The sequence below is a fragment of the Solanum dulcamara genome, chromosome 10, assembly GCF_947179165.1.
Source record: "Solanum dulcamara chromosome 10, daSolDulc1.2, whole genome shotgun sequence".
Classification (NCBI taxonomy): Eukaryota; Viridiplantae; Streptophyta; class Magnoliopsida; order Solanales; family Solanaceae; genus Solanum; species Solanum dulcamara.
Genome location: NC_077246.1, coordinates 47,721,929 through 47,794,017, shown reverse-complemented (window position 1 = coordinate 47,794,017; position 72,089 = coordinate 47,721,929).

The window sequence follows — 72,089 nt, the reverse complement described above, 5'->3', positions numbered from 1 at the left end:
CTCGAATGATAGGTAATCTCATAAGGTCTTACAAGGACTTTGGGAATTTTTCTATAACAATTGTCATCCATAAGTCGCTTATTCATTAATACGATCATCTTAGGCGTTTAGATTACTTATAGTTGTACAGAATAGTTACCAATATTTCTCTTTCCATCTTTTCTATGACCTCCCAGGTCATCTTTTCTTTATTTTTATTTCGTCACAAGAATTTAATAGGAGCCACATCCCCAGTTCGCAACCTTCTACTTTGCCGATCTATGATGGCATTAGGTTGCTCCTCGTAGGATACCACTTTTCTTTAATAGATTCTAAATATGGCAATCACATTGCTATTACCGACTTCTTTTTATTGAGTGACCACTTGATCTTACTCTTAGTATACCAATGTTCGTAGGCTTCACAACTATTCTTTTGCAATTTGCATGAACTGCGTTCCATTTTTAGTCATAGCCTCTCCTTCTTTTGTCTTACTCTGCTCTACTTGTGTCATTATACTAACACTCACTTACAGTCTCTTTTCGATCGTACTTATTTTACTACCTTTGCGTACCCTTCAAGCTCTCTCATATTCTATCATAGGAGGGGCTTCTTATCCTTCCTCTTTTGCTACTTATACATCACAATACCAGTAGCCAGTAACTCTGTTATCAAAATCCTAACCTTTAGTTAAGTATAACCTGGCTATCTCTTACAATATCTTTAAGTTACTCATTATTATTCTCTTGTCGTATTCATCCTTTTTTGTGTTCACCCATTCTTTGGTGTCATACTGCTCAAGGTTCTTTCCAATAAGCTTCCGCACTGTTTCAGATATCATCTTGGCTTCTATTCGTCTATTGCTATCTTTTAAATCTTGCTAGCTCATTCCAGCATAGGGTTTCACTTAAAGTTTAAGTGTTCACATTAACACGTTGTAATGTCGGTTGGTCTCATCTCCCACTTGTATATCTCATAGCCACTTCCCCCTTTTAGGGTGTATCCATGTCATTATCTGTTTATTTCTACTTTCCAAATGCATATGAATCTTTTCCAACACATTTAATGTACTGCGCTATATCCATATCTTCCTTTATATCACCTCTACTTTACGTTACCCATGTACGAAACCCTAATACCATTTTCAGGTGCTTAAAATTCTCGATATATCATATAAAATCTTATCTGGTGGTTGGTACTCGAGTAATGTAATTAATGTAACAATTTATCCAAAGCCACATTCTATGTATTTTGGTCAATAGTTAGTTACTACTTGTAGTCGCTTCAACCCTACTTAGGTAGTACTTATATTCCGATGATTAGTGTCCACAATTCTATGGACGTAATATTTTTGTCCCAACCTATATCATCTTTTTCTTTTCGAGGGATGCATGTTGCACCACTTGTTCCGTAAGTCTACTGTCTTTGTCCCCTAAGGATTTCCCTTTGTGCCCGATACTCATACTTAAGTAATTATGTCTATCTTGAGTACTTTCTTCAGTAGTCCTTTCATTCCTTATTATTAAAATATCTTCTGTTTACCTCTACTTGTTCTTAGCATACCATTCATCTCTTGCATTCATCATGTCTTGTTGCTCCCCTTTACTTTCGTTACCACTTGACCTTTTATTTTGAACCTTCCCTATAAATCTGTGTAAGTCTCCTTATTCATTCTCTAATTTCTTTTCTGTTTTCCATACCAATATTAACCTCCTCGTTACTATTACCATCACTTCAGTAATTAACTTATCTTTCGAGGTCAGCCAAAATCGTAGTTTAGTTAAATCTCATTCTTATTATGGACAATTTAGGCAGAGTTTCCTCTGTATTTCTTACTATCTCAACACCTGCATACCAAAAATGCCAACAATACCTTATAGGGCACGTATATATATAGTCATATCATCTCATATCACAGCCACACAGGGCGCTCACAATTAACAGTATGGAAATGGACTTACCTTGCATGTCCACTCGAAATACACTTGTTGCACTTTCCTGTTTACCTTTTCTTTCACTTTTCAACTTTATATGTCAACCGTATTTCCACACCTTACCTGACACATGTCATTTGTGCCTTTTCTTACCTACGTGGTTTGTAACTTCTAATATCGTCAGTTACTTTCTTCTATTGATGTTGTCCACCTACTAAAATCATAGGTTAGTATGAGGAATTTCATTTCCTATGACTCGGCTCTATCACACGATATTAGATGTGAAAAAAAAGTAACATCCTAAATGTCATGTAGCCTCTTGTCTATAGAAGTAGTGCACAACACACCGATAGACAAGACTCTACTAGACACGGTCTGTAGACATTCTAAGGATGAACTGCACTGATACTATTTCTGTCACCACCGAACCCCATAGGCCACGACTGGAGTCCGACCTGGGCCCTCATATATGTAACTATCCATTATAAAAACTATACATAATAACCCCTAGTGGATGATAACAGTTAACATATACATGTAGCATCTTTCATTTACAGCTTATCATGAAAGAGCACGCAAGCCAACAAGGTTGCCACAATATAATAATGTTTACATCACATCGTATAGGAATAACTGGAACAACTTATAAATAACTCACATACACATGTCTACAGACCTCTAAGAGTATAAACTGTATCATATAGTGGGACAGGACCCCACCATACCCCTAAATAAACAAATATATACGGCAAATGACCAGTGTCAAAAGTTAGGCTCCGAAATAGTAGAGCTCTTCCAGCATAGCTGAGTGGAAATTCTACGCTGATGGATCCCTCAAAATGAACATCTATACCTGGGGGCATGAAATGCAACTCCTCAAAGAAAGGGGGTCAGTACGATACATAAACTGAGTATATAAAGCATAACATAGCATAAATAATATTTCAACTGAAATACGGATGCAGGCAACAAATGTAACAGTTAAAGAATCACTATACCTGCACCGTGTGAAATGAGGGCATGTATATCTTTATCACTATGTTTTCATATGCATGCCTATAGACTGTATCCGGCCTTTTAGTGAGGGACTCGGTAAAGCTGTCATTTTATTATGTATCATGCCCAGCCCTTCATGGGATGTGGTAAATAATCATTTCATCATATATAATGCCCGACCCTTCATGAAATGTGGTGAATCAGCATTTCATCATTTATCATGCCCGGCCCTTCATAGGACGCGGTGAATAACCATTTCATCATATATCATGCCCGGCCTTTCATGGGACGCGGTGAATTTATCATGCCCGGACCTTCATGGAACGCAGTGAATTTATTATGCCTGGACCTTCATGGGACATAGTGAATTTATCATGCCCGGCCCTTCATGGGACGTAGTGAATTTATCATGCCCGGCCCTTCATAGGATGCAGTGAAAGATGTATTAACAGCCTGCACGAGTAGAGTAGGGAGGAACCATATGCAATTTAACTCATCATCTGAGACTCAATGAAACAGCCAAGTGAACCGGCACTTGAAGACCAGGGCAGTACTCATTTCAAGTACCCTGTGAAATATCATGAGGGTTCATATCTATTGGAGTCTCAGGAATATTAGACGTATATCAAGACAAGACTAAACAACTCGTAGAACAAGAGACATTTGTCATCGCAGAGACCTTAGGAGTAGGAGCTTATACATTTAATTAACATTCAGCATATAGGAGACTCGAAAAATTTACATTCAGACGTGACTAAGATTCATGGATCATGTCTTCATATATAGAAGGCTCGAGGGTGATAGCTCAGCTGCCTTAAGAGCCTTAGGATTTAGAAGTGAACATGAGTCACGTGCTATATTTGGAACTTACAACTGGAACTACCTCCACACTCATATCATACCTCATTTCATTTACATTTAATACATCCCAAAATAAAGGAGCAATAGTCTCTACATATTTTACCTTTTATCATATAAAAGCCTTAAAAAGGCAATAGCTCAACTTTACAGGAGTTGTACCATCATGAAGTGGATAAGAATTATGAACTATACTCGGAGCTTTATGAATGGAATTATCTCCATTTTTCATATACAAACCATTCATAAATTATATCTAAGACATGCCAAAAGAAAGAAGAATAGCTTTACATACTTATGCCAAAAATATGCCAAGAGAAAGCTTCGCATACCTGTTATGGATTACTCGCATCCAAGCTCGTTTCGTTACTTCTTTAACTTATTTAACATGAAATTAATACTAGGGTTAGTGACCTTCGATTTACAACTTGCAATTATACCACCAACTACCCATAGGAACCAATTCCTTAATCTCCTTTCTCGACTAGTCTATTAACTAGTTAAAAGTTAACAGAATTTGGGCAGCATCTCCTCTATAACTTGCCCTATACAAACTTCCAATTACACCCCTATTCACTACATCCAACCAATAACAACACCCTTCAGTATATGTACAGGAAACTCATATCAACATGACATACTACAAACTTCCAACGACTCGCTCAAAATTATGATATCTAAAATAGGGTTTCTAGTCTCCCTGTGGTAACACCTTTAATCATATGTAATGGAGGGCTAAGTGTATGACACTAGAAGCACCCCCAACTTCATTATAACGTGTTCCATCCCTTCAACATACCATTACACCACCTATAGCCGCAGCACCATAAGTACAATATTCTACTCGACTTCAATTTAAGCACAACAACTTCACTTTAGGGTATTTCTAACGTCAAGCATCTCCAAGATATTTTCACATTTACAGCCACTTAAATAACATATAATACACTTCATAATAACACCATAAACCCCAAATTGAAATCAAAACCCTTACCTTACCCGAAATTGGCCAAAAGTTGCCAAAAGTTGCCTCGGAAGTTCTCTAGTTGCGGCTGAAATTTCGTGGCTGCTTGCTATCCATTTGGTGCTGCTACAAACCATAAATTTACATCATTAACACTCTCATAAAATTTCATAACCCTTAACAAAATGTGGGAGAAGAGAACCAAGCTATACCTTGCTAAAACTTACTAAAACTTATCTTGGAGGTTTTCTTAGTATGCTGAAAAGTAGTGGGATTTTGGTGTCTCTTTTTTGCTGCCCCAAATAGAAAATTTTCTTTATTAAAAACTGTTATATCACGTAGGGTACCTTAAATAATTAATTCACGGAACAAAATCAGAGCTTACCTTGAATTGGAGCAACCTGTGGCTGCCTCTTTCTTGCTCTCACGGTTTTCTCTCAATTCTCTTAAGTTAGAAGTGCTGAAAATGAGATATACTCCAGCATATAACATATATATACACCTCCTTAGGAGGTGACACATAGCACACCCTAGGGGTGACACGTGGCATCCCCTAGGGCGTCTCCTCAATCATGCCTCTACTCCTTGGCTTCCACGTGGAAGCATAGGGTCCACCCAAGCTGTTACATCACCTACTTGAACCTAAGTAGGTGAATCACCTACTTGTACAAGTAGGTGGATCACCTACTTTCTTCGAGTAGGCGCATTGTCTTGTTATTTCTCTTTCGTGGGTTCTTAATCTCGTCTCACTCCAAGAACATATGTATTCCTTGCTACTTAAGCTCGATGTGTACTCAAGTGGCTTAATTACGTAAGACATCCAAGTTGGTAGCTTATGCAAGTAAGTTGAGTCCTACGATCCATTACTTGGCCTCCAACTCCTTCTAGATTCTTATAGCCCTATTTCCAATCTTCCTTATTATGGGGTATCTCATTCTCCTTTATTTAGAGTTACTTGATAGCGTTGTAGCTAATCGGGGTCACGTGGCAACTTTTCTGAATTTTAAGAAGGCTTTCCAAAGTTCAAAAGTACGGGGTATAACACTTTCCTTCGATGTGTCATCCCAATCCATATTCAACTTCTTCAGCACCCACATGACTTTGTGTTCGAGCTCTATAGGCAGATGAAAGGATTTGCCAAAGACAAGTTAATAAGGTGACCTACCTATGGGAGTCTTAAGTGCAGTACAGTAAGCTCATAGAGCGTCATCAAGCTTCTTTGACCAATCCTTTCTATTTGCATTCACTATCTTTATAAGTATTTTCTCAATTTTGTTATTTGAGACCTCGACTTGTCCACTAGTTTATGGATGATAAGGACTTGCTACACTATGTCTAACCCCATACTTCTCAAACTCCTTGAACAATCAATTGCAAAAGTGGGCACGCTGACTATTGCCCTTAGTGTACCACATCTTGAGAAGATATTTCGCTTGAGGAAGAAGGTGAAACTATTTTCTTCATTGTTGGGATGTTAGACAACTTCTACCGATTTAGATACATAGTCAACTACAACAAGGATATACTTTATCCCATTCTAACTCACAAAAGGACCCATGAAGTCAATTCCCCATATATCGAACATTTCAATGACTAGAAAATGATTGAGTAGGAGTTCATGTTTCCTTGAAGTTCCTCTTCTCTTTGACAATGATCATAAGACTTGGCAAAATCATAAGCGTCTTGATAAATGTTTTGCAAGTAGTACCCACATTGCAGAATTTTATAGGCTTTTTGGATAACACTATGATGACCTACAACAGGCAACAAATGGCATGCCTCCAAAATACTTATCATCTTGACTTCGGGTACGCATCAGCAAATAATCCCATCAGTACAAACACATAACAAGTATGGTTCTTTCTAAAAGAACGTTTTCACATCATACATGAACTTGCGGTGTTGGTGATTATTAAATTCGAATGCCACTATATCACTTACCAAATAATAAGCAACATCGGCAAACCATGTAATCAAGTCATGTGATATTGCGAATAGTTACTCATCAGGAAAGGTGTGGTCTATCTTGACTCTATCTTCCAACTTTAACATTGCCTCTTCTTCAAGTCTGGAAAGATGATCAGCAACCTAGTTTTCAATCTCTTTTTGATCTTTAACTTCAACATCAAACTCTTGCAATAGTAATACCCAAGGAATCAGTCTCGTCTTGGTATCCTTCTTTGATATGAGGTATCTCAATGCTGCATGATCAATGTGTACAATGACTTTAGTACCAAGCAAGTAGAATCTAAACTTCTCGAAAGTGAATTCTAAGGCGAGCAACTTTTGTTCGGTCACAGTGTAGTTTCTTTAGGCGATATTAAGAGCTTTGCTAGCATAGTATATCAGATGTTGAATATTCTCGCGCCTTTGTTCTAATACTATGCCAAGTGTTACTCCTGTCACATCCCTTATGACCTCAAATGGCTGCTCCCAATCAGGTGAAATAATGATTGGAGTCGATACTAGACTTTGTTTCAACTCCTCAAAAGCTTTTAGATAGGACTCATCAAAAATGAATTTCATCTCCTTCTCAAGTAATTTGCATAATGTATGTGCTATTTTTGAGAAATATTTGATGAAGTGGTATAATCCGGCGTACCTCAAAAAGTTTCTAATGCCTTCAATAGAGATATGAGCGTACAGCTTTTTGATTACCTCAATCTTTGCTCGATCCACTTCTATGCCTTTTATCGGGATCTTATGACCCAACACAATGACCTCTTTTACCATGAAGTGACACTTCTCCTACTTGAGCATAAGATTACAATCTTTACACCTTCGGAGTATGATTTTAAGATAAGCCAAGCAATCATCGAAAGAGTCACGCCCATAGAAAAATCATCCATAAAAACTTTGATTATGTCCTCTACCATAATTGAAAATATAGACATCATACAATGTTTTAAAGTCTTTGGGGCATTACATAATCCAAATGACATCCTTTTGAAAATGAATATCCCATATGGACAAGTGAAAGTGGTATTTTCTTGGTCTTCGGGTGCGATAGAAATCTGGTTGTGGTCTGAATAACCATTAAGAAAATAGTACCATCCCTTTCCAGCGAGACGGTCTAATATCTGATCCATGAATGACATTGGGAATTGATCTTTTTCTTTCCATGAATTTAGCTTATGATAATCCATGCACAACCTCCAACCAGTGACAAGCCTCATTGGAATAAGCTCGTTCTTTGCATTTGGCACCACAATAATACCACCCTTCTTTGGTATGCATTGGACAAGACTTACCCAATTACTATTGGCGATCAGGTAAACAACTTCAGCTTCTAACTACTTGATGATATCCTTTTTAACTACCTCTTTCATATACGGGTTGAGTCGCCTTTATTGCTTAATGATTGGTTTACATTCTAGCATGAGTTGAATTTTGTGGAAATATATTCCAGGTGGGATGCCTATGATGTCGGCTATGGACCATCCTATTTCTCGTTTGAAATGCCTCAAGAAAGATGTTAGAGCTTCCACTTGCCTTTGGTGAAGATTAGCAACTATTATGATTGGCAAATTATTGTTCGGCCCCAAGAATGCATACTACAGGTGAGATGGCAGCAATTTAAGTTCCAAAGTTAGAGGTTCCTCGATGGATGGTTTTGCAGATGGGATGACTCTATTCTTCAATTCTAAGTCAAGTCTTATTGGGGCATGGTTGAGCATCCCAAGTCCATTAAGTACACAAACCATCTCTTCCTACTCCCCAATGTGATCTCCATCAAAGTTTATGATGATAATAGCTAGAGCTTCAACACCTACTATCTCCTTAATAGGGATCTCAAGTTGCATATCATCAATAACATCAATCACAGACACTACTCGTAACTCATTGCGATGCTTCATTGATCATCATACATCGAAAATCACTTCTTCTTTATTGAGTCAAAATTTTAATTGCCCAATTTTCATATCCACTAAAGAACATTCAAATGCAAAGAATGGCCTACCCATAATGATAAATACATCAAAATCTACCTCGCAGTTAAGAATGACGAACTCCATAGGGAATATGAATGAGTCGACCTTCACTAGAACATCATAAATAATGCTAATGGGCTTCTTTACAGAACGATCTGCCATCAAGAGCTGCATTGACATTGATTTGGGGGATCCTAATCCTAGTTATCGAAACATTAACTACAACAACAAATTAATGTTAGCACCCAAGTCAAACAACGCCTTTGCAAAGTTAGATGCTCCTATAGTACATGGTATGGTGAATGCTCTAGGGTCCCTTTTTTATGCATAAGTGAGCAAGTAGCTATTGAACTATAATGATGCAAGTAGTCAACCAGTTCAAAGCTCACCGTTCTCTTCTTTATTATAAGATCTTTCATAAACTTTGCATATCAAGGAATTTTTCCCCTACACCTCCATTAAAGAAACATTCAAAAACATTTGTTTCAGCATGGAGATAAACTTAATATACTTCCAGTCTTCAGCCTTCTTTTTCAATCTCTATGGAAAAGGTGGAGGTGGTCGTGGCATTGGAATTTGAACTAGAGATTCTTTGTTATTGCTAGCTGTCTCATTATGCTCTTTATCTCCTTTCTTGGGTTGTTTGGTTCTTAGCTTTTCACTCACTAGTTTCTTCTTAGATTTGCTTACTGTTTTATCCTCACTAATATCTGAGTTGTGTGCATCATCCTCTAGTTCAGGCATTGGTAGATCCACTATCCACTTCATGTGTTCATAGCCATGCATTGACCGTCTTTCTTTGGATTTTAGATTATATTACTTGGGAGAGTTCCTTTCTAGTGTGGATTCAAAAATGACAAAATATACCCCAATTGTTGCTCAATAAGCTTTATGGATATAGAATGTGACTCAACTCTTTGATCCATTCCTGAAAGATCATTGTGTATCTCCTTAATGTTATCCTCATTCATATCATACTTTTTCATCATCTTTGTCATCAGGTCTTCAATTTTTGCAAGTTCAGATCCCCTATCTTAATTTCTGGGTGGGATGTATGGACCACTCTTGTTGTTAAATCTCCTTCCTCAATCACCTTCTTTGTCTTGCCTAAGGTTTGGATTATTGTATACATTCTGATTATAGTTGTTCTCATTATTGTAGTTGTTTTCATGGTTGTAATGACCCTCTTGATTGAAGTTATTATAGTTTTGAACTTGATTTCCTTGACCTTGGCGCTAAAAATCTAGATTGGATGCTTGAGCATTAGTCTATAACCCCCTCCTCCCAAATGATCATTTACATAATATGCATATTTCTTATATCCATAGTCATCATGTCTTGGTGTCCTACCTAGTTGGATGATTGCATTGATTTTCTCTAGTCCCAAGTTCTTGAATACCAGTTTGACATCAGTCCTCAATTTAGCGATCTCTTGTAGTACATCATCGTTTATCTTGGAACTCTGATTTGTAACTAATAAATGGATGATTTTCACTCATTTGGAGATCTTTTCTTATGCCTTTGTGTTGTTAATCTAATGATTGAGGCTAATTATCCTTTGAATTATGTTTATTTTAGGTATTTGTGGCTTATAAGGAGTTTTGATGGAAAACACAAGAATTGAGGAAAATGAGTAGAAAAATAGTGTACAAAATGGGCCTCTGATGTCGCTTAAACAACAAGAGGCTCTCTTAAGCAAGCAGTCAATGGATTGATTTAGCGATCACACGACATCCACTTTAATGAACTAGTTAGCAGAGTCACAGGTCTCTTTAGAAAACAGGACCTCGTTTTTGCGAACCTAAAGTCACTTTAGCGACTGCCGGCTAGAGTGGAAGGGCTGCTTTGGAATTTTACACCCTTAGACCCCATATTCTCTCAAAAGATAATAGAAAACCATGGGAAATCTTATCTTGACTCTACATCATACATAAAGAGAACACCTTAAAGAACACGCCATAGCTTGGGCTTAGGTTTTCATATCAAATTTCCTACCACTCCCCATCGGATTGAACATTGAACTCTCAATTGTAAATATTTTCATCCTTCCTACATTTCCTTGCTTTGTATTACATGAATTGTAGGTGTAATTATCATAATTGGATTTGGGTTTTTGTATTAGCTCATGATTTGTTAATTCGATATGGGTTTTCTTAATTTGACATGTTTTATTTATGACTTATGATTGCAAACATATGTCTATGTTAGATCTTCATTTTAGCCCAAAATGGTAATTTGGAGTGGTTATACTAGCAAATAGCCGTTGATTGTTCATTTGAATGTATCAAATATAATCTTGCTCGAGAGAGAGGATTTTGCTAAGCATCGGATTAGTTGTGTTAGTATCCTTGTCTAGGCTCGAGAGAGCTAGCATGGATACATGACTAGTGATTGAGAGATGCTTTTTATATGATTGTTTTATCCTTGCCTATCTATTGATAGTTGACAATATTGAATTGATTTCTAATTTCCCCAAATTCCCATTGATTCCTTTCTTGGAAAGGCCTTTGCTCTTGTATCCTTGTTCCCTTTCCCTTGTCCTAAATTGTTACTAAAATCTTCACATTATAATTGTATTATTCATTTCGGATTCAAAGTAGTATCTTATAATTCTTTATTTCTTCAATCGCCTACACATTTTTTCTTATGGAAGTCAACCCCGAACTTACACTTTGAGTTTATATTGCTAGCGATAGCCTACACTTTGAATCGTAAAGGTGTAGTTGAGTGTTATAAAAAATAGCGCCGTTACTGGCAAACAATTTGGCGTATTGAATTGATTTAGAATTTTTAGTTTAATAGTTTCTATCCAAATTATCAATATTAGTTTTTGTTTGTTTCTATGACTTTTTGTGAAGAAACAATGCTTGGTAGTTGTAAGACCTACATTGATGACCCATTTCCTTGTTATGGAGGACTTCATGTTAGGGTTGTGTTGTGGAAGCTTCTCTAGATGAAGAGATTTATGAAAACTTTGGTGTGGTGAGTCAATCTTGGCTCATATTCTTGTCCCAAAAGGTTGGATATGGTGAGAAGCTACAATATCTAATACACAAAATGAGGGATGATCTCCAGAATTTGCACCTAACTCGATTCCATGAAATAATCCAAATTGAGTTTTAAATTGCGACTTTGAAGGCCAATGTACGAACAAGAATTGAAGCATGTCATGCTCCTCGTCAAGTGGTCAAAAAAAGCAAATAGGAGTTGGAATCTCACGAAAAAGGGGTTTTGATTGACATTTATGAAATCTTGTATGTTTGCAATCAAACCAAGCCAATAAAATTTGCAGATGTCGAAATCAAAGAAATGATACTAGAGTTGCAAGAAAAAGTCAAAATGATCATATGTGGCCACTCTAGTTCATTTGAAAGTAATGGTGTCATTCACTTGAAGGCCAAGAATTATGAAGTTCGATGTTCAAATGTCCTATGACTCTATCACTCTTTCCCAATGATCCTCAAAGAAAGAATGATTTGAAATTGAGTAAGAAATTCAAGTCTTCAAAGTGGAGAGATCGAGTGTGGTTCTTGATGCTTTCATGTTGTCCCTATGCTTTTTGAAGAGAAATTGATTTGAAGTTGGGGAGAAGTTACATTGCCTTGAAGTGGAAACACAAAGGGTGATAAAACTAGCATCGCGCCATGACGTTAAATTGTGCGCTTGATGGGAGGCAACCCATCGATTTCTAAAAAAAAAAAAAATTTTAGTTTACTTTTGAGTTTTTGTTTTTTTAAAAAATAGATTAGGATTTTATTTTTGATTAATCCTCATGATTTCAAAGTTTTTGGGAGTGTTTTGAACAAGTTAGGAAGTAAAATTTTGATTAAAATTGAAGTTTGGGGTGTTACTACCTTTAAAATAGGACTTGGAGCACTTTTTCAAAGTTGAAGATCGCCAAAATACATTGGGCAAGTCGTTGAAATAGATCTGAGATCACCGAATTTACCGGAAAATTGAGTGCAGGGAACACCCTTTGATATCGCTAAAGTGAAGGATGGCTCTCTTACGGAATGTCTGCAAAAGCGGCATCCTATCGCTAAAGAGAACATTGCTAAAGCAGAGGGTACTCGCTAAAGCGAACTTTTCTTCTCATTAAAAGACCGCAAAAGCAAACTCATGTCGCTTAAGCAAACACCCAAGTTCTAGCATTCTTAAAACAGAAGCCAAAAGGCCAAGGGCCAATTAAAGAAAGGTTTTCTCTGTATCTCCTAAATCCTATCCCTCCGAACTTGTGCATCTTCATTGTGAAAATACAATCTGGTAATGTTCACTAATATCTTTTATCTAGATGGTAAATCTAACCTGTGATTTTCATATGCTTTGTTTGAAAGTTGGGAATGCTATTTGTGATGAAAACTCCTTTTTGGGGGGTTAATTTTTCATGAAAATTGGCTGATTATTCTTGAAAGTTGTTGATTGCAAGTGTTTGGGTTGATTTATTATGATTGGGGAAGTCTTGAGTACCCATTTCATGTTCAAATTGTTAGTAAACTAGGTAACCCACCTTGTGTTTGGTAAAATGCTCATGAGAAATTGATTTTGAAAATTGTGGGGATGAAAGGATCGAGTTTTCAAATTATTAGTTGAATGTTGTTTGAATAGAAATCATAGGGGGTAAATTTATGTGCAAAAATTAAGGCTAAAAAGTTGCATCTCGAAGAAGGGACGAATAGGCCGCTAAAGTGAGCCTTGTTTTCTTAAGAACCTTTCCACTTTTACGGCCCATTGCAGCTAAATGATGTTCACTTAAGCGATTCCCTAGGTCTCTTTAATGACATCATAGGCTGTGTCTGCAAGTTTTCTGAAAACTATTATGGCGTATCGTTATTCCAAATTATTTCTTAACCCATTTCATTGTCTTTAATAAATAGCATTGCATTGTTTAACACATGTTGCTTATGTTTTCATGCTATTGTGATTTACAGATTTTTGAAAAAGTCAGGAATGGCGAGGTACCTTATTGATGAAGAGGAAAATGTGGTCCACTATGACCAAAACAGATTTGTCTATCTCCGAGCACAAGAAAGCTACTACAGGGATCTAATAAATAAGAAATTATTCCTTGAGAGAGCCATTTCACTTGAAAAGGTGGCCGAGATGCTTCCAAATATCTATCAACGATTGGAGGCCTCCAGATGGATTTGTTTCGCTCAGGAGCCATGCAAGGAAAATGAGCAATGGGTGCAATTTCCAATCTCATGGAGATTGATATATCATTAAAGTTAATAAATGTCTGAGGTAAAGTGGTTGACTATGGGCCGAAGGTGATAAATGTGGTCTACAGGTTGCCAAACCATGCTACTACGGCATTTACTACTAAAGATTAGGCTCAGGGCACTTGGTTGGCATCAAAATTATGCCCTATCAAGGATGTTCGTTAGGCTATTAAAAAGCCAGAATTCTGTTCTCCAATCTCATGGCCGAAGCCAAGATGTGGATGTCAATGGTGTACAGCCGAATCTCCCCGAGTGGGAATCCTAATAATATCCCGGTGTTGAAAGCTCAAATTGTAGCATGCATAATTAATGATATTATATTAAATGTGGGGCACTTGATAGTCAATCCCTTATTGTCCCCACTTTGATCATATAATTGTGCAGGCGTGCCAAAGTTGAGAAGGGACCGAATGATAATTGGGTGGGTCCAAAAGTCCTACCTACCCTATTAAAATGCGAGGTAATGGCACCATGGTTAAAAGCAAGAAAATAAAGGTAGATTCTAAAAAATCAGTGTGTGCAGAGGTGAGTTCTTCTAAGCCATCGGTGATAGGAACTTTTGAGATATTGACCGATGAGTTGAGGGTGGTCCGAGAGTTGGTAAAAAATCTACCTCAAGGGCTAGGTGATCCATATGGTGGACTTCATTCTTTCGTACCTCAAAAAGAGTTTGATGTGTATTTGGAGGATCAATAAAAACAAAAGGCTCAATTGAGTAATTTGAAAAAGGCTTACGCCGATTTGGCATAAGTAACACGATGAGTTGATCTGATCCCATAATAAGATGATGAAAAGGGAGAAAAGAAGCGATAAGTTTTTCACCCAAATGTGTAAAGGTGTGAAAGGGATACTAAGGGTCTTGAAGGGAAAGGATTCACTTTCCTCATCGAGACTGAATGAGAATGTTGGCATGCCCCAAGAGTGGTCTGATGATGATGGTGAGGATACATAGGATAGCAAGGCCATTGAGAGTGAGGAGGAGTGATGCAGCCCAGAGAGTCCCTTTATATCCACATTGATATTTTCTTATGTTTACTGTGAGGACACAGTGATGTTTTTAGTTGGGGGTGCTCACCTTTGGGCTGTTATTATTATTTTTTATTGTTATGGATTGATGTTTTTACTACCCTTGTCGGACTTGATTATGATTATGCTATTATGTTGGATTGGCCTATTTCATTTAGTTTTCATTTATAGTTTGTAGCTTTTTTGTTTTTTTTATTGTGATATAAAACATGAAATGACGTTGCCCAATGATACATAGAGTGACAACTTTGTTAAGGGGAAATTGTCATGTTTGTGTTAGTGTTCTTTCTGCATGCACGGTGAAGTCTAAGTAACCATTATGTTCCTTTGAGCAGGGGAAGTCTGAGTACCCATAGCTAATGAGAATTGGGATTGTTAGTGGTGAAGTTTGAGTAGCCGAATGCTTTGTCATGAAGTCTGAGTAACCGTGACATTTTTGACCTTGTTAGAGTTTAATGTGAGATTGTTGACTTGTTTGGTACTAATAGATTTAGTCAAGCATTGTAAATTGTGAAATGAGCATACCCCTCCTAAACTTTTGTGGGAAAGTTGGTATTCGAAATTGAATGATGTTCTGACAACGCTTTGACTCTTTTGGTGACTCTTTACTCATTAGGTGGTGAGTGTGAAAAATGAATCCTTTGTGCTTGACTAGGAAGTGAAATGAATCTGTTCAGAATAGTTTGCATATCATGTGTGGTGAGTCGTTGAAATAATTCCTGGTGACCTTTTGTACTAGCTAGAACTTGTTCGGTTATTCTTTGAATGTTGTCCTTGATTGATTTTAGTTGGAGAGATAATCTTAGGTTTTCTTTGTGATTCTTGACAGTCCACTTGACCTAAAAAGCCTACCTTTGCACAAATAAATCCCTAGTTAACCCCTTTGAGCCTAAATGCTTTTCTTGGCAACCTCATTACAAGCCTTTCCCGATTTTGAAAATGTCACCCTCTTTTGAACCCTTCCCTCTTTGAGAATGGAAATTATTTGAATTGGGGCTAAAATACTAACTTGGGGGTGTTGGTGGAAACTAATAAAGGCGATGTTAATCACATGAAAGCTTGAAATTGAGTAATGAGATAATTGAATCAAAGAAAGGAGGAAAAAGTATTAGTTGAAAAAGAACTTTGAAAAAAATAAAAAAATTAAAAAAATGAAAGAAGAGATCAAAAGAAAAAGAATTCCTCCAAAGAAGAAAAAAAATGTTGCTTGCGTGGGGCATCGATAATGGGAATAAATATTTTGAATATGTATCGATGTGAAAAAGTTGGAAAAATGATGAGTTGTAAGTAGTTCAAGGAGGGAGTAGTCACTTATACCTAAATATTATCCTAACCTTCCCTAAACCTACATTACAAGCTTGTTAAAAGTCCTTTGTGATCTCCGACCAATTGATTTTGAGCCAATGATGATTGAAAATAAGGGCAGCGTGGTACTTATGTTCATGAGATGCTTTTTGTGAGTGTGAGTGTGAGTGCCTTTGTCCCTTGCTTTGTAAATACTTTGTGAGTGTCTTGGTACGTTCGTTCTTGTGAGGGCGTGCAAATTAGGATGTATTGGTGAAGGTAATATATTCCGGAGTTAAGTCAAGGGAGTTTGTTGGTTGACTAGTAGTTTTGAGTCACTTATTGAGAGTTAGTGTTGTTCCTTGATCATTCTTAAAAATTAATTTTGTTTTTGGAAGTGTGTTTGAAGTCGGGGGAGTTGCTTGGATACAATAGAACATGCTTGTTTACTAATTGTTGGTACCAACCAAAGTCATAATCATGATCCTTAGTTGGAGTGTACGTGTTGTGCTCAATTTGATTGCCTCTTGTGGTGTTGAATTTGTTTTTTTAGGACAAGCAAAGTTTCTAAGTTGGGGGTGTTGATGAGTGGGTGATTTTCACTCATTTGGGGCTTTTTTCTTATGCCTTTGCGTTCTTAATCTAATGATTGAGGTTAATTATCCTTTGAATTATGCTTATTTCAGGTATTTGTGGATTATAAGGAGTTTTGATGGAAAACACAAGAATTAAGGAAAAATGAGTAGAAAAATAGTGCAGAAATGGGCCTCCGATGTGGCTTAAGCGATAAGAGGCTCTCTTAAGCGAGCAGTCAATGAGTTCAATTGACCGTTTTAGCATTTTCTTTAGTAAACTAGTCAGCAGAGTCATAGGTCGCTTTAGCGAGGTCCGCTTTTGCGAACCGAAAGTCACTTTAGCGACTGTCGGCTAGAGTGGAAGAGTTGATTTGGAAGTTTACACCCTTGGACCCCAAATTCTCTCAAAAACTGACGAAAAACCCATGGGAAACCTTATCTTGATTCTACATCACACATAGTGAAAACATCTTGAAGAACACTGTATAGCTTGGGCTTAGGTTTTCATAGCAAGTTTCCTAAAATTCCCCATCAGATTGGAGATTTAACTGTCAATTGTAATTATTTTCATCCTTTCTTCATTTCCTTGCTTTGTAATGCATGAATTATAGGTGTAATTATCACAATTGGATTTGGGTATGTAATTATCACAATTTGATTTGGGTTTTTGTATTAGCTTATGATTTGTTAATTTGATATGGTTTTTGTTAATTTGACATGTTTCATTTATGATTTATGGTTGGAAATATATGTCTATGTTAGATCTTCATGTTAGCCCTAAATGGTAATTTAGAGTGGTTAAATTAGCAAATAGCCATTGATTGTTGAATTGAACATATCAATTGTAATCTTGCTCGAGAGAAAGGATTTTATTAAGGATTGGATTAGGTGTGTTATTACCCTTGTCTAGGATCGAGAGAGCTAGCATGGATAGATGACTAGTAATTGAGAGATCATTTTCATACAATTGATTGATCCTTGCCTATCCATTGATAGATTACAATATTAAGTTGATTTCGAATTTCCCCAAATTTCGTTTGATTCCTTGCTTGGAAAGTCCTTTGACCTTGTATCCGTGTTCCATTACCCTTGTCCTAAATAGTTACTAAAATTTTCATATTATAATTGTATTGTTCGTTTCGGATTCAAACTAGTGTCTTGTAATTCTTTATTTCTTTAATCGCCTACACATTGTTCCTTGTGGGATTCAACCCGACCATACACATTGGGCATATATTGCCAGCGACAGCCTACACTTCGAATCGTAATGGTGTAGTTGAGCGTTATCAGTAACAACAACAAAAGAGCTTTTTGAAGTTTTGGTGTCCCTAGTGCTCGAAGCTCGGTTAGTCTTTATAACACGACCGAGTTTCTCAACAGCCTCTTGAAAAGTATTGGCCAAGAATGCTCCTCCAATAATGGTATTTGCAACAGCTTTTCCATTGTCATCAAGTGCGCAATAGAATGTCATGACCCAACCTAGGACCTAGTCATAACACGATGATCAAATCTCTGAAGGGCTCTAACCAAGCCTTTTAATATGTCATAAAGCATACATAAGGTAAAATAAATGCGGAAACATCATAGAAAGAGTCTCAACCATGAATCATAATAGAAGAACTTGCCTTAGGAAAATTTTGAAGAATGAATAGAATAGGAGGGGAATTTGAAGAATTAGGTATATAAAGACTTTTAAGTTGGGAAAAGAAGGAAATACCCTTCATTTAATCCAGATTTTATCCCTATGAATTGAATCTTACGAGACATAGAAATAGTGATGAGTCGTCAAGAAGACTCGTCCTGCAGGTACCTAAGAAGGCATGAAAATTAGATCTTTGAACTTTCTATACGATTCGTGTCTACGACTCATTCTCAAGTCTACCAGTCGTAGACTTCATTCGTCTAGTATGGTTTAAAATCTTAGAAAATGCTAGCCTCTGAAGTTTGTGTAGGACTCATTTTGATGAGTTGTCAACTCCTCTATAACATGTCTTTGTGAGTCATAGAGTAGGTTATGAGGGTTGAATAATTGCAGGGTATAAGCTCTGCACTATGACTCAATTCGGCGAGTCGTAGAATCTTTTACGAGTCATCAAAATGACTCGTTGACTCTCATTCTTGCCTTAGAAAAAATTCCAACTTTTACTTCACTTCCACAAGTCAAGTGTACCACTCGTAATAGACTCTATGAGTCATAGACTAACTCATAGAACTTTGTGAGTCCAATTCTTCTTAAATTTTCCTTTCGTTCGACCTTTCCTCTTACGGGGTCTTACATATCTTTCCATGGGGAACATTCATCCTCGAGTGAGATTAACTTAGCATAGAAAGGACATGGAATGAGAACTAGCAAGCCATGAATGCAAAGACACATAGCAAAGCATAAACCATGATATTTTCAAACTTATCATAAATCATGACTTTTAAATCAACTTTCATGAACATGCATGCATATGAATTACATGTGGAACTGAAACGTAGGAGTTTTAATCGATTCAATCATGAACGCCTTAGTACCTTAGGCTTGAGTGGAAGGAAAGAGATACAGATAATGTTTCATCATGTCCGCTTCTGCATCCTATGTTGCACTCTCTACTTGTTAACTTCTCCACAACACTTTGACGGATGCAACAACTTTGTTCCTTAATCTTTCCACTTGCCTTTCTAAGATTTCCACCGGTACCTCCTCATAAGTCAAATTCTCTTCAACATCCAAAATTTCCAATGGCATAGTACAGTTTGGATCACCCACAAACTTTCTCAACATCGACACATAAAATACCGGATAAACCGTAGCCAACTCAAATGGCAAATCTAACTCATAAACCACGTTACAAATACGCTTTAATATTCTATAAGGTCCAACATATCTAGGAATCAATTTCCCTTCCTTACCAAAATGCATTACACCCTTCATAGGTGAGACCTCCAAATACACCCAATAATCCACACAAATTCAAGCTCTTTTCTTCTAATATCCGAATAGGACTTTTAATGACTTTGACTCGTCTTTAATATTTCTCTTATGAGCCTTAATTTCTCCATTGCATCAACTATCAAATCGGGACCAGTTAATGCCATCTCACCCACTTCAAACCATCCCACTGGGGATCTATATTTTCTTCTATACAAGGCTTCAAAAGGAGCCATTTGGATGCTAGAGTGATAACTACTATTATAGGCAAAATCGATCAATGGAAAATTTTCATCCCAATTTTCTTTAAAACCAATCACTCACGACCTCCACATATCCTCTAAAATTTGGATCGTTCTTTCAGCTTGTCCATCGATTTTAGGATGAAAAGCGGTACTTCAATTGACTTTTGTACCAATACCTTTTGAAATGACTTCCAAAAATGTTAAGTGAATTGAGTACCTCTATCCGAAATAATCTCTAAGAGAATACCATGAAGTTTCACAAGTTCACAAATGTATAACTTAGCATAGTCTTCTAGCACCATAAGAAGTCTCAACCGGTAGAAAGTGTGCCAATTTAGTCATTCGGTCCACAACAACCCAAATAGAATCATATTTCCTTCTAGTATGAGGCAAACCCTTCACATCGTCCCACTTCTAAGTAGGAATTTCAATGTCTTGAGCTAAACCTCCCGGTTTTTTATGCTCAACTTTAACATGTTGACAATTAGGACACTTAGACACAAACTTTGCTATGTCCTTCTTCATGCCATTCTACCAATACACTTCCCTTAAATTGCGATGCATCTTAGTGGATCCCGAATGAATTGAATATCGAGAAATATTGGCCTTATTCATTATCAAATCTCTTAACCCATCAACATTAAGAACACACAAACGACCTTGGTAATGAAGTACCCCATCTCCCCCTTGTTACAAAGCCTTAATGGCTTTTTGGGTAACCGAATTCTTCAATTCAATCAAAATCGGATCATGGTCTTGTTTGGCCTTAACATCCGGCACAAGAGATGATTTCGAGCCATTATGTACAAGAACACTTCCATCATTGGAGTCAAACAAACGCACACCTAAACGTGCCAATTTATGGACATATTTAACCAACTCCTTCCTATCTTCCTCAACATGTGCAACATTATCCATGGACAACTGACTAAGAGCATCAGCTATAACATTTGCCTTACCCGGATGGTACAACACACTCATATCATACTCTTTTAGGAATTCAAGCCATCTCCTTTGCCTAAGGTTCAAGTCCCTTTGGCTAATCACATATTGTAAGCTTTTGTGATCGGTAAACACATCAACATGCACCTTATAAAGATAATGACACCATATTTTCAAAGCAAACACAACCGCTGCAAGTTCAATATCATGGGTTGGATATTCTGTTTATCGAGTTATTTATTATTTTTAAAGACTTTTGCTATGTTTCATATTAAGGGTGAGCTAAGGACATGTCTTAGCCCCCGCCCATATTCTTGAGTAGAGGTATCTAGTTGGACAAATATTTCGAGTTTATGTTGTCATGTGACGTTCTTAAATTTCTATTCATAGTTTACTCTCTTATGATGTTTCCTCTTTTGCTTTACCTTATGTATGCTTATGATATGTACAAGAGGCTTGGTTGGAGCCCCTTCGGGGTTTCAATTATCATGTTATGACTAGGCCCTAGGTTGGGTCGTGACAAAGCCCGACAGGAGCAAAGATAGTTGAAGTAAAAAGAGTGGATCCGATAAAGTTCCAACAGTGCCACTAATATCCTGGACTTGAACCAAACCATCTCAAAAGCTTGAAACCTTAACCCAAAGTTGAGAGTAGATAAGGAATTGAACTGATGATTCATCAGAGGATCAAGGACCCGATCCGAGATTTGAATGCAACCATGGACTTGAATCGAGTGATAGATAATTGTGGGTTTGAACCACGTGTAAGCTAGACCACGAACTTGAAATGGATAATAGTAGCTAAGGAGTCGAACCAAAGTGAGTAAGGAGCGGTGGCTTGAACTGAGGCTACAATAATAAGGTGGGGACTTGAACCCCGCCCGGTGGAGTGAAATGGGGACTTGAACCACGAACAAAGGAGAGTCGATCCGAATTATGATCAATGGTCAACTGAACTTCACGGGGAGTACCCCCAAATCGAGCGCCATCAATGAATCATTCTAGCCTAAACCACATAAAACCAGAATCATTGAAAAGACTTCCAAAATCAAGTATCAAGAGATACAGGACCGATAGGAGAATAGGGCATTATGGAGGTAAGGTCCCAAAGTTGTGTTACTGCCTAGCTAAAGCTCAGACTATCATACTAAAGTCTGATCTACCAGTCTACAGGGAGATAAGCTTTCCAAAATGACGTCGGAGAAGTTCTAAGGCCCAATGTCACCAAAATCGCACAAGTTAGGGGCAAAACTAGTCTAAGCCTAGAATAAGGACAAACCGCTTCCAAATATATAACCAAAGGTACAGAACACACCACAAGGTATGGATGATCCAAAAATAACAGGAGACATGATTTAACAGTTCAACAATACCCCAAAAATAACACCTAGGGCATGGAATCTAGGAATTTAGCATTCTCGACACCCAAACCCCTCCAACCTCATACAATTCAGTATACAAATGCCTAAACATGCTTAGTCTAAAGAGGAGAAATTTGTAGCCTACCTGTAGGCCGACCGCACAGGCTCCAACTCATAAAATCTTAGCTTTCCCTTTTTGAACTACCTCAAAACACTGTCACGCTGTCAAAAATAGAATTAAAACATCGTTACGATCATTTAGATAGTAAATTCAAAATTTTTGGAGATGGACCAATTTTGGGGTCCAAAATTGGAAATGTGGGACCCGCGTTTGGAATTCTAGAATCCCCAAAAATAGGTCCTAGACGCTACCCCAAGCTAGTGTTCCTAAAAAAACATAATTCATGCACTAGAATTAGCTACAACCACACATATATCAAAATTCCCTCATTTGAAGCTAAAGGAAACAACTATGGAAGCACCTATAAGCCGTAATTTATCAAAAACGAAACTTACACGATCCAAACCAAGCCTACTGCAATGTTCCTTGTGGAAAAACCCACAAATTAGCCTCAAGAATCATTCAAAACGGACTCAAATTAGCCAAGAATCAACCTCCAAAAATTCACTAAAAGAACACTCCAAAAATGGAACATACAGAAGCTAAAATGTCGAATTTACCTCCAACAAAGCTTCTGATGAACTCCTCGAGCTCACCAACACATTCCCCTAGGAAATTCCCTTGAAGTTAGTCCTTTAATTTGCTAACTTTGAGCTCCAAATGATAGAGATACAAGGTTCAAAGTTGATCTCATCTGGTCTTTTAAATAAAGACTATATGGAATTGTTCATTGTGATATCAGAGTAGGAAACACGATCACGACCTGCTGGGAAAAAGACACTCTCAATTGCGGGGGTTTGACCTTGTGATAATGACGACCATAGTGTGGTCAACGTGGATCACACAATTGAGATGGTCAAGGGACCAGACCCTCGCGATTGCAGCCAAGGGCCTCGCGAATGCGAAGGCCATTGTGGCCTGTAACAGCTCGTTCTCACCAACTTCAAATATTCCTAGGGGTTGCTCGGAATTTATTCAAAATCCCATACTTACAAATGAGATATGCTACCCCACTAAATTCGACGTTACAGACTCAATGGCACAGTCAAAATTTCCATATGAGATCATTACAAATGAAACTGGGTCCCACAACTAAGTGTTATGTTGAGCCAAATTTTACAACAACCCTAAGATTAGACTAGAAGCCTCGAGAAGAGAATGAAGGGTCGTTTAAAACCAAACTCAACATTCCAGAGCTAACTGCATTGTCAAAATTTTCATCTAAGAGCATTTTCCAAGAATGTTGACCAAAGTCAACCATGGGCAAAATTTCAAAGGCCAAAAGTGCCAAATGGCCCCAAACTCATATTGATTGCCTCATAACTCATGTCGACCATGCAACTAGACTAATTTGGCCATTCTAGAGCTGATGGAACTGTCAGTATTTCGCTCTTGGGGTCATTTTTCTAAAGTTATGACCGAAGTCAACTTTTCAAGTTATAAAAGCTCCAAAATTGGAAAACTATCCTAAAACCCAAACGAATGACCAGGCGACCAAACAGTCATTGATAGTAAGTCATCAATGACTTGGGGTCGCTACAGAAATGATCTAAGTGATGGAATGAATGCTTTGATTCAAAAATGACATGCAGGGGCATTATAATATCTAGTACTAAAAGGACTTTCGTCCATGAAAATAAGAGTCAAGAAGTACCCGAAGGCTCAAATAATTTAGGGAACTGTGCCCTCATTTCATGCTCGGTCTCCTAGATAGCCTCCTAGACTGGACTATGCCTCCAATGGACCTTAACTATAGGAATGGCTCTAGATCGCAACTGCCTGACATCTCTGGCCAAAATAGCAACTAGCTCCTCAATATAGCTCAAACGATCATCCAAGTCAACCGCGTCATACTAAAGCACATGGGACTCGTCTGTAATATATCGGCATAACATCAAAACATGAAAGACCGAATGAATAGCTGAAAAGGCCGGAGGAAAATCTAGCTCATATGCAACCTCGCCAACTATCCTCAATATCTCAAAAGGGCCAATATACCTGGGGCTAATCTTTCCCCGCCTCCCAAATCTCATCACTCCCTTCATGGGCGATACAAGGAGGAACACCCTATCACCGACACAAAATCTCAACTGCCTACGCCTCCGATCCGCATAACTCTAGTATCTACTCTGAGCTGTCCTGAGCCTATTGTGAATCACCCTCACATGATCTAAGGCCTCCTGCATCAAGTCTGTACTGCGCGGCCTAGGCTCCACATACTCAAACCAACCAACCAGAGAGAAACAACGCCTACCATATAAGGCCTCGAATGGGACCATCTGAATACTAGAGTGGTAGTTGTTATTGTACACAAACTCCGTCAAGGGAAAAAATTAATACCACTGACCCGCAAAATCCGTAGCACAAACCCATAACATATCCTCGAGAACCTCAATAGTGCGCTCCGATGGGCCATTAGTCTGCAAGTGAAAAATTATGCTAAGGTAAACACGGTTACCCAACTCCTCCTGAATAGTCCTCCAAAATCTAGAGTTGAACTATGAGCCCCGATCTGAGATGATAGAAACAGGTACACCATGAAGGAGAACCACCTCCCGAATGTAAATACGGGCCAACCTCTCAGCACTGTAGGAAGTATGAATAATAAGGAAGTGTACTGACTTGGTCAATCGATCCACGATGAACCAAATTTCGTACCCTATTTTTGAACTGGTCTAAATAGTTCACAACATAAAGTGGTTATGCCTCTAATTTTGAAAAATATTTAGAGTCGCCACCTAATTTTAAGGAAAATATTAGGAAAATTATTTTAAAAGCGTAAACTCTGTTTTGATTTGTGAAGCCGGTGAAATTCTAGGGAAGGGTTTTGGTTACTCGAGGGGAATGTGTTAAGCATCCCTCAGAGCCTATCCGAATATAGTCCTTAAATTTAGTTTTAGAAAAATTATTAGGGATATTTTATTTATTTGCTCCGGAAAATATTGATAACAAAGGTTTTATTAATTTGCAAAAAAAGATAAAATACAAGGTATGTTATATATATGTCTACAATATTCATGAAAAAATTAATAGTTATATATTTATTGTAAAAAAATGAATAATAAAAAAATATATTTAAAATATGTGAAAATTTATAATTTTTCTACATATAAAAGTTGAGTTTAAAGGGTATGAGAATTTGTTACTTTATTTACATATATAGAATTAAGATGTAAAAATAAATAAATAAAAGGCAATAGATGGGGTGTAAAATATAGCAATATATGTGATATATAGTAAATATAATTTGAGCAAATATTATATAAAAATGGAGTTTTCATAAAAATAATAATAGCACAAAAGTGTTAAAAGATTATGTAAAGTTTATGATCTCATACCTATTTACTATAAAATAAAATAAAATATGTATGTTTATTTGAAGCTTAAGAGATCTTATTATTTTATTTACGTGTAAGGACAAGATGTCAATAGATATATATGTAGTAAAATAATGAGTGTATTAAAATATAAAAAAATAATGTTCATAGAAGGGATAGTAGATATGGAAAAAAATATGTTGTGTATAACAAAATAATACAACAAGTATAGTGAAAATTAGTGCAAAGTAAAATATATACCTTGTATACATGACATATATATGTATGTACCGGTAAATAAATCTAAAATCTTGAAACAATACAATAGGGAGACTAGAATATTCGTGTTGTATTTGATTTTAAAAATATTAACAGTAAATTCGATTTTTACATAAGGGGATTAACTTGAAGATATAAAATGGGCTTAATTATTGACGTTCTACCTCAATTTTATGGTTCTTCTACCTTTAGTCCTTTTTGAAAGATCTTTTAAAAAAAGGTCACCTAATTATTTTAAAGGTGAAATGGGACATCTAAATATCGAACTAAAATAACGCTAAAGTCAACTCCGATTAATAGTCTATTTAACTTATGTAATATAGGTATGAGTTGTAATAGTCCTGAAGAGAAGAGATTAAGTGTCTTCTAAGATCCATTAATAAATAGTTCACTGGTCAAAACTTGGGTAAAAAATATGAGAGTAGATTAGATTAAAAAAAATGTTTAAACTATTTTATAAGTTATAAAAGAAATCAGGTTATGCAATAAATAATAGCGCGATAAATTATTATGTAAACTAACCCAAAGTGATGCTTAGGAGATTTCTATAAAAATGTTATTTTTTATAACTAAACACGTGAATATTTCTCAAAGCATAAAATGGTTTGGGGATATGAATGTGGTATATGAAAGGTATAAAAGAGATAGGTAAAGTAACATATGTGAAAGTAAAAAGGATATAAATGTAAAGATATAATAAATTAGTATATATGTATAAGATAAGAAAATATTACGCATATGCAAGCTTTAGTAAAATAGAATAATTTGTAAGATTATAAAAGGGCTAATTTTAGTCTTATTTTGAAACGAATATTTGAACCATCTACATTCATTTTAGAATTAAAAAAAAGATCTTTTCACAAAATTAGTTTAACAATAGATTCTTAGGGCCAAGAAACTTCAATTTTCAGCAAAATATAACACATATTTCCTTAAAAAGAAGATATTTTATTTCATTTAAAAATTGTGTTTTATCCTCAAACCTACACATTTAAAGTTCCTAAAAATAGCTGCATTTTCACTCTTAAAAAAGTCAAAAATCTGCATTAAAAAGTTGTAAAAGAAGGCATTCTTGTCCACAAAAGCTGCATTTTTAATACTCAACTTGCTATACTTTACAGGTCTCAAAGGTTACTTTTGACCTCAAAAATCTGCACACTGCTAAAATTGAAAACTCTCAAAGGATTATATTTTACTTCAAAAATTTGCACCTTTTAAGCTCTCAAATGGGTTATGTTTTGAGCCTCAGAAACCCGCATTTTTACACTCGAAATCTTCACCTTTAAAGCTCAAAATTCTGCACTTTTTGAACTCAAAACATTGCATTTTTTGAGACTCAATATACCACTCTTAAGCTCTCAAAATAATCTTTTATTCTCAAACATCAGCACTTTGGAAATTAGTGTTGTAGCCGAAAGAAAGACACAAAATAATCATTAAAACTGTATACAAGCATAGAAAACTCTTCAGATTTTTTACTCTTAGAAACTCAACTCTAGCCGCCTAAAATCGGGCTTAGCAGCAAACTCAAACTTCACCAGAAAAGATATTACCATCCTAGGTATCCCTGAGCTAAGTGATCATAGGAAATTTTAATACTCAAAGGGGACAGAGGAATAGGCAATTAAAAACTCACTATCTCTCTTTGTTTGTTTGTACAAACCCAAACACAAATAAAGGTAAACATAAATATAAGTGTGAAATACTAGTGCGTAAAATGTTAGTCAAAAGATAGCAACACATATATGTATATAAAGGATGTGAGACTTTGAAACAAGGAAGAAGTGTTAGACACATATTGATGTAACGAAGGCTGCTAGACACAAGAGAATAATGTAGCGGCGAGCACAAATCTGATTTGGATAGAAATGTAGTCATATCATAACTCTAAATGCGCTCCTGAGTGTACATGTAACAAAAAGAAAGGAAAAGGAAAATTAGAGAAAAACTTAGATATATTCTTGAAAACTAAAAGCAACAGAAATTAGAGGACATGTACAAGTATAATGAGGCAGAAGATTTTTCAGCTTTTTTTTTATTCCAGCAAAGCCAATTCATGCCAAGCGGCTCATATATCTATAAAATGTTATCTAGATAGAAATACTTCTCAACCTATTCCTAGTTAACCAATTAATAGAAAACATTCTAACTATAAGGACAAATAAACTTTGTATTGATTTTCAAGAGAACACTTCATTGAGATGCTTGCAATTCCCATGAGTTGAGAAATTTAAGCACTAACTCACCTACAAGTCTAAAATAAACACATGAGGCTAAAAGGTAAACTAAATACCCCTTCCCTTACTGTACGAAAGGGTAGTCAAAATCTCCACATAATAACTTTATTTTTCTCTTACAAATTAATTAGATCTAAAGATGATAAATTAAGGTCTATTAGAAAGTGACATGCCAAAGAGTACCCAATCAGATTCAATCAAAGAGTTCTCGGAAAAGGGGTGGTAATGAGATTTTTATACAAGTTAGTTAAAATAATGTTGACATAAAACAGACCCATCTTAATCTGATCTTGACAATAAAAGCAGGCTGAATAGACTTCTTTTAAGAAGAAAACCAAAACGAGAAAGAACAGAAGTTGAAGCTACCAGTCCATGTTCTATTTTATGTTATTATCCAAATAATGACACAAACAGAATACTCATTAATCATAACAAAGAGAAGGCAATGTTTTATACCAAATTCAACGATTTCAAACAATCATATTAAAGAAAATAAGGGCTACCAACATACCACGAAACTACATATTAATGGTCCTACTTTATTTAACACAGAGGCAGAAATGGAGGAGAAAGGTTCTTACATACATAAATCACATATAAGCAATACGTATTATGCAATAGAGATAAAAACGAATAGGGAAGAGTTTCACTTGTTCGTATTTTATTTAAAAGAGGAGAAAATGAGGGCTTTGATTTAGCACCACTGCACAAGAAATGCTAAAAAATAACTCAAAAATGTTAAACTTTCACCTGTAACTTTTAAAAAAATTGTATTGAGAAAAGAAAAAAAAAAGAAAGTTTGAGTGTGGTGTTATTTTAATCATAGGCAGCTTTTAGTTGCTGGAGTCTTTCTTCTTTTTTTCTTTGATTTTTTTGAACTGATGTATATCATTGTTAAATGAAAACTCATCTATACTTAAAGTAAAAGACCAAAATATGAACAAAACAAAGAATCTTAATCCTTACTGAAATCAAAAAAAAAATCAACTAAAACAACCAGTTCGGGAAAGAAAATAATGGTGAGGAAGTGTACCTTTTTTGGAGAAGCAAACTTAAGGACTTTTTTTCAATGACACCAATTTCGAACTCTTTTTCCAAACTCGAACTCAAAGATCCAAAACAGAAAAGAAACAGGATTAAAGTAAGGAACAGTGTGAAGTGTATTTCTTTGTTTTGAATCTGTTCTCCAATTTGATTCATGGATCTCTCTCTGATCTGTGTTCTATCCTTTTGAGGTGAAAACCTTGTTATTTATAGGCAAATTTGGACTTGAAAATTCAGATTTGAAATAAAATCAAAGGTATTTATGAGGCCAACAAGGAGAAGGTGAGAAATGATTTCACAAATCTTATCTTTTATTTGTCTTTGACTGAAAGTTGCACCTTAGGGGAAATCTCGTTGATAATGGCAGACGAAAAAGAGAGAGAGAGAGAGAGAGAGAGAGAGAGAGAGAGCAACGAAGTGATGGCCGAATTTTCTAGAAATTGAAAGGAGAAAAGGAGGTGGGGAAGGGGTATGGATCTTCCTCTTTTCTGAGGAAGGGTGATGGGAGAGGAGAAGAGGAGGGAGCATGGGTGTGTTGGTTTTGAAAAAGTTTTCTTGATTTATTTTGAGCTTTTCGATCATTTGATCGGATGGTCAAAAAAATAAATAAGGAATTATTTACGAAAAATATTTATTTTAACAATAAAAATGTATTTGATCGAAATTAAATTAACCCTTAAGAACGATATTTACTCTATATAATTTTTTCAAAATGATAAAACAAGTAGTAAATATTTACATATATTTATAAAAAATTTTAAATTTTTATTATTATTATTAATTTACGAAAGCTTAATTAATTAAATATGCAGAAAAAAAATTTGGATGCCAACAGTATGCCCATTTCTTTGTCCATGGAGGAGAGTAAAGAAGGCGTGGAAAAAGAAATATTGATACAAACTAATTTTGGGTCGTCAATCAAAACATCTTTTGAGCAACCACTTGACATGAAGGTTATTTTTTATAGAGTTATGGTCGAACTGTGTCTTCTTAGCTGCCTACATATCTCAGATTTCATGAAAAATCAGGCCATATGTAGTTCAAGCGGATAGAATTATGGCAAATTAAATTATCCCAGTATTAGATTATGGTAATACCGACTTTTTAGGTGATGAGGTCTGAAGATATTAGCACGAATAGAACGAAACGGTCATGCTCAAACTGAGGTTACCTATACATCTTTAAATGTGGAAATTAGGTCGGATGTAATTCTAAAGAGTAACTTGGAATGAGAAGTTCTTCGTAGCAATTTCTACTGAAGAATTATGGTAGAGGAAAAAAACTCCCCAGTATCGAGTTTTGGAAACTCTAACACGTGAAGGAGTTATAGATAAGATTTGAATTTGAACTTTTGAAAATTGAGTTGAGTTGAGTTCTGAAAGAGAATTCTTGATGTAGCTAGGGATGTCTGACATTTCACTAGCCTGCCCTAGTTTGCTCCTTAGAGGGAGTTCCACGTTGTAAAGCAATGTCCAAAAAAATAGGTAAAAGGGTGAAAAGTACTTGTCGCGGTTCAAAAATAATAAATTGAAATATTAATGTAAAGAGTAAAATGTAGATATTCAAATGACTATTGATGTCTCTATCTTATGGCATGAATGCGATGTAGGTAAAATAACTCATAATGTAAAACCTCCGATTGGTAGGGCTATTGTAATGTAATGCCTGTATCCGGTGGTGTAAAGCTTGTGATGTAGAGTCTCCAGCCGGTGGGGCGACTATAATGCAATGCTTGTATCCGACTGTATAAAACTTGTAATGTAACAACTATATCTGGTGGCGTAGAGCTTGTAAATGTAATGTCTGTATCCGGTGGTGTAGAGCTTATAATGTAATGCATGTATCGGCAGTGTAGAGCTTGAAATTGCAATGCCTAAATCTGGTGGTGTAGAGCTTATAAATGTAACGCCTATATCCGACGGTGTAGAGCTTGTAATGTAACACCTATATCCGGCAGTGTGGATCTTGTAAATGTAAGCCTGTATCCGGCAGTGTAGAGCTTGTAATGTAACGTCTGTATCTGGCAATGTAAAGCTTATAATGTAATGCCTGTACTCGGAGGTGTAGAACTTGTAATATGGAATTTAACTGTAGATGTACGATGATGTTGTATGCATGTTCCTGATCGGTGGAGTTTGACGAGGTTTACTATGTAGAGCCACCAGACGGTAAGTTTAGATGGCGTTTGCTCTGTACAGCCTCCAGACGGCGGAGTTTGAAAGGTGTTGGCTTTGTACATCCCCCATACATCAGAGTTTGAATGATGTTTGCTATGTAAAGCCTCTAGACGGTGGAGTTTGAATGGTGTTTTTCTATATACAACTTCTAGACGGTGGAGTTTGAACGATGTTTTCTATGTACAACCTCGAGACAGCGGAGTTTGAATGGTGTTAGATGGAATTCTCCAATTGATGGAGCTTATTTGATGCATTTAGACGGTATTCTCCAATTGATGGAGCTTATTTGATGCAGTTAGACGGTATTCTCTGATGGAGGAGCTGTTGACAAGGTTAGATGACAAGCTCCAATTGATGAAGTTATCTTTGACAAAAAGTAAACTATCTTATTTATCCTATGGCGCCCCTTTGTTTTTAATGTTTTGATCTAGATCTTGAGCGTACCTGCAAAGACTTAAAAGGAAATATTTTAGACAGCAAATCAAATATAAAGTACTTTTGATAAATAAGGTAAGGGAAGGATATTTTGGCTTATGATTTTGAGAAGTCGAATGGCATCTTCATTCATGCCTCTACACTTGAGATTGTCTTCCTTGATCTCTTGTTTTCCTGCGCTCATAGAAAAATTTTAGTTTGGGAGGGGTGTTAATTTGTATCGACTCGCGAATTCTGGCCTCTTCACTAGAAACCCTCAATACTTCTTCAGTCCTTCTATAGCATCTTACCCTAGATACTTGATATATAGAATAGTGGAGAAGTATGTTTTAAAATAAATAGTTCGTTCTTAGTAAATAAGTATATTATGTATATATTAGGCATATAAATATATATATATATAGAGAGAGAGAGATAGAGAGAGAGAGAGTAATCCTTGATCATTTTAAGGTTATGACATGCTTCGAAGTCCATCAAGCCTCTCCATATCCAAATGTAATCTTTCTTGTAGTCTTATTTTCTGATGACGCTTCTATTGACTTGTTCACGAGATCCTTCATGTTCTAATGATACCTAACTAAAAGAGGGTTTCAAATAGGTATGATTGAACCTTTAAGGTTGCCTACGTATCCCCAACTAGGAATCAGGTCTATAACGTAGTTTGAGAATAAAAAGTGAACATTATGTAATACAATGACCAAGCCTGACTCAGGCTGCCTATGTATCCAAGTGGAATTAGTTCAGTATGTAGTTCAATTACAGTGGAAAATATAAGAATAAAAATATGTGACGTAATAAACAAGCCTAACTTAGGCTACCTACATATCCAAGCGTAATCAGGTTATAACATAGTTCGACTACAATAGGAAAGTAAAATAATGCAATGATCGGGCTTGACTCAGGCTGCTTACGTATCTAAGTGGAATTAGGTCAAGACGTAGTTCAAATATAATAAAAAAAGTGAAAATATGAAGGGATCAAATCCAATAGGGATTGCCTACGTATCTTGCCAAGGGAAGTTAGGTCGAGCGTAGTTCTGAATACATGGAAATGATGTGTGTGAATGTTAATGAGTATAAAAGGACCAACACACATGCATCCACAAGATAATTAATATCTATATATAGTATATATACTCCTATAAACTATGCTATATATGATGAATGAATTTGCGCTTATTCAAGATTAATGGGAAATACCTCAAATGAAAAAGCAATAGTTTTTTTATGGGAAAAATGAAGAAACAAGAAAAATAGGATAATATGATTCATTGAGTAGACATTTTTATATAGAGCCATGAAGAATGTGAAAAGACAATGTAAAAGTATTACTATCATGGAAGCTGAGCAAACAATAAATACTTGAATGTGAATAGGCTTATTATAAATACGATAATATATAGTAGAAAAATTAATTATGCCTACAATTACTACTGTTAGATGAAATTATTCTCAACATTTTCCCTATTCAATAATATAAAGAATTAATAATTTAATGAAAGGGATGAGCTGTGACATTTTTGAAGGATTGTTACTGTTCTGAAGAGTTGTGATTTTTCTGATAAGACACAATAAATTAAACATATGTTCATACTATATATCCTTTATTGGCTACCCCACATTTTTAAACAAAAAAAATTCTAAGTTTTCTGTTCTTCTCTTCTTAAAAATCTCAAGTGTGATATGCAGTCGTTGAGTGAGTTTAAAGTTCAGCATAATTTTGAACACCCTTTAACTTGAATTTTAAATTACTATAATACCCCAACTAAAAACACCAAATTTAGTATGTCTTCTATATTTTATATTTATATTTATTTACTTATATTATATTAAAAGCAAAAACTCCAACAATATAATAATAATTAAGCAATGAATTATAGTGGAGGGAGGAGAAGGTAGATTTAAAAGGTGTAACTAAGAGATTTTATGAGCGACTTTTTTATTTTTACGTATTATAATTAATTTTAAAATGAGAAAAAAATTAAGTCATAAAAAAAGGAGAAAAAGATAAATCTAATTGGAGGTTATAGAGAGGTGTTATATCACCTTATATTTACCTAGATGTATATTATAAATATATATATTCGAATATTGATTTCACAACTTTCTATGCACACAGTACTTAGTAATCATAAGAAAGTTTATATCCATTATTCATAGGTTCGGAACTTATACTTTATTATTTCATTTGTAATTATTTACTTAAATTTTTGGTTTAATAATATTGACATTATTATTACAAAATAGTGTACTACATAATTTGACATTCACGTGCAAAGTATGTGCATCAAAACCAATATATATATGATAATTAATTATTAATTAGGGAAATGAAACAAGCTCAAATGGATCGAAGTTGATACAATGATTAATACAGTTAACCATAATCTTTTTGAGTTGTCATATACTAATTGTTATTGTTAAAGAAAAAAAATGAACAATCATTCTCTACTCAGTTTATAATAACATTGACGTGGACCCTATATAAAATGATAAGAAAATATTATAATAATTTTTATATTCAAATATTCTTTGTCAGTTTGCATGTAAGTCAATTCATTAATGTAATAATCCATAATTGCTTTTGAAAAGCAGTTTTAACAAATTATAAATTTTAATAAATGTATATATCCATTTAAATTATATGGCAAGTAAATCTTATGAACATTTGGCACGAGAGTCAACGTTTTACTAGATATAACAATAGCTTAGATTGAGTGAAATAGAACTCCTTCATTACTGATTTTTTCCATCCCATCACTAATCAGCAACACTAATCTTGTTTCTTCTTTCAAATTCATTAAGCAAACATCGTTTACTTAAATTTTTGATTTAATAATATTAGCATTTTAAAAAAAAATAGTATCTATATGATTTGACATTCATGTGCAACACACGTGCATCAAAATTAGTGAATCAAAATATAAAATAATATTGACGTGGAACCTATATGTAATGATAAAAAAATATTATAATAATAATAATTTTATAGTTAAATATTCTTATCAGTTTGCATGTAATTCAATTCATTAATGTAATAATCCATAATCAATTGCTTTTGGAAAGCAATTTTAACAAATTATAAATTTTAATAAATGTACATATCCAATCAAATTATATGGCAAGTAAATCTTAGGAATATTTGGTCAAATTATATGGCAAGTAAATCTTATGAATATTTGGCAAGAGAGTCAACTTTTTACTAGATATAACAATATCTTAGATTGCAAGTGAGAGCTATAAATAAGACTCCTTCATTACTGATTTTTCCCATTCCATCACTTATCAGCAACATTAAACTTGCTTCTTGTTTCAAATTAAGCAGCCATGGCTTCACCAGCAGGATCTAGCAATAGTGCTTCAATTAGGAAAAGGTCTGCCAAGGATAAAAACAATGTAAGTTTCCCTAATTTGATTATCTAATGATAGTACTACACATACATAGGATCTATGTATGTAGGAAATTCTATTTTGAGAAAGTAAACTAAAATTATTTTACTCAACAATGAGTACTTCTTTTGTGCAATTTATGTGTCTGATTTTAAAACTTTAATACTGTTTAATTCTAATATCTAACATATCATGTTTAAATCTCTACAAAATTCATATATTACATATATATTTTTAATTTTTAAGATCTCCCTTACTTTGTTAAATTGTCAAATTAAGACATAAAAAAATAAATGAAACGAGTGATGGTTCCCTCCAAGATTCAATGGCTCAACTATTTATATTTTTTCTGTAAATTGATGATATGATTTTTTATTTATTTTGGACATACGAAGAACAAGATCAGTGGTGATGAAGAATACACTTCTTCACCAAATGTCATGAATCGAACTCCACAGCCGGCTTTTCCAAGTGATCCCACTCCTCCTCGTGTAAGTGTAAGAGTGACCACAGGAGGCACTGCCATTGATTTGAATGCGAATCCCTTTTATAATCACGGTGAACATGTGGTGTTACAAAGGGGCCAGGGTCTCCCCTTGTTCACTTGCAGTGAAGAAATTAAAACACCTACTGGACTCCGGGCTATAGCAACGCGGAGACGTGATGTGCCTGATGAAGGATCACGCGTATCATCGGTTGGAGGACTCATTCCATCGGCTGAAAGCACTTGTAACGAGAAAGATGAGGTGTCTGAAGAAAAAGATACTCATCCACCTAAGGACCAGTCATGAAGAAAAGCTGCTACTGGAGTACCATGTTCAGATCTCAACCTTCCTCCGATCCACTGGAGGAAGATGATGAAGTTTATTTATTAATCAAACCTTGAACAATTTTAATTTGCTATTTTGTTTGTTTTTTATGTGTTGAACTATCGAACAGTTACCCTACTTTGAATTATTTATTTATTTTTGATATTTTGCAGTGTTTTTATTCTAGTAGTTGTTTTCATTTATCTCTTTTTGTTTCAATATAGTAATTATACATTCCTTTTTATAATTACTAGCTAGCGCATAGCTCATTATGCAGGAACAAAATGCGACTCCTAGTATATATATTAGGATGGAGATATGGAGAATCCAATTTCTTTGTAAGCTGATATATATATTTTGTAGAACTATAGAGGACTTTTTCTCACCTTGTGTATTATTCTAATAGCGTCTTGTAAACTATTTTGTACAGTCATTGTGTTGTTTGGAGGTTTGGTCATTGTCTCCCTCCTCGTTTTGTATGTTACAATTAGATGAATGAATAAAAAAGACAAGCAACTCGTGTGATGCACGGGCCCAACAATATGATTTTCTATTTTAACTAAAGTATTTTAGTAAAGAAGCTGTGTACAAATACTACATGTCATGTATTATATTATAACATCGTGTACAAAAGTATACTCTATATATCATGACTATAGTTATAATTATATATAGAAATTTGAGTTTTAGGAAACTAAGTCATCACTTCTAATGTTGATTGAAAATTTGTTTTATTCTTTCCGAGATTAAGTAATCTCAAATACATGTGATGAAAGCTTTTGAAGGTGAAAATCATTCAACTTCTCTATATCGATTGAGTAACCTGCCAAATATAAATTGTAGTATTAAGTTACTCCCTCCGGGCTATATATATGTGTAGTAGTATCATTAAATGATGTGGTTCCTATCGTTGTCCAGATCTCAACCTTCTTCCATCAGAGGAAGATCATGACGATTATTATTAATCAAAACTCGAACAATGTAATTTGCTAGTTTGTTTTTTATGATGAAGATTGTCCAATCTGGAAATTCCCTTCTTTTTTTCCAAGTTTTTATTATATTTTTTTAGTGTTTCTTGTTGTTATAGTAGCTATTTTCATTTTTTTTTTTTGTTTTGAATATAATTCCTTGTTAGTTTATATAATTACTACCTTGTGTATTAACCTCATGGCGTTTTGTAGACTATTTTGTACCATCATTGTGTTGTTTGGAGGTTTGGTCATTCCCCCCTCCTCTTTTTTGTCTGTTACAATACTGGAGTATGTGTATATGTTGTTTATTACTTAGGGAAAAATGGAAAGAATGTACTTAATTACTTCATCTGTTTCATATTAGATGAACTCTGTTGGTCTGACACAATTCTTAAAACAACTTTAATTAAAGGTGTATTTTATTAAATTAACTTTATTAATGATGCTTTGAAACTCTAAATTTATTTAATACTACTTTAGTATTATTCAATACTAAGGATAGCATGGAAAAAAAGTTATAAAACTTTCTTAATAGGTAGTTTGTAAAGTGTATAGGTAGTGTAAACTTTATGCTAAATAATATACATATATTATACATACTCATGATGTATATGTATATACATATACTGTACATATCTATGTATTACATATACAATTGAAGCATATTGATAGTGTATACTTCATCCATTATTAAACTAGATGGACAAAAAAAACATTAATATAAGTTTTCCGGATCAAATTAGAGTTTTGGGCATGCATTCGGAAAAAAGGAACGTGGTAGCTATATAAAATCATAAAGTGACTACTGATTTAAAAGGATAACGCATGCAATCAAATGTGGGGTTGTGCTTCAAACCATTTCTTACTTTCCCTTTCTCCACTAATGATGAATTCACTCCATGATTCACCAACTGAAATTTAAAGATAGAATACTTAAAACACCTGATGCAACAAACACTATCAAATAGGCATATTCAGTGGGTGTTAGGATTATTGATATAGTAAGAATATGAAGAAAACGCATCGGAGGTCTATAAGCTAAGTATTCTGCCAAATTTAAACCATTCTAATAATTAGTAGTCATCAAAAACTTAAAAGCAATGTATCGTTTGATACATCATTGAAATATATGAGTTTAAGTTATATACATTATCGGTGTATTCTTTTTACACTATCAGCCTGCAGGTCATCTAGAATGTATCTACTGATAAGTATCTTTAAAATGTGAGATTTATAATCTTGAAAAAAAAAAGATTAATTACATACTACTACGACAGATAAATGTTTGTGAGATGTGACCTCATGAGCTGATGATGTAAAAAATTGTTACAAAGACTCTTGAAATCAATTGAATATGACTAATATATATATATATTGCTTAATGATGATAAATTGATAAAATTAATGTAAATGCCAAGTAAATTTGGATGACTTGGAGAAAATAAAATATGTGGTGTTATTTAATTAGATTTTTTTTATCTTAATATTTGTCTAACACGCGATGAATGCTTATATTGGATAAAGTTTTTGTGTTTATAGTACATGAAAAATAGAGTTGGAGGGTTAAAATGGAATAAGATTGAGTTGAAGTGCCAAAATGAAATTTTGAGGCAAGTTAAAGAGGGTATATATGAGTTGTAATAATTTTTATATTCAAATATTCTTTTCAGATTGCAAGTAATTGAATTCATTGATGTAATAATCCTTAATTAATTGTTGTTAGAAAGCAGTTTTAACAAATTAGTAAATTTCAATAAATGTATTTATCACTTCAAATTATATGGCAAGTAAATCTTATGAATATTTGGCAAGAGAGTTAACTTTAGATGGCAAGTGAGGGCTGTACATAGGACTCCTGCACTACTAATTTTTCCCATCCCATCACTCATCAGCAACATTAATCTTGTTTCTTCCTTCAAATTAAGCACCAGCAGGATCTAGCAATGTAAGTTCTCTTTGTTTTCAATTCCAATATGAGAAAATTACCAAATTAAATTAACTATCTATACTTTCTTCTTATAATTAATGATGATTGGTTATTTTTCTTTCTTTAATTTGAATATATGAAGAACAAGAGTGGCAGTGATGATAAAATGGTCAATGTTGCTTATACAAGGAGAAAGATGATGATGAGGTTCCTACAGGAAATGACTCTCATCCACATCAACCCTTGTCTGGGAATATGATGCACTCCCATCCAAATCCATTATGCTCTAGTAAGAAACAAAATGCATATATATATATATATTAGTGGGTTCAAAATACTTATTTATAACTGAGTCTTTTAAAATATAAATACAGGATTTGCCTCAATATGCTTGAATGCTGACATGCCCATAGAAGGAGGAGGTTTTGGAGGAAAAAGCAAAAAAAGAGGCACCACAAGGAAGAGAGGCTGTTGCTGCTGCTGTAGAACCACGTCCTGTTGTGGTTCCTGCTGTGAAATATCGTTTACCACATCTCAACCTTCCTCCACCAGAGAGTGATGATGAAGATTATTATTAATCAAAACTTTAATAATGTTATTTGCTATTTTCTTTTTTATGATCAACATTATTATTAATCAAAATTTGAATAATGTAATTTGCTATTTTCGTTTTTATGATCAACATTCTCTACTCCCCTACTTTCAAGATTTTATTATAGTATTTTGTTTTATGGATATTATCTAGTCTTCTTTTTGTTATAGTAGCTATATATTTTCATTCTTCATATTTTTCTTTTTGCTTCAATAATTCCTTGTTTTACTTTACATAATTCAAAGTTAATACAAATGATTCACATAGTTAACTCTAATACTCCCTTAGTTTAAAAAACAATCACATGTTTTCCTTTTACTCTTTAAAACAGAATGATCTATTTTCTTTTTTCGGCAACACTTTAAATTTTACTTTTCACGTAACATGTTTAAGGCTACAATATTAAAGGACATTTTTGTACATTTGTCATAACTTTAATTTAAGACCATAAGATTGAAAAGTCTTCTTTATTTTCTTAAACTTCGTGTCAAGTCAAACTAGGTCATTCTTTTTTAAATGAGAGGAATAACATTTTTTAGTCAAACATATATGAAAAAATTAATATAAAATTAAATAATTCTCAACTCAGTATGCTTTTATTTTTTTCCTTGATCATTAGTGGACCAAAACATATATTAATAAGAAGAAGATATTGTAATAATTTTTATATTCAAATATGAAAAAACTAACATAAAATTAAATAATTCTCAACTCAGTGTGTTTTTATTTTTTTCGTTTGACCATAAGTGAACCAAAACATATATTAATAATCAGAAGATATTGTAATAATTTTTATATTCAAATATTCTTATCAGTTTGCATGCATGTGATTCAATTTATTATTGTAATAATCCTTAATTAATTGCTTTTGGAAAGCAGCTTTAACAAATTATAAATTTTCATAAAATTACATTAATATAGTTATATGGCAAGTAAATCTCATGAAGAGTTAACTTTTTACTAGATATACAATCTAAGAGCTACAAAATCTATTTCTAGAGAACATACACAGTTGAATATATTTTAAATTACACTTAATTCTGTAAGGTTCCATAGTACAATTTTCACTGTCCCATTCTACCTTCCCACTGGAAGTTGCGTTGTTTGGCCTAATTTGTGATTTATTAGGATTGGATTAAGATTTTTAGAGTCCATTTAAAAAAAAAAAAGTTTTTTTTAATCTGGTTCGAATATGCTTGCTGATTTATGCGGCTTGAACAATTTGAATTGAGCCGGTCAGTGGGCTAAATAAAAAAATAATTAAAAAATAAAAATAAAATAGAGTATTAAAAATAACAAAAATGCAAACTCAAAGGCTATTTAAAGTTTGAAATATTAAAATTTAGAATCATGAAACGTGATGTACTTAGTATTCCTATTACTACTTATCATCAGAATCATCATTCAACATTGATGGAAGTGTTCTCAACTAGATCCAGTGCTTATACCCCTTCCGCTGGGGAACCGGGTATACCACGTATAGAAGTTGCATCCATCATGAAAATATTCAAACACTTGTAGCTACTCGAAATTGGTTAACAATTTTTCAAATATTTTTTTTTACATTTAATTACTATACGTAGTTCTTAAATTTAGTTATTTTTTAATGTTTCAATAATCGATATTTCATAGAAACTGTAGATGAAAATGTTGATGTCTTGTTGATATTTATGTTATTATTTTTAAATTATACATTAATTTAAAAAAAATTAAAAAAATATACTTTTTAAAAAAGAAAATTTACTTGATTGAGTGCTTTTAAAAAATTAATTACTGATTTTAGCGATATTTTTTATTTATTACCATTTATAGCAATACATAGCAATATTATGATAAATCTACACTTGTATTAAAAGTGAATTATGCATACAATATAAATGTATTATAAGTGTTTTAAAATATATATTATGTTTGTATAGTAAGAAACTGACATAATGTATTATAAGTCTATTAAAATATGTGATAAATGTATTATCCATCTATAAACTTATATTATATATGTTTTATAAATAGTTCTCTGCAATATGTATTAAAACTGTATTATAAATATATTATAAGTGTTCAGTGGAAAAAAAAATTATTGCTATAAATGATAAATATTTTCTTAATATTATATATTTATGTAAGTTTCCCCACGACCCACAGCCCACGTACTGGTGGATTAGGCTAGCTATTTCTGGCCCACAAAAAAATGGGCCAGTTCGATATTTTGCCCGTCAAATTCCAAAGTCGGTATGGGCTTAGCTCGAATAGGGTGGATCAGCCCATATTGACAACTCTATTTTTCGTAAAACGTTATTTAAATAAATTTATTTTCACTTATGGTATTTTTCAGAAATACAGTTGATTTAAGGATATAATTCCGTTTTGGAAAAATGATTTGATACCTGAAATATTTTAATTAGGACATAGCTCAGTTAAAAATTGATGTTTGAAATAGAAGAGTATTAGTGGATTTTATGTGATAGAACTTAGGAGGATCCCGTCTTTCTAAGTGAATGGAATTTTTAAAAGAGACTAAAAATGATATAATATCTCATATGGATATTCAATTATGAGTTATTCTCTTCCAATATCACTCAAATTTTTTTTCAAATCATTTAACTATAAATATTTTACCTACAAAGTCATCCAATCTATTTAATTAATTTTTTAATCGCTAAAAATATAATATTTTGACCCTTTTATTTTACTCATTTTCCTCCTAAATTATTCCCTCTTCTCCACACTATTTCTCCTAATACGTTCTTTTTCTTTCCGATGTTTATAACCCTCTGTACATGAGACCACGAACAACACTTTCAATTCACATTTTCTTTCAATTTTTTTTAACACCTTATCGGACTAGAGAAAACAGTATATTTATATATTCACTTTAATTGCGTAAAAACATCTTAATGGACACCAACTTATATACATAGCTGAACTAACCAAAATTAACTAAATGAAAATAAAGAAATACATGGAGTAGGTATATATATATTTAGCCAAACAATCAGGAGGCAGGCTAGACCATACCTCAATTACAATATAAAAGGTGATTTAATGACCTCCAGCTCCACCTTTATTTTGGTTCCTCATATAACTTCCATCAGTATTAAATTTTCAGTTGTTGCATATTGGTATGCTCCAGTTGATCATAATGAAGAAAATATATTATGCTATTACTTCATAAAATGAAACACCCATCTGTTTGGGGGTTATTGCAAAAATATATGATATTTATTACTTGCAAAACACTTTAATTTTACATTTTTGTACATTGCTATTTTTATTGTATATATTACAAAAGTTCAACTTTTAAAGGGCAGCATAAAGGGTGTTCAACTTTGTAGCGCTAGTTGCGTATTTTAATTTTTTGTGGGCTTCCTACTTTATATATATACAACAATAACCCAGTGAAATCCCACAACGTAGAATTTGGGGAGGGTAAAGTGTACGCAGACCTGATTCCTACCAAGGTAGGATGACTATTTCAGAAATACCCTCGGCTCAGTAAAATCATAAAAAGAAGTAAGATAAGGATAAGAAGTTCAAAACGATATGGCAAAATAAATAACGAAAGCAACCCACATAAAATAGAGCAATCAAAGTACAGAAAGTAATTAATAGATAATAACAGAAATCAGACCACAAGGAATTATAGTGCGCTAATACGCCTACTAAAAAGAAAGAATAACGAGACTATGTTCTAGCCTTCTACCCTAATGTGGGTCCTCCACACCCTCCTATCTAAGGTCATGTCCTCGATAAGTTATAACTGCGACATGTCCTGTCTAATCACCTCTCCCCAATATTTCTTTGGCCTACTCCTACCTCTTCTGAAACCATCCATGACCAACCTCTCACACCTCCGCACTGGGGCATTTGTGTCTCTCCTCTTCACGTGCCCAAACCATCTCAGTCGCATTTCCCGCATCTTGTCTTCCACCGATGACACTCCTACCTTATCCCGAATAGCCTCATTTCTAATCCTATCGCTCCTGGTATGCCCACACATCCATCTCAATATTCTCATTTCAGAAACTTTCATCTTTTGAACATGAGATACCTTAACTGGCCAACACTCCGCTCCATATAACATAGTCAGTCTAACCACCACTTTGTAGAACTTGCCCTTAAGTTGTGGTGGCACCTTCTTGTCACATAGTACACCGGAAGCGAGCCTCCATTTCATCCACCCTGCCCCAATACGATGTGTGACATCATCGTCAATCTCCCCACTGCCTTGCATAATAGACCCAAGATACTTGAAACTACTTTTCTTTAGGATGACCCGGTCAAATGTGGATCGACGTTGATTCAAATATATAGTAAAGCATAATAATATTTTTGAATTGTGATATACTAATTGTTATTGTTCAAGAAAAAATTGAATAATCATTCTCAACTTATTGTGTCTTTCATTTTTTTTCCTTTCACCATAACTCCATAATTGAACCAAAACATATATTAACATTGACGTGCATCCTATATATGATGATAAGAAAACAGGCCAAACACATATATATATAGTCTCTTTAATTTGTACTTAAATTTTATTTTGACATTCTAATTTAACATTGTTTCATTTTAATCGTCCAACTCCATTTCTAATGTACCAGTTAAACACAAAATATTTAAGGGATAGATTAAACAGCCGTCCTACCTTGGTAGGAGTAAGGTCTGCGTACATTCTACCCTCCCCAGACCCCATGTTGTGGGATTTCACTGGGTTGTTGTTGTTGTTGTTGTATTAATGAAATTATTCACTTTTTAAAATGAGTGAGGGTCCTTTTAAAAGTTAATATTTTGACATTTTTATCATTAACAATCTTCTCTCCTATATAATTTCTTTATCTACCTCCTTTTCTATTTAACTTTCCCTATGCTAAAGATAATATTCTTTTTAATTTAATTTATATAATTCCTTTTTTGCATATAAAATTTAAAATATTAATTATATTTTACGTTATAAAGGACTAAATAAAATGTTAAAATAATATGTAAAGAGCTAGATTGAGGAGAATGAAATCATATCAAATTTAGAATTATAGTTATCCGAATGAAGTCAAATATTTTGTTGATGCCACATAAATTAAAAAAAATGAATATTTTCATAGTAACATAAACTCGATGTTCATATTAACTTGTGTCACTAATCGATCTCGACAATAAATTTTGTAATCAATTAAATATAGCTAATTCATATATATATTCTTATATATCTTAATGATGATAAATTGATACAATTAATGTAAGTGTCAAGTAAACTCTATTCGGATGACTTGGAGAAAATAAAATATGTGGTGTTATTTAATTAGATTTTTTTTTATCTTAATATTTGTCTAACACGCGATGAATGCTTATATTGGATAAAGTTTTTGTGTTTATAGTACATGAAAAATAGAGTTGGAGGGTTAAAATGGAATAAGATTGAGTTGAAGTGCCAAAATGAAATTTTGAGGCAAGTTAAAGGGGTGTGTATGAGTTGTAATAATTTTTATATTCAAATATTCTTTTCAGATTGCAAGTAATTGAATTCATTGATGTAATAATCCTTAATTAATTGTTGTTAGAAAGCAGTTTTAACAAATTAGTAAATTTCAATAAATGTATTTATCACTTCAAATTATATGGCAAGTAAATCTTATGAATATTTGGCAAGAGAGTTAACTTTAGATGGCAAGTGAGGGCTATAAATAGGACTCCTTCATTACAAATATTTCTCATCCCATCACTCATCAACAACATTAAACTTGCTTCTTCTTTCAAATTAAGCATCCATGGCTTCACCAGCAGGATCTGGCAATGTAAGTTCCCAAGGGCATAAATAAACTATTTTTCAAAGTTCAGGGATAATTTTGGCCCTTTTCCGAATAAATTAACTTAGCAAAATAAGAAGGATTTTGATAAGGTATCTGCAGGATGGTTTGCTTCTCTGAATATATATTTGCACTGAAAGAATTCCAATTGTTGGACCAGGGATTGTAACTTTGTAACATATCTGTAAATACTCCAAGGTGGCTTAAGGTCCTATTTCAGCCACTTAGTTAATAATTCAGAGTCAACTTCCAATATCACTCTATTATGTCCATGTTGAATACACCAAGTGAGGCCAATAGTTGCTGCCTGCACCTCTGCTTGGTTATTAGTACCCATTCCCAATGGAGTTGCAAAGGCATATATTAAGTTACCATTGTGGTCTCTTAATATTCCCCCTGCTCCAATTTTCCCAGGGTTGTCTAATACACTCCCATCAGTATTCAATTTCACAATGGAAGATAGAGGTCTGATCCACATAACTTTGGTCACTCTCATGTCTTGTTGACACTGTTCTATCATAGGAACCAGTTCCTTCCAGCTCTGTGGCCACTTAATGTAGGGGAAAGCAGTGTGTATCAGCATGTAAAGGTCCTTGACTATGGAGAATTTAACTCTAGTAGTACTAGATTTCTTTCCTCCATACTTACTTGCACATCTATTCTTCCATATATGCCAACATACAAAGATAGGAGTGGCCTGCAACATGAGCTTCTGAGCCTCATTACTGGACTTGGCAGTCCACCACTTCATCAGTATGTTTCTCAGTGAGCAGGTCCCTTGCATTATCCCCCATGAGCTAGAGAAGTGTTGCCAAATATGCTTGGCAAAATTTCCTGAAGCAAATATGTGATCTACATTGTCCAATCCTGGTCTGTAACAACAAGAACATGTTGTTGGTACTACTCCAAATTGGACAAGTTTATCATTAGTAGGGAGTTTCTGTCTCAGAGCTCTCCATAGTAGAAAAGACACTTTAAAGGGAATGTTAGTGTGCCAAGTGCACCCATCAGTTAGGGTCTTGGCTCTTTTCTTCCTAACTAGTTCCCAGGCTGATTTAGAAGTGAAGTTGCCATGTGAAGTCAACTTCCAGCAGGCTTGATCAGCTGTGTTAGGGTGATAGTCTATCTCAGTGTCTAGTATTTGCTACACCAGTTGAGGTGGGGTATATTTTCTGATTTTCTGCACATTCCACTCCCCATTCTCAATATATTCAGATACTCTAGTATTGTTGAGTCTAGGTAGATGGTTGTTATGATAAGCTAGGGGGCCAATACCCAACCAATCATCCCACCAGAAACTACTTGTACCTGAGTTTATGTGCTAGTGTATATGTGGCTCAATATCAATTTTATTAGCCATCATGTGCTTCCACATAATAGACTGACCTGTGTGCCATTTTTTTATCACAAGATGAGCCCTCTGGCAGTACTTAGCCTTCAGAAATTCTCCCCATAAACTCTTCTTAGACCTGAAGGTCTACCATTGTTTGTATTGCAAAGCTAAGTACACATCTTGTATTTTCTTCATACCAATACCCCCTTCCTCCATAGGATAGCTGAGGGTCTCCCATGATGCCCAGTGATATTTCTTCTTCTCCTTGTCCCACCCCCAGAAAAAGTCAGCTATGAGGCCTCTGATCTGATTCATAGTGGTAGCAGTAGGTCTGATTGCAGACAACAAGTGGATTGGTAGTAATTGCAGCACTGATTTCACCAATGTTGCTCTGCCTCCATAGCTCAACACTTTAGTCTGCCATCCTTTGATTTTGCTTAGAACTTTGGACACCATACTTATATAGTAAATAATTCTCTGCTTTCCCATGTAGAGTGGACAACCCAGGTAAGTAATGGGACCACGTGTACACTTAAAGCCTGTGATCCTGCTTATCCTATCAATAACATCTGGATTGGTATTAAGAGGAAGCATGAACTGGCTCTTGTCCTTGTTGATTAGCTGGCCTGAAGTTGTTTCATAAACCTTCAAAGTCTTGGTAATAAGAGTCATGGACAAGTTGTTGGTAGCAGTGAAGATGATCACATCATCTGCAAAGCTCAAGTGGTTCACTTGGGGGCCCTTTCTTTCCATGTGGAATCCAGTATATAGGTAGTGCTGGTTAAGATTATTCAGCATCTTGGATAGTACTTCTACTCCTATAATGAATAAGGCAGGTGACAAGGGGTCTCCTTGCTTGAGACCTATTGTGGAATGAAAAAATCCATGTCTTGCCCCATTGATGATGACTGAATACCAGTTGTTAGACATGATCCTCCACACCATATCAATAATGACTTCTCCAAATCCCATCCTTCTCATGACCATACAAGTGAAGGACCAAGAGACCCTGTCATATGCCTTAGCCATATCCAACTTGATCACTACATTTTCCCCTACATTGGGTTTCTTAATGTTGTGAATAATTTCCTATGCCAGCATTATATTTTCTGATATGCTCCTACCTTTAACAAATCCTGACTGATTGTCTGAAATGAGCTGAGGTAGAATGGGAGAAAGTCTGAGACAGAGTAGTTTGGATATCATCTTGCTAGTGAAATTGCTGAGGGAGATGGGCCTGTACTCTGACAGTTTGTTGGGGTGTTCAGTTTTAGGAAATAGAACCAAACATGCATGAGATATGTACCTGGGAATACAGTGACCATTGAAGAAGTGTTGCACTAGCTTCAGCAGATCATCACTAATGATATCCCAACATGATTGAAAGAACTTGCCACTCATGCCATCTGGCCCTGCAGCTGAAGTAGGACTCATAGAAAATACTACCTCATTTAGCTCCTCTTTTGTAGGTATGGACTGTAGTAGTTCATTCTGCTGATCAGTAACTATCTTTGGGATGCATTTAATCACATCTTCATTGATTTGTTTCTCCTCAGCAGTAAAGATTCTCTCAAAGTGTGCACAAGCTGTACTTGCAATATTGTCATCACCCTGGATAGAGTTTCCTTGTTCATCACTGATCTGATGGATGAACAACCTTCTTCTTCTCCCTCTGATGATGGCATGGAAATAATTGGTATTAGCATCTCCATCTTTGAACCAGTGCAATTGAGTTTTTTGTTTCAAAATGGACTGCTCTATCTTCAAATATCTGATATACTGGGCATTTATCTGACTTAGCTTGGCTCTATTATCTTCAGAATTGTCATTGATGATATTTTCTTCAGCTTGCATCACCTGTTCCTCAAACTGTTTGACTGAAGCAAATATATCACCATATTGATTTCTAGACCAGTGGCTAAGGGTATTAGAGACTCTTTTCAGTTTTTGATGGAAAGTCCTCATTGGATTTCCATCCACAGGTCTTTCCCAGCAAGATCTTACAGTATCAAGGAAGTTTTCATTTTCAACCCAACAGTGTAAGAACTTGAAATATTTGATAGTATGACTTTGTCTTTCAGTACATTCCAGCATGAGAGGACAGTGATCAGAACCTGTAGAGGCCAGGTGATTAAGAGTGCTCACAGGCATGACCTCCAACCAAGCATCATTGACCATGGCCCTGTCAAGTCTCTTCCATATTCTGGCATCTGCATCTCTCTTGTTGCACCATGTGAATTGTTGTCCATGAAAACCAAGATCAGTGAGTCCACAAGCTTCTATGACACTAATGAACTCAAAGCTCTTGTTCATGTTGTAAGGTTGGATAGGGAAGAGTTTCACTTGCTCGTATTTCATTTAAAAGAGGAAAACATCAGGGCTTCGATTTAGCGCCACTGCACAAAAAAAGGCTAAAAAATAACTCAAAAAATGTCAAACTTTTACCTGTAAATTTTAAAAAAGGTTTATTGAGAAAAAAAAAAGTTTAAGCGTTGTGTTATTTTAATCATAAGACATTTTTAGTTGCTTTCTTGGAGTCTCTCTTTTTTTTGAACTGATGTATATCATTGTTAAATGAAAACTCAACTATAATTAGAGTAAAAGACCAAAATATGAATAAAACAAAGAACCTTAATCCTTACTGAAATAATCAAAAAAATCAACTAAAACAACCAGTTCGTGAAAGAAAATAAGGGTGAGGCAGTGTACCTTTTTTGGAGAAGCAAACTTAAGGAATTTTTTTCAATGACACCAATTTCGAACTCTTTTTCCAAACTCGAACTCAAAGATCCAAAATAGAAAAGAAACAGGATTAAAGTAAGGAACAGTGTGAAGTGTATTTCTTTGTTTTGAATCTGTTCTCCAATTTGATTCATGGATCTCTCTCTGATCTGTGTTCTATCCTTTTGAGGTGAAAACCTTGTTATTTATAGGCAGATTTGGACTTGAAAATTCAGATTTGAAATAAAATCAAAGTTATTTATGAGGCCAACAAGGAGAAGGTGAGAAATGATTTCACAAATCTTATCGTTTTTTTGTCTTTGACTGAAAGTTGCACCTTAGGGGAAATCTCATTGATAATGGCAGACGAAAAAGAGAGAGAGAGAGAGAGCAACGAAGTGATGGCCGAATTTTCTAGAAATTGAAAGGAGAAAAGGAGGTGGGGAAGGGGTATGGATCTTCCTCTTTTCTGAGGAAGGGTGATGGGAGAGGAGAAGAGGAGGGAGCATGGGTGTGTTGGTTTTGAAAAAGTTTTCTTGATTTATTTTGAGCTTTTCGATCATTTGATCGGATGGTCAAAAAAATAAATAAGGAATTATTTACGAAAAATATTTATTTTAACAATAAAAATGTATTTGATCGAAATTAAATTAACCCTTAAGAACGATATTTACTCTATATAAATTTTTCAAAATGATAAAACAAGTAGTAAATATTTACATATATTTATAAAAAATTTAAAATTTTTATTATTATTATTAATTTATGAAAGCTTAATTAATTAAATATGTAGAAAAAAAATTGGATGCCAACAGTATGCCCATTTCTTTGTCCATGGAGGAGAGTAAAGAAGGCGTGGAAAAAGAAATATTGATACAAACTAATTTTGGGTCGTCAATCAAAACATCTTTTGAGCAACCACTTGACATGAAGGTTATTTTTTATAGAGTTATGGTCGAAGTGTGTCTTCTTAGCTGCCTACATATCTCAGATTTCATGAAAAATCAGGCCATATGTAGTTCAAGCGGATAGAATTATGGCAAATTAAATTATCCCAGTATTAGATTATGGTAATACCGACTTTTTAGGTGATGAGGTCTGAAGATATTAGCACGAATAGAACGAAACGGTCATGCTCAAACTTAGGTTACCTATACATCTTTAAATGTGGAAATTAGGTCGGATGTAATTCTAAAGAGTAACTTGGAATGAGAAGTTCTTCGTAGCAATTTCTACTGAAGAATTATGGTAGAGGAAAAAAAACTCCCCAGTATCGAGTTTTGGAAACTCTAAGACGTGAAGGAGTTATAGATAAGATTTGAATTTAAACTTTTGAAAATTGAGTTGAGTTGAGTTCCGAAAGAGAATTCTTGATGTAGCTAGGGATGTCTGACATTCCACTAGCCTGTCCTAGTTTGCTGCTTAGAGGGAGTTCCACGTTGTAAAGCAGTGTCCAAAAAAATTAGGTAAAAGGGTGAAAAGTACCTGTCGCGGTTCAAAAATAATAAATTGAAATATTAATGTAAAGAGTAAAATGTAGATATTCAAATGATTATTGATGTCTCTATCTTATGGCATGAATGCGATGTAGGTAAAATAACTCATAATGTAAAACCTCCGATTGGTAGGGCTATTGTAATGTAATGCCTATATCCGGTGGTGTAAAGCTTGTGATGTAAAGTCTCCAGCCGGTGGGGCGACTATAATGCAATGCTTGTATCCGACTGTATAAAACTTATAATGTAACGACTATATCTGGTGGCGTAGAGCTTGTAAATGTAATGTCTGTATCCGGTGGTGTAGAGCTTATAATGTAATGCATGTATCGGCAGTGTAGAGCTTGAAAATGCAACGCCTGAATCTGGTGGTGTAAAGCTTATAAATGTAACGCCTATATCCGATGGTGTAGAGCTTGTAATGTAACACCTGTATCCGGCAGTGTGGATCTTGTAAATGTAAGCCTGTATCCGGCAGTGTAGAGCTTGTAATGTAACGTCTTTATCTGGCAATATAAAGCTTATAATGTAATGCCTGTACTCGGAGGTGTAGAACTTATAATGTGGAATTTAACTGTAGATGTACGATGATGTTGTATGCATGTTCCTGATCGGTGGAGTTTGACGAGGTTTACTATGTAGAGCCACCAGACGGCAAGTTTGGATGGCGTTTGCTCTGTACAGCCTCCAGACGGCGGAGTTTGAAAGGTGTTGGCTTTGTACATCCCCCATACATCAGAATTTGAATGATGTTTGCTATGTAAAGCCTCTAGACGGTGGAGTTTGAATGGTGTTTTTCTATATACAACTTCTAGACGGTGGAGTTTGAACGATGTTTGCTATGTACAACCTCCAGACGGCGGAGTTTGAATGGTGTTAGATGGAATTCTCCAATTGATGGAGCTTATTTGATGCATTTAGACGGTATTCTCCAATTGATGGAGCTTATTTGATGCAGTTAGACGGTATTCTCTCATGGAGGAGCTGTTGACGAGGTTAGATGACAAGCTCCAATTGATGAAGTTATCTTTGACAAAAAGTAAACTATCTTATTTATCCTATGGCGCCCCTTTGTTTTTAATGTTTTGATCTAGATCTTGAGCGTACCTGCAAAGATTTAAAAGGAAATATTTTAGACAGCAAATCAAATATAAAGTACTTTTGATAAATAAGGTAAGGGAAGGATATTTTGGCTTATGATTTTGAGAAGTCGAATGGCATCTTCATTCATGCCTCTGCACTTGAGATTGTCTTCCTTGATCTCTTGTTTTCCTGCACTTATAGAAAAATTTTAGTTTGGGAGGGGTGTTAATTTGTATCGACTCGCGAATTCTGGCCTCTTCACTAGAAACCCTCAATACTTCTTCAGTCCTTCTGTAGCATCTTACCCTAGATACTTGATATATAGAATAGTGGGGAAGTATGTTTTAAAATAAATAGTTCGTTCTTAGTAAATAAGTATATTATGTACATATTAGGCATATAAATATATATATATATATATATATATATATATATATATATATATATATATATATATATATATATATAGACAGAGAGAGAGTAATCCTTGATCATTTTAAGGTTATGACATGCTTCGAAGTGCATCAAGCCTCTCCATATCCAAATGTAATCTTTCTTGTAGTCTTATTTTCTGATGACGCTTCTATTGACTTGTTCGCGAGATCCTTCATGTTCTAATGATACCTAACTAAAAGAGGGTTTCAAATAGGTATGATTGAACCTTTAAGGTTGCCTATGTATCCCCAACTAGGAATCAGGTCTATAACGTAGTTTGAGAATAAAAAGTGAACATTATGTAATACAATGACCAAGCCTGACTCAGGCTGCCTATGTATCCAAGTGGAATTAGTTCAGTATGTAGTTCAATTACAGTGGAAAATATAAGAATAAAAATATGTGACGTAATGAACAAGCCTAACTTAGGCTACCTACATATCCAAGCGTAATCAGGTTATAACATAGTTCGACTACAATAGGAAAGTAAAATAATGCAATGATCGGGCTTGACTCAGGCTGCTTACGTATCTAAGTGGAATTAGGTCAAGACGTAGTTCAAATATAATAAAAAAAGTGAAAATATGAAGGGATCAAATCCAATAGGGATTGCCTACGTATCTTGCCAAGGGAAGTTAGGTCGAGCGTAGTTCTGAATACATGGAAATGATGTGTTTTAGGTTTTCTAAGATAGACCAGACCGGATTTGGGTTGCCTACGTACCCCACCGTGGGAAGTCAGGTCGAGACATAGTTCTATTTACATGGAATGTAAGAGTATAAAAAAAACTGAAAGCTAGTCTTGATTCTTCAGATGTAGTACTTCTTGATGGCATCTGAATTGATTGGCTTCGTGCTCACTGTGCCGTCCATTTCTACCAAGATAACTGCTCCTCTAGAGAGTACTCTATGAACCATGTAAGGACCTTGCAAGTTTGGTGCAAATTTCCCTTTAGCTTCTCTTTGGTGAGGAAATATGTTCTTCAATACCAATTGTCCCGGTGTGAACTGTCGAGGTTTTACTTTCTTGTTGAATGCTTTGGCCATTCTGTTCTGATAGAGTTGACCATAACAAACTGCGTCCATTCTTTTCTCATCAATGATCATTAACTGTTCAATCCTACTGTGAATCCATTTTGCATCATCTAAACCGACCTCTTGAATAATCCTTAAAGATGGTATTTCCACTTCAGCAGCTATTACTACTTCTGAACATAAACCAACATATAAGGAGTTGCCCCAGTAGATGTTCTGATGGTAGTGCGATAATCAAGCAAAGCATACAAAAACTTCTCGTGCCATTGCCTGTGACTATCCACTATCTTTCTCAAGATCTTATTGATATTATTATTAGCGACCTCAACTGCTTCATTCATCTGTGGTCGATAAACTATGGAATTTCCATAAGAAATCTTGAACCTTTCCCAAATTTCCTTCATAAGATCGCTATTGAGATTGGCTACATTATCTATTATGATTGATTCTGGAATCCTGAATCGACAAATTATACTGTTGTGAACAAAGTCTGCCACTACCTTCTTAGTTACTTCCTTGTATATCGAAGCTTTGACCCATTTTGTGAAATAATCACTAGCTACAAGGATGATACGATGTCAATTTGATGTGGAAGGCTCTATGGTTCCAATTGCATCCATGCCCCAAGCAATAAATGGACAAGGGGAACCCATAACATTGAGCTCATTTGGTGGAAATTGTATAAAATCTCCAAGCACTTGGCATTGATGACACTTCTGCACGTATTCAACGCTATCTCTCTCCATGGTCATCCAAAAATATCCAGCTCTTGATATCTTCTTAGCCAGAGTGAATCCAATCATGTGAGATCCACATGTTTATGCATGTATTTATTTTAAAAGCCTCATCGCTTCCTTGGCGTCAACACATCTCAGCAGTTCTAAATCTAGAGTCCTCCTATATAGGATTTCTCCATTAAGAAAGAAATAATTGGCCATTCTTCTTAAAGTCCATTTTTGCTTGCTTGTGGCATTTTCGGGGTATTCCCTTACTTTTATCAATCTCTTGATGTCATAGTACCATGGTCTTCCATCTAATTCCTCATCAACATAAAAACAATATGTATGTCGATCATGTACCTCTACTTCAATAGAGTCAATGTAATTCTTGTCTGGATGCTGAATAATTGAGGATAATGTTGCCAAAGCATCGACAAACTTATTTTGAGCTTGAGGGACATGTTTGAATTCAATCTTTGTGAATCTCCTACTAAACTCCTATATGCAATGAAAATAAAGAAGGATCTTCACAATTTTAATGTCCCATTCTCCTTGCACCTATGAACCAATAAGTGAAATCGCCTATGACCAAAAGCTCTTTGAAGTTCATGTCTATGGCCATCCTATGTCCGAGAATACAAGCATCATACTCTGCCATGTTATTTGTACAATATAACCTAATCTTTGTGAATCTCCTACTAAACTCCTATATGCAATGAAAATAAAGAAGGATCTTCACAGTTTTAATGTCCCATTCTCCTTGCACCTATGAACCAATAAGTGAAATCGCCTATGACCAAAATCTCTTTGAAGTTCATGTCTATGGCCATCCTATGTCCGAGAATACAAGAATCATACTCTGCCATGTTATTTGTACAATATAACCTAATCTTGGCTGAGATAGGTTAATGTTGACCTATTTTTGAAATTTAGGCTGCTCCTATTTCGACTCCTTTTGAATTTGATGCTCCATCAAAAAAAATCTTCGAATCATCATATGGATCTGATATGTCTTCTCCTACAAACAACACCTCGTCATCAGGAAAGCAGGTATTGAGCAGCTCTAATCTTGATCCATTGGATTTTTTGAGAGATGGTCAGCCAAAGCTTGTCCTTTGATGGCTTTGTGTGTCACGTACATAATGTCGAACTTGCTCAATAAAATTTTCCACTTTGCCAATTTACCTATAGGCATTGGCTTCTGAAAGATGTACTTGAGTGAGTCCATTCTTGAGATCAAGTACGTGTTATATACAGACAGGTAATTTACCAATAACTATGGATTATGCTATGAACCGACTAATGTAGTTAAGTCTTCCCAAGAAACTTATCACATCCTTCTTGGTCTTGGGGGGAAGTAATTCTTGAATTTCCTCAATATTTGAGGGATCCAACTCTATGCCTCTCCTACTAATAATGAATCCTAACAGTTTTCATGCGGATACTCCAAATGCACATTTTTCTAGATTTAATTTTAGATTATACTTTCTTAACATCTCAAAGAATTTTCGCAAATCATCTAGGTGGTCCAAACTCCTCTTCGATTTGATAATGACATTGTCCACATATACTTCAATCTCTTTGTGGATCATATCATGAAAAAGAGCAGTCATGGCCCTCATATAGGTTGCACCAGCATTTTTTAGACCAAATGGCATTACTCTATATTAATACACTCCCCATGGAGTGATAAATGCTATCTTTTTTTCATCATCTTCATTCATCAATATCTGGTGATATCCCGCAAAACAATCGACAAATGATTGCAACTCATGTTTTGCACAATTATTGATAAATATATGAATATCTGGGAGAGGAAAATCATCCTTAGGACTAGCTCTATTGAGATCTCGATAGGCCACACATATTTTGAATCTTCCATCCTTTTTTGGCATTGGTAATATGTTGTCCAACCAAATAGGGAAATTTGTAGCCTTCACGACGTTCGCCTCAATCTGCTTGGTTACCTCCTCTTTGATCCTTAGATTCAAGTTTGGCTTGAACTTTCTTGTCTTTTATTTAATAGGTAGGCAAGTGGAATCAATTTGTCGTTTGTGTGAGAGATATCAGTGCTTAACCCCGGCATATCATCGTAAGACCAAGGAAATATGTCGATATGCTGCCTAAGCATTTCTATTAACTTATTTCTTTCTTTCAGCCTCCAAATGTATGTTAATTTGTATTTCCTTCACACTTTCCTTATCTCCTAAGTTGACAACCTCTATTTCATCCATATTAAGCTTTTTCTGACTTTCAAGTTGCCCGATCTCCTGTGGTAGGTTTTCAAGCATCATGCTTTCATCATATTCTTCGTGATCCTATTTATTATTCTTACTTTGGTCAAAGGATTCGTTAGATGTCATAAACTTTAAATTAGGATTTTTATTAATATGAGTGTTGAAAAGTATAAAAGGTAAGTACAATAAATAAGTAGGTAAAATAATGAGACAATTTTAAGAAATTAAAAACTTTTATTTAAAAGCATTCTAGATTTTTAGAAAAAGCAAGTGACAACAAATGATCAAACATGATTCAAGCCTCAACTTTGATCATGCAAATTTAAAAATACAAAACAACTTTCCACACTACCAGGACTCTTGTTGAAACATGGACGGACTAATGGTCCAATTCTGCAAGCATTCTCTAGGTTTGGAATCACGGATGGTCAATTTGCTGAGATCTATATCTTTCTCTTCTCCAATCATGGACACGAACAAATTTCCTATTCCTTTTACTATGTCATCATCAGATGCGTGATCTAGAATTGAAGCTTGTTCTAGTACAAATGTTTTCTTTCTGGATCCTGCATTGTAGACTCCTCCCGATATAGGTTCATATCCGAGTTCGGTGGTACCTTTCTGATGCTTCAGCTAGATTGATTCAACTATGACATTGGACTTGGGTCCAAGTTCTGTATTAGGCTGATACCCATATTCATTTCAGATGCGACCATCTTCGCTGCTCCCAACAATTTCTCATCAACCGTCACTAATGTCTCATCAACCCTCACAACTTACATGATTTCTAAAGTGTGAAAAATGGCTACATCTAACTCCTCAGTGACTGGAACAGAATTGACAGAATAGATGGGGTGATTGAGCTCCACATGAATGGTAACTTCTGCATGACCCCACTCAAACTTTACACACTAATAAAGAGTCGAACGAACTTTATTTGCCATATGGAGTTGTAGTTGGATGACACATCAATCACTTGAAATAGGAAGGGGAATTCGGTTATCCCCACGTGCAATATGAGATAGATTTCTCCAATGATGCTTCTCAATGCTCTATCAAAATCTCTAACTTTCACATGACTTTTCTTTACATCTTCCATATTCAAGACTAAAACTCTCAGAGTTGTAAAAGGGTAGATATTCAATCTAGAACCGCTATAAATCAGAACTCGGGTCACAATCTTATCACAATATTTGACAGCAATATGAAGTACTGTGTCTAATCCATTCTGTCGGTATCTCATCATCATGGAAAGATATTTTGTTAGCTTCCACTATTCATCCAATTGTTGTAGCTAAGGTTTCACGTGTGGTCTCTTTTGATATTCAAACTCCATTGAACATTTCCATCAAAGCATTCCTATGTGCCTCACAACTCATTAGAATAGCCATTATGGATATGTGAGCCAGTGTTTTCTTTACTTACTCTTTGACTAAATAGTCTTTCAGTTGCATCTTCTTCCAAAATTCAGTGAATTCAGTATCGATAAAATTCTTCTTAGGATTTTGTTCCTTTCTAAGATCTCCTCGATTAAAATCCTTGGGAGCGTAGCTCATTCCCGACCTAGTCATTTATAGCGCCGTCAATCATCTTACCCTTGGCTTTTGCTTTATAGTCCCATAGGACTTTTTTGGTATCAAACTCAGGTTTTCTAGCAACCGTTGTTGTCACTACAACTCTTGGGAGATATTTTTAGATAGTCAGAGTTTCTCTCAATTGGACAGTGATAACAGGTTGCGCTAGAGATGTAGTGGAAACTTCTTCGACATTTCAAATAGGCGCGATGGCTTCTTCCAAGTTGTACTCTTCTTCCAGGTTAATCATGTTGACTTATCAATTCTCATGATTTGGAAAAAGGTTATTTTTTACATTCGAAGGTGTTGGAGTGCATTTTATTACTCCTCTTCTAATCAGAGACTCAACCTAGTTCTTCATGCCATAACAATCTTTTGTGTTATTTCCTTGGATTCCTAAGTAGTAAGCACATCGCTTGTTTCCATCAAAGTTGCAAGGGATTGGATCAGAGAGTTTTCAATGGGTGTATAGGTGCGAGTATTCCTAATTTTGAGATTTGGACGTGGTCTTGGTGCATATGTTGGCCTATTTTGGTGGATTTGTACTTGGAATGGGGAATTTAGTCTTATGGATTTTGGTATGCCAGTGCTTGGGGTGGATTGTAGTGCGGTTGGGTATTATATATTGGGTACGAGGTGTATGGACTATGTGTAAATTTGGGGATTGTTAGCGTATCAGTGAGATGGTCCTCCATGCTGGTAAGTGACGGCTGAAACATCCTCTCTCTTTTTTCTTGATGCTACCAATGGAGCCTGATTGTATGTCCTTACTTGCAACTTTTGATGTGTCCATGGATTGAATTTTACGCGATTTGATGCCTTCCTCTATAAAATCCCCCATGTTGACCAATTCCGCAAACTTTTGGCCCATCATCTTATCAAAGTAGATACTTTCTTGAGCTTGGATAAAGTACTTTGAGAGCTCACTCTCATCCAGTGGTGGTTGAACCCTAGAAGCCTTGGTTCTCCAACATCGTGCATACTGCTAGAAGTCCTCGGTTGGTTTCTTGTCTATGTTGGCCAATGAGAACCTATCTGCATTGATTTTCGTAAATCCTTAGCCATTTCCTGCCAGTTATGCCATTTATAAAGATCCTAGCATGTATACCAAGTCAACGCTTCTCCAGACATACGTCAAATGAACAACTTTATTCTTAGATTTCTCCCTACACCAACCAACTTGTCACATTATGCCTTCAAATGTGTGTGAGGGACGCCCTTTCCATTAAATATGTCAAACTTTGGTGGCATATATCCTATTGGCATGTCAATGTCTGGATGGATGTATAAGTCATCATAATCTAGGGTCTCTGTTCCCCTAGTGACTTGCAAGTTTTTCAATGCCTTTCTTAAACCGTGAAGTTAGGCATTTATCGACTCATCTTCTTTCAACTAGGAATCCTTCTCTATCTCTACATATTGGTCAACCTTATTAGGACCTTGACCCTATCTGGTGTCATGAAAGTAGGAGCTTTTGGCATATATCGATAGCACATGTGGCTCACAAGGAGTGGCAATGTGTGCCCCAAATATCTGTTGTATTGCTAGGTAGGTAGGTATGGCGGGATCTTGAGTAGGAAGGTCAAGAACAGTCCTGATTATAGATGGATGAGCTAGTGGAGCTTGACCATGAGCAGGAGCATGTTTAGGCATATTTGGTGAATCATCAGAAGGAAAGTCATATCTTGGAAAGTATATGGGCATCTTGAAAGTTAGGAAGGTAGTAGCCGAAAGTTTAGCCAAGTCTCGCACTTGATGCAATTCCTCCCTCAAGATCTCAAGCTCTTGTGCCATATGAGCCATTTTTTCAATTCTTTTGAGTGTCGTCCATATTTTGAGAACCCTTGGGATTCTCTAATGGTATCATTATATTTGCAGCAGTGTTAAATTCTTCTTCACCCGTCATATTTCCTCTTGATCGAAGGTTGTACCGTGAGTCAACCAGTTTGCAAGTCGACAAAAATCAATATTCTTTGGGGAATTAATAAAAGAAAAGAAGGAAACTATGTTAGTTTGGAAGATATTGAAAGGTACAACAAATATATAACACATATATACGCCAAGTTAGTGACATTTAAAATACGTCCAAATATGGAGCCTCTTTTTGCTAGAGGTTGGCCTATGTTGCAATCATTTTGGTGATAAATGATTCATTCAAACACATTTTGTATTTGGAACAAGCATAAATTCCATTAATCAAAGATGACTTGGATCTTACAATAAAATGGACAGGTGAAAGCCTAAAAATAAAGGTAAATGGCGGCCATAAGGCGAACAAAGGGATGATAGAGTACAGATAAAAAAAATGAAAATTTAAGGCCATGTTGGAGCATTATCATCATCGTGGTAATCATAATATGGGCTTGGATGATACTCCGAGGATTCGTCAATCCGGTTTGAACCTACTCCTTCATCGAACTCTATGAAACCGTACTTAGAGTGGGCGTCTTCTTCTGGATTCTCTTCCAGATCTTCCTCTTTCTGCTCCTTTGGTTCTTCACTTGGATCTTCTTCGGGGTCTTCTTCTGGATTTTCTTCTATTATTTGTATCAAATGATCTATGGATCCTAGAATTATTTGATTATACATTTGTGTTATGAATTCTATGTGAGGGAGTACATCCTCCCTGATCTAATAAACTCACTGGTTGTCCGCAATACATCCAATCCTTTTTGTACTTGGTCGAGCCAAATGGCTCACAATGGTATGCCACTCATAATACTCCAGCATGCACCATTCTTCAATTCCTTCATTCATCATAATCATGTAATCCCATTCCAATTGTGAGTTTCATATCCACACTACTGGGACTAAAATGAGATCATCATCATGTAATGCCATATTTTTCCATAGCGGTATATCTTAGACAACTCCAAATTATCACAAAACTCGAAGAAGAGCACATGACTGAATACTTCCTAGCCCGATCAACTCAATGAAATAGAGGTGTCGCATCCTAACAAAAATTGATCCTCCCATCCAATAATACTTCCAGTGGATGGAATCTCTTGTGAGGTTGGTCAAAAACAAAACCACTCTTCCTATCCCATAGAGGCGCTCCAATATCTGAGACGATTATTGTGGCTCTGAATCCTATTACAGACGTCTATAGTGTAGTCCATTTATGGTTGTCAGCGATAGAAGTGCTCTATTCCCAAATTTGTAATAACAAATTACAACCCCCAAAGAAATTGTGTCCCCTCATACATGCTAACAATGATTGAAATCTCAGCAAGAATCATATGTACCAAGGAATAGTTATGTAGCACTGCAAAGAGGTTCATTACTATAGTCAAAATATTGATGATTATTGAATAAAACCTCATTGGGAAGAGCATAGCTCCCAAAAAGGCCATCATAAATATCCTTGGCCACATATGTATCCATTGCCTATGGGTGCGGACAAATTTATCTCGGTGTTTATTAAAGCTCTCTAGATGATCAAATCTTTTGAAAAGATATTCTAACTTTACCTTTCTATTTTCCACATTCCTTAGTGATGGAAGTACATGCAACCATAAGAACCCAAGGAAATCTCTTCCACTTATGGTTGATGGACATATTAGTGTTTTTTGTTTTATCGGTAATTCCAAAAAAACACTAAAATCTTCTAGTGTAGTAGTAGTGATCTCAAAATCCAAAATCTTAAAGGTCACTATGCTTGGATCCCAAAACTCCATCAGTATAATAATGAGGATCTTATTGGCTCGAATTCCCATAAGCGACAACAATGCACCTAAATGCCTTCTAACCTCAGTTATGTGTGCTTCACGAATGTTTTGCCACCTATTTTATATGATGTAGTGTGACGAAATAACCATCTGAATGTTTGGGAGGTTTTGGTTGAGATTCATCTGAAAGAAAGGTAAGGATTATAATAAGTATGTTTATTCTAAATCCATCATGTATTTTAGTTTGGATAATTCATAACAACTTCCACATAAAATATGTCATCAGGTGCGTAACCTTTGACAAAGGGTGGCTTTCCTAATCGTGAAGACGATGACTTGGATCGCCTCGCCTAAGGTGAATACATCATGACCTACTTTCTAGAATGAAATTTTTTCTAGATGTTCAAGAGTGGGACTGAATATTTGTGAGAAGGCACAACCTTATTTCGCCAAAACTGAAACTAAGGATTTCAAAAGAATGTTTGGGAGAGTGTGATACACTCTCTGCGTGAACCACAGTGTGTGTATTGTGTACAACCAAAGACTCGATAGAAAGTGCAAATGAAAGTGTAAGAAAAGCAATAGCATGTAGAGTTTTCAAACAAATAAGGAGCGCAAGTTTGGATTTGGCTTGCGTTCTTTCAAATGAGGAGTGTTATAACAAATCACAATTAAATAGTTAAAGCAAATAATACACAGATAATAAAGAAAATATCCCTTAATTCTACAACTAAATTTTACTAAGGTCAAAACCTAAAATGATAAGTACATGGGAATTTCCCAGCAGAGTCGCCAAGCTTGCGCCCCCTATTTTCGAAATGGTCAAAATATTTCACAACATAAAGTGGCTATGCCTCTGATTTTAAAAAAAAATTAGAATCGCCACCTAATTTTAAGGAAAATATTAGGAAAACCATTTTATATATATAAACTCTGTTTTGATTTGCGAAGCCAGAGAGATTCTAGGTAAGGGTTTTGATTACTCGAGGGGATTGTGTTAAGCATCCCTTAGAGCCTATCCGAAGATAATCCTTAAATTTAGTTTTAGAAAAATTATTAGTGATATTTTATTTATTTATTTTCTTTACAAAATATTGATAACAAAAGTTTTATTAGTTTGTGAAAAAAGATAAAAAATAAATAAATAAGGTATGTTATATATATGTCTACAATATCCATGAAAATATTAATAGTAATATATTTATTGTAAAAAAAATGAATAATAAAAATAAATGTATTTGAAATATGTAAAAATTTATAATTTCTGTATATATAAAAGTTGAGCTTAAAGGGTATGAGAATTTGTTACCTTATTTACATATATAGAATTAAGATGTAAAAATAAGTAAATAAAAAGCAATAGATGGGGTGTAAAATATAGCAATATATGTGATGTATAGTAAATATAATTTGAGAAAATATTCGATAAAAATGGAGTTTTCATAAAAATAATAATAGCACAAAAGTGTTAAAATATTATGTAAAGTTTGTGATCTTATACCTATTTACTATAAAATAAAATAAAATATGTATGTTTATTTGAAGCTTATGAGATCTTATAATTTTATTTACGTGTAAGGACAAGATATCAATAGATATATACGTAGTAAAATAATGTGTGTATTAAAGTATAAAAATATAATGTTCATAGAAGGGATAGTAGATGTGGAAAAAAAATATATGTTGTGTATAACAAAATAATACAACAAATATAGTGAAAATTAGTGTAAGGTAAAATATATACCTTGTATACATGACATATATATGTATGTATGTTCTTGGGAAAGATAAACATGATTCGAATGCTATTTGAAGTATTCAGGTAAACTACCCATACTCTAAACATTCATGCCAAGCAGCTCATACATCTATAAAATGCTATCTAGATAGAAATACTTCTCAACCTATTCCTAGTTAATCAATTAATAGAAAACATTCTAACTATAAGGACAAATAAATTTTGCATTGATTTTCAAGAGAACACTTCACTGAGATGCTTGCAATTCCCATGAGTTGGAAATTTAAACACTAACTCACCTACAAGTCTAAAATGAACACATGAGGCTAAAAGGCAAACTAAATACCCCTTCCCTTACTATATGAAAGGGTAGTCAAAATCTCCACCTAATGACTTTATTTTATATTACAAATTAATTAGATCTAAAGATGATAAATTAAGGTTTATTAGAAAGGGACATGTCAAAAAGTGGGTAATCAGATTCAAAGAGTACTCGAAAAAGGGGTTGTGATGAGGTTTTTAAATAAGTTAATCAAAATAATATTGACGTAAAACAGACTCATCTTAATCTGATCTTGACAATAAAAGTGGGCTGAATAGACTTCTTTTAATAAGGAAACCAAAACGAGAAAGAATAGAGGTTGAAGCTACCAATCCATGTTCTCTTTTCTGTTATTATCAAAATAATGACACCAAACAGAATACTCATTAATCATAACAAAGAGAAGGCAACATGTACCAAATTCAACAATTTCAAACAATCATATTAATGGTCCTACTTTATTTAACACAGAGGCAGAAATGGAGGAAAAAGGTTCTTACATACATGTATCACATATTTTTTTTTATTTTTTTTATGGGAACAGACCCTACACGAGGCTCCCACCTCTCGTGCACAGTCAGGGGTTGAGCATCACCCCCAAGCCTTAACATAAATAAATAAAGTAAAAAATACAAGGAGGGGGACGTAAACCTTACCTCTGATCCTATGGTGGTTCATAAGTCGGCTAACCTATTAAGGTCGGCTAACTCATCCCCGATACAAAAAGGAGACTAACTATAACTAGAAAGCAGTAAACCTATGAGAGGACTCCTCCCGGTACAAACGACTAAGAAAGCATAAATGAGGGAGACTCTCCCCTTCCATGAGAAAACAAGAAAGTAACCTACACTAGTCCTATTCAACTATGCTACGTACCATACATAGCTAAATTAAAGAAGAACAAGTATATGAACCTTCTATCTCACATGGGGTGGGAAAATTCTTTTCATCTTTGCCCTTTTTAGTCATGTCGTACCAAGTAGATCCCAAGGAAGTATGCAACACAACAATAGCAGCTAAGGGGGGTGAAAGGAAATGATGTAAATGGAGCCGTAGTAGCCAGCAACCTTAGGGTTGTTGTTAAGGTAGCTGAGGGACAGAGTAGGTGTAACATGCATTTTGTATGTGGTGCAGCCCTGACTTGAACAGCTGGTTGGAAGTCTATCAGTGTGTGCCTTGAACTTTGCATGGTTCCATTGTTGTCGACTGATCAGGGATGTACCTGCACATCCAAAAATAAACCAAGAAAGAGCTCCTAGGGTGCATCCCTAGCTTAAATGTTTGACTGAAGGTGCCTTGCACTTTGGAAGGGTCCATTGTTGCTGTTTGATATGCCTGCACATCAGCAAGTCAACAAGCAAAGAGTTCCATGTGGTTGTTGTATAATTAGAATTATGTTTGTTGGAGCTCCATCTTCTTGTCTTCTTCTCAATGAAAACAGTCAAGGAGTTCCAAAAGACTTGGATGAAAGGGGGCTGCTGCAGGTGTTGAAGGACTACAGTAGGTATGCATGGAGAGTTGATGGGAGTAGGTGAGGCCCTTGCAATTGTGGTTGTTATGTCCCTTTGTCTGTGACTTTGTTTACCTGCACAAACAAGCAAACAAAGAACCAAACAAGTGTGATAGTTGTGGGGGTTGTTGCAAACCTGTAGGCAACTTCTTGTTTCCTCCAAAGGAGAATTGAGTAGCTCTTTTGAAGGTATCTTATGTGCCTGCACATAATAATTAAAGGAGCAAGGAGTTTCAAGAGTTTTGGGAAGCAGTGGATCTGCTGCAGGTGCTGCAGGGATGGAATATGTATGGGTGTAGGGATGGTGTGTTGGTGAGGTCCTATCTTGGAAGGCTGTAGTCTCTATGTTGATTCCTTTCATTTGCCAAGGTTCCCCATCAGTTGTTGTACCTGCACAAAAACCATCACAGAAAAACAAATAGCCAACCAGATAGAAAAACGAGGCTGGGCCTTGTGCAGGGGTCTTGGAGATTCTATTTGCTTTGATGGTTGTATCTGTGATGTATTCTATGTAGTTGTTGTCAGTGCATGTTGATGAATCAATCCAGCAACCTGCAACAATACAACAAACAACCAAAGGCAAGAAAGAACTTGCACCAGCTAGCAAAAAGGAAAGGACCTCCAAGTGTGCTTTGGGGTCTGTTAGGATTTTCAACGTCGCTCGACTAACGTCTCCAATTATCCTATTTAGTTGAAACTTCTTGAGATATACCCAAACATCCCTTTCTTTAGTTCTGCAAGATTTGGAGGCTTTTTGCACAAGTTGGAAAAAAGGCACCCTCTTTAGGCTTAAGGCTGCTGACTTTTTCAAGGTCGCTCGCCTAACGTCTCCAATTGTCCATTTGTGATGAAACTTCTTGGGCATTATCCCTATAGTATTTGATGCAATCCTACAAAGTTTGGAGGCCTTTGGAAAGGTCCACATAGTGAAATTCACCCTGCACATCATACCCTGCTGTAGCTTTGTTACAGATGTTGCAGGGAAGAGGTTGGCTTGAATGGGAGGCTGAAGAGAGGTCCTAGTATGCCCTGTTGTAGCTTCTCTTCTGCTGAGGTGTTTTGAACCTGTAAAGACAATTGGTAAGGAGTACCTGCTCCCACAAACAAAAACAGAAAAACCCACAAACAAACAATTCTGCAAAATGACTTGTAGGTGTTCCCTGAGAATTGCATGATGGTGGAACTGCTGCTGGAGGATGTTGTTGTTGATAGAGGTAAGATGCAGGCTTAAGTTTCTATACAAAAGAGTCCCAGAACAGGATTTTGTGTTACTGCAACCCTTAGAGTAAATCCAAAGAGGGCCTGCATCAGGTGAGTTAGGCAAGCTCCTAGTTGTGGCATGTTGCATCCTGCTTCTGCTATTGCTGTTAGGTTACTGCTGATGATGATTAGTGGCATTCACTTCTGCTGATGTAATGGAGCTTTTGCAATTGATGTTGTTGAGTTGATGTAGGTCTATGGTGGGTTATTGGTCCTTAACCATTGTTTCTGCATAATTTAAACCCACAAGAAGGGAACTCCTAGAGTTGAATGAGCCTCCACCTGCTGTTGATGTACTGTAGTTGCTCCATGTGCTGTTGTGGAGTTATTGTATGTATGTAGATGGTAGGTGATGCATGAATTCCAGGCTCAGCTGCTGCAACACCACCACATGGCTCAAAGTTGCATGATACCTGAACAATGAGACACCCAACAGTAAACAGAATTGGAACTTAAGCTTCTTTTTTTATGGATATTGAGTGTGGATCCATGTGTGTGATATTGTGTTGCTGGTTTGGGTTGTTGTTGTTGTATGCTCTTGAGTGTTGTGATAGGTGGAGGTTCTTGTTCTTGGAGGGTGCAGATGTGTAGAGTACTTGCACAAGGCTTCCACACAAGAGGGCACTCCTACTCTATCATTTACTTCTAGCATTGTGTTATTATTTCTACTGAAGCAATAAACAAGGGAGACTCTCCCCTTACAATAGGAAATAACTAGGTGGAATAAGAAGAAGTAAAACAAAATACAGGTAAATAGTCTATTACACATTAGGAATGAGATCAGTCAAGAGGGTAGTTTGATTCTTTTCAGAGTTTTCCTTCTGAAACTTGCCATTATTAGCTTGTCCATCTTGATGTAACCTTTTGTTTCATGTGGTAGCTGCTGGAGGTTGTAGAAGTGTTGTGTATCATTGAACATGTGGCTGCATTTTGATAAGGTATCTGTTGGATGGTTTGCTTCTCTGAATATATGTTTGCACTGAAAGAATTCCAATTGTTGGACCATGGATTGTAACTTTGTAACATATCTGTGAATACTCCAAGGTGGCTTATGGTCCTGTTTCAGCCACTTAGTCAATGGAGTTGCAAAGGCATATATTAAGTTACCATTGTGGTCTCTTAATATTCCCCCTGCTCCAATTTTCCCAGGGTTGTCTAATGCACTCCCATCAGTATTTAATTTCACAATGGAAGATGGAGGTCTGATCCATATAACTTTGGTCACTCTCATGTCTTGTTGACACTGTTCTATCATAGGAACCAGTTCCTTCCAGCTCTGTGGCCACTTAATGTAGGGGAAAGCAGTGTGTATCAGCATGTAAAGGTCCTTGACTATGGAGAATTTAACTCTAGTAGTACTAGATTTCTTTCCTCCATACTTACTTGCACATCTATTCTTCCATATATGCCAACATACAAAGATAGGAGTGGCCTGCAACATGAGCTTCTGAGCCTCATTACTGGACTTGGCAGTCCACCACTTCATCAGTATGCTTCTCAATGAGCAGGTCCCTTGCATTATCCCCCATGAGCTAGAGAAGTGTTGCCAAATATGCTTGGCAAAATTTCCTGAAGCAAATATGTGATCTACATTGTCCAATCCTGGTCTGTAACAACAAGAACATGCTGCTGGTACTACTCCAAATTAGACAAGTTTATCATTAGTAGGGAGTTTCTGTCTCAGAGCTCTCCATAGTAGAAAAGACACTTTGAAGGGAATGTTAGTGTGCCAAGTGCACCCATCAGTCAGGGTCTTGGCTCTTTTCTTCCAAACTAGTTCCCAGGCTGATTTAGAAGTGAAGTTGCCATGTGAAGTCAACTTCCAGCAGGCTTGATCAGCTGTGTTAGGGTGATAGTCTATCTCAGTGGCTAGTATCTGCTGCACCAGCTGAGGTGGGGCATATTTTCTGATTTTCTGCACATTCCACTCCCCATTCTCAATATATTCAGATACTCTAGTATTGTTGAGTCTAGGTAGATGGTTGTTATGATAAGCTAGGGGGCCAATACCCAGCCAATCATCCCACCAGAAACTACTTTTACCTGAGTTGATGTGCCAGTGTATATGTGGCTCAATATCAATTTTATTATCCATCATGTGCTTCCACATAATAGACTGACCTGTGTGCCATTTTTTTATCACAGGATGAGCCCTCTGGCAGTACTTAGCCTTCAGAAATTCTCCCCATAAAGTCTTCTTAGACCTGAAGGTCCACCATTGTTTGTATTGCAAAGCTAAGCACACATCTTGTATTTTCTTCATACCAAAACCCCCTTCCTCCACAGGATAGCAGAGGGTCTCCCATGATGCCCAGTAATATTTCTTCTTCTCCTTGTCTCACCCCCAGAAAAAGTCAGCTATGAGGCCTCTGATCTGATTCATAGTGGTAGCAGTAGGTCTGATTGCAGACAACAAGTGGATTGGTAGTGATTGCAGCACTGATTTCACCAATGTTGCTCTGCCTCCATAGCTCAACACTTTAGTCTGCCATCCTCTGATTTTGCTTAGAACTTTGGACACCATACTTGTATAGTAAATGATTCTGTGCCTTCCAATGTAGAGTAGGCAGCCCAGGTAAGTAATGGGACCATGTGTACACTTGAAGCCTGTGATCCTGCTTATCCTATCAATAATATCTGGATTGGTATTAAGAGGAAGCATGAACTGGCTCTTGTCCTTGTTGATTAGCTGGCCTGAAGTTGTTTCATAAACCTTCAAAGTCTTGGTAATAAGAGTCATGGACAAGTTGTTGGTAGCAGTGAAGATGATCACATCATCTGCAAAGCTCAAGTGGTTCACTTGGGGGCCCTTTCTTTCCATGTGGAATCCAGTATATAGGTAGTGCTGGTTAAGATTATTCAGCATCTTGGATAGTACTTCTGCTCCTATAATGAATAAGGCAGGTGACAAGGGGTCTCCTTGCTTGAGACCTCTTGTGGAATGAAAAAATCCATGTCTTGCCCCCATTGATGATGACTGAATACCAGTTGTTAGACATGATCCTCCACACCATATCAATAATGACTTCTCCAAATCCCATCCTTCTCATGACCATACAAGTGAAGGACCAAGAGACCCTCTCATATGCCTTAACCATATCCAACTTGATCACTACATTGTCCCCTATATTGGGTTTCTTAATATTGTGAATAATTTCCTGTGCCAGCATTATATTTTCTGATATGCTCCTTCCTTTAACAAATCCTGACTGATTGTCTGAAATGAGCTGAGGTAGAATGGGAGCAAGTCTGAGACAGAGTAGTTTGGATATCATCTTGCTAGTGAAATTGCTGAGGGAGATGGGCCTGTACTCTGACAGTTTGTTGGGGTGTTCAGTTTTAGGAAGTAGAACCAAACATGCATGAGATATGTACCTGGGAATACAGTGACCATTGAAGAAGTGTTGCACTAGCTTCAGCAGATCATCACTAATGATATCCCAACATGATTGAAAGAACTTGCCACTCATGCCATCTGGCCCTGCAGCTGAAGTAGGACTCATAGAAAATACTACCTCATTTAGCTCCTCCTTTGTAGGTATGGACTGTAGTAGTTCATTATGCTGATCAGTAACTATCTTTGGGATGCATTTAATCACATCTTCATTGATTTGTTTCTCCTCAACAGTAAAGATTCTCTCAAAGTGTGCACAAGCTGCACTTGCAATATTGTCATCACCCTGGATAGAGTTTCCTTGTTCATCACTGATCTGATGGATGAACAACCTTCTTCTTCTCCCTCTGATGATGGCATGGAAATAATTGGTATTAGCATCTCCATCTTTGAACCAGTGCAATTGAGTTTTTTGTTTCAAAATGGACTGCTCTATCTTCAAATATCTGATATACTGGGCATTTATCTGACTTAGCTTGGCTCTATTATCTTCAGAATTGTCATTGATGATATTTTCTTCAGCTTGCATCACCTGTTCCTCAAACTGTTTGACTGAAGCAAATATATCACCATATTGATTTCTAGACCAGTGGCTAAGGGTATTAGAGACTCTTTTCAGTTTTTGATGGAAAGTCCTCATTGGATTTCCATCCACAGGTCTTTCCCAGCAAGATCTTACAGTATCAAGGAAGTTTTCATTTTCAACCCAACAGTGTAAGAACTTGAAATATTTGATAGTATGACTTTGTCTTTCAGTACATTCCAGCAGGAGAGGACAGTGATCAGAACCTGTAGAGGCCAGGTGATTAAGAGTGCTCACAGGCATGACCTCCAACCAAGCATCATTGACCATGGCCCTGTCAAGTCTCTTCCATATTCTGGCATCTGCATCTCTCTTGTTGCACCATGTGAATTGTTGTCCATGAAAACCAAGATCAGTGAGTCCACGAGCTTCTATGACACTAATGAACTCAAAGCTCTTGTTCATGTTGTAAGGTTGGATAGGGAAGAGTTTCACTTGCTCGTATTTCATTTAAAAGAGGAAAACGTCAGGGCTTCGATTTAGCGCCACTGCACAAAAAAAGGCTAAAAAATAACTCAAAAAATGTCAAACTTTTACCTGTAAATTTTAAAAAAGGTTTATTGAGAAAAAAAAAAGTTTAAGCGTTGTGTTATTTTAATCATAAGACATTTTTAGTTTCTTTCTTGGAGTCTCTCTTTTTTTTGAACTGATGTATATCATTGTTAAATGAAAAGTCAACTATAATTAGAGTAAAAGACCAAAATATGAATAAAACAAAGAACCTTAATCCTTACTGAAATAATCAAAAAAATCAACTAAAACAACCAGTTCGTGAAAGAAAATAAGGGTGAGGCAGTGTACCTTTTTCGGAGAAGCAAACTTAAGGAATTTTTTTCAATGACACCAATTTCGAACTCTTTTTCCAAACTCGAACTCAAAGATCCAAAATAGAAAAGAAACAGGATTAAAGTAAGGAACAGTGTGAAGTGTATTTCTTTGTTTTGAATCTGTTCTCCAATTTGATTCATGGATCTCTCTCTGATCTGTGTTCTATCCTTTTGAGGTGAAAACCTTGTTATTTATAGGCAGATTTGGACTTGAAAATTCAGATTTGAAATAAAATCAAAGGTATTTATGAGGCCAACAAGGAGAAGGTGAGAAATGATTTCACAAATCTTATCTTTTATTTGTCTTTGACTGAAAGTTGCACCTTAGGGGAAATCTCATTGATAATGGCAGACGAAAAAGAGAGAGAGAGAGAGAGAGCAACGAAGTGATGGCCGAATTTTCTAGAAATTGAAAGGAGAAAAGGAGGTGGGCATGGGTGTGTTGGTTTTGAAAAAGTTTTCTTAATTTGTTTTGAGCCATTCGATGATTTGATCGGATGGTTAAAAATAAAAAGGAATTATATATATATGTGAATTTATTATTATATATAAATATTTACAACTTATTTTATCATTTTGAAAAAAATTATACCAAGTAAATATCATTCTTAAGGGTTAAATTAATTTTGATGAAATAAATTTTTATTGTCAAAATAAATATTTTTCGTATATTATTCAAGATTAGAAAGATTAATTAATTGTTACTAATTCATACAAATTTTATTTTAAGAATGACCAATTTTGTCAAATAAATTAGTCTTGCAAAATAATTATTTTTAATTTAAATAATTATGACTTTTTAATAAAGAAGTGGTTTATAAT